The following is a 72089-nucleotide window of genomic DNA, read 5'->3' on the forward strand; positions in this document are numbered from 1 at the left end:
ACTGGAAACTGCTTTCTCTAGAAGCTTTGACAGTAGTCTTGTTCTCTCTCTCCCTCTGTTTGTCCCTCTCTCTCTTTCAGGTCCTTCTGTCCGTGGTGCTGCAGAACCTGGACCTGTGTCCCTCACCGCTGATGTCCACGTCGCTAGCATTAGCATTTATAGCTTTATATCGCTAGCATTAGCATCTTGTTTTTGTCTGCTCCTGCTCTGTCTCGCTATCACTTCCCTATCCATCTCCTTGTTTTGGCTCGTCTCCGACCTGCCATTCTCTCTCTCTCTCTCTCTCTCTCTCTCTCTCTCTCTCTCTCTCTCTCTCAACCCAGTCGGTCAGACAGATGGCCGTCCACCATAAGCCTAGGTTCTGTCCAAGGTTTCTGCCCGTTAAAGGGAAGTCCTTGCCTCCTTTGCTCTTGTGGGTCAAGTTGGGTTCTGTGTTTCCCTGCAGGTCTTTCCCTGCTAATCCTGTAAAGTGCCTTGAGATGACCTTCTGTTGTGATCTGGCGCTACATAAATAAAACTGAATTGAATTGAATGGAGAGAAGTGGTGTAAAACCTGTGAAAGATGCGTGTTGTCAAAGGCTGCGCAGCCAAAAGGTAAAACGTACATGGGACACGAGTCAAGGCGTCTCGGCCTCATGAGATTTTGGCAATAGATTTTAACTGCTTTAGAGCTCTCCACCGATGGCAGAGAAAATGTCCTTGTAATGACTGATGTTTTTTCTAAGTATGCTCAAACCCTAATAAAGACCAGCGTGAGGCATTGGTGAAGAATTGGTTTCAGGTTTTTGGTGTCCCGGGTCGCATTCATTCGGACCAAGGCAGAAATTTTGAGAGTAGTTTGGTTCAGCAACTCTGCAGTTAATATAAAATCAAGAAAAGCCGCACTACACCATACCACCCCCAGGGGAATGGCCAGTGCGAGCATTTCAATCGCACATTACATGATTTGTGCGATTACACAAATCATTTGGTGCCACCTGAACAGAAACGCAAGTGGCCTCATCATCTTGCACAGGTGACGTTTGCTTTTAATCCCACCAGACATCAGACTACTGGCATGACACCATATTTTTTAATGTTTGGGCGGGAGCCACAGTTGCCCATTGATTCTCTTCTTGGGAACAACATAGAGGAGGACCTTCCCATGAAAGAGTGGGTAGAGGAGCATCAAAAGTCTTTAGCTGCAGCCTATGAGACTGTTAGGGTTTTCCTAACCCTCTCTCGGCTCTTTGTTCTCCGTTGTGGGTGCGTAGTCAATAAGGAGGATTTGGGTCAAGATTAAGACATTTATATAATTAAGAGATCAGTACAAGTTAGTTCGGATATCAGCGCTGGATTCCACCATGCGTCTCGTGGCTGTCTCATGGCGGAATTCCGGCATTTCCTGCTTCGTCAACACGTCCCTGTAGGCGGGGATTTGCCCCATCCAATCTAAGCCCATGTTTATCTGCGTCATAATGTGTCATCACCAGATGAGGCATTCAAGTGAATCAGTAATAATACAAAAATAAATGTGGTGCTCCCTGTTGTGATGTCGGCGTGTGATCACGTTGTGGAATCCCATTAAATACTGAAACTCCCTACAAGGCGGTACAACAAAGGGTACATAATAAAGTGACTTGGAGGGAATTGAGGAATCAGGATGTACCCATGGCTACAGACTTTTAGCAGGGAGATCTTGTGTACACGTGAAATCATGCGGTTAGGGCAGTGTGCCCGTGACAGATTGTCAGGTGTGCCACGGGAAATTATCTAATATCACCTAATGAACATTGTCGGGTGTCTGTGCTGTAATAAAGTGTGTGCCGCCCGTAGATCGCTCTTCAGACCTGAGCACGGTGTCGCTCTGTTCCTCTCTGCCGCTAACTAGTACAGGTTTCTCCTTGCACTACAAAATAAGAGCGCACATTTCAAAATAAACGTCACGCAACTGCGCTGCATTTACAGTGTGGCAGAAAAAAAACGCATTTATTAAAAAACAGACAAATATTTCCCCAAAAACCAGTTGTTCATGCTTTGGCTTTTGCCTCCTCTACACTTTGTGAGCGCTTCGGTTCCCTTTGAGGAGGGTCATCCTCAGAGGCAGTTTGGGATCACAGCAAGACGAGGAGTGACAGTGATGGAGAAGTTTTTGAGAAGAGAAAATGCAAATACCGAACAGGACCCTGGACAAAATTCGGACCCAGATGAAGGCCCTGGTATGAGTGATCAACAAAAGAAAAAAGAAAAGACGGTGAGCTCGAGGCAATACAGCGAAAGCTATCTCTCATTTGGATTTACTTTCACCGGGGATGCAACGGCACCGACTCCGCTGGGCTTGGTGTGTGGTGAGAAGCTATCCAATAACTCCACGGTGCCAAGCAAGCTCAAACGCCGTCTCCAAACGGAACACCCCGTTCAGAACAAGCTGATGGACTATTCTGTACGCTTACGTACAAACAATGAGAAACAGGAAACTGTTTTTAGAGAAACCTCAAAGGTAAAGGAGAGAGTCCTCAAAGCTAGCTACCTCGTTGCTGAACTTGTAGCTAAATCAGAAAGTCCCACACTGTGGCAGAAACATTAATACTGCAGCTAGTAAAGGTAAACGAGATGCTCCGCCCTGACTCGGCCATCTTGAGATGTTCCCACTCACAGAGGAACTGCATGATGGGAACGCTGCTGCAATGAGCGGGGTGATTTGCACACATTTGAAAACTCTTGAGGAGAAGTTGTCATTTTATTTCTATTCAGCCTCCACAGAATGCCTTGACTGGGTTCGGGACCCACACAGCTCAGCATCCGGTGCTGGAAAGGACCTGGCTTTAAAGGAGCAAGAGGAACTGCAAGGCTCAGGAACAGCTTCTTCCCCAGAGCTGTGAAAGCAGTCGTTCCCTTGTAGTGATCTGGGACTCGGAATGGACGCTCTGTGCCTGTCCCGCTGGGGACGCTCTGTTCCTGTCCCGCTGGGGACGCTCGGTGCCTGTCCCACTGTGCTGCTGTTGCTGTTTTGCACTATTGTTTGCTGATTCTCATTCTCTCTGTGTGTATATATATTGTTGCTTTAATGGTCATGTATCTAAAAAAGCAAAACTACACTGTGGTGTGCCTCAAGGGTCGATTCTTGGGCCCCTTTTGTTTCTAATTTTTATTAATGATTTTGCTACGATGTCTGAATCATCTCTGCCCATTTTATTTGCAGATGTTACAAATATTGCCATGTCTCACTCAGACTTTGGGTGTTTAATCAGAAATGCCAACACCACTCTGGAATACGCCTCAAGATGGTTTCAGATGAACAAGCTTTCCTTGAATGTAAATAAATCAAATTATATACCGTATTTTTTGGATTATACGTCGCTCCGGATTGTAAGTCGCACCAGCCAAAAAATGCGTAATTAAGAAGAAAAAAACATATATAGGTCGCACTGGAGGATAAGTCGCATTTTTGGGGAAAATTTATTTGATAAAATCCAACACCAAACAACATATAGCACAAAGAACATGCTAACACGTTTACCAAAATATCAGGTTTTACTCCGAATCACGAAATCCAAGGAAATCTTCATCCTCGGTGTCACTTTTGAACAACTCCCCCAACTCGGCAGGTAGACAAGACGCCGCTTCCTCTTCTACGTCGCTTACATCAGACTCGTCGTCAGTTGCAGTTCCAATTATTCCAGCCTTTCTGAATCCCGACAGGATGGTTACGGTTGTCACTGAAGCCCATGCTTTGTCGATCCATTCAATGACTTCCAGGAAAGTTGCATGGCGCATTCTCCCGGTTGCCGTGAAGCTGTGCTCTCCATCCGTCATCCACTGCTCCCACAGGTTACGCAAAACTGACTTAAAGCTCCTATTCACGGAGATATCAAGTGGCTGGAGTATTTTGGTTAAGCCTCCAGGGATGATGGCAGGTATGGAGTTGAAAACTTTTAATTTATTTTTTAACTGTGGTGTGATGTGCGCTCTCATGCTATCCATCACAAGCAGAGCTTTGCGTGCTCTAAAGAAGCCATCCGGTCGCTTATTGTAGCACTTTGTGAGCCACAAGTTCATCATTTCTTGATCAATCCACCCTTTCGCGTTCACGGCGACTTCAACTGAGGAGCATTGGATTTTTGGCATGGTTTTTCGTTTGAAAATGACCATCGGTGGCAGTTTTGATCCGTCTCCACAACATGCCAGCACCACTGTGAAGTGTGATCTCTCATGACCAGTTGTAACAATATTCACACTTTTTTGCCCTTTCTCTGCAACACTTCGGCCCATGGGGATGTCAAAAGTGAGGGGGACCTCGTCCATGTTAATAATATGATCCGGTGTCACGTTGTGACACCGGATCGCTTTTCAATGAACGCGCGGAAACTGTCAACCTTGGCTTGGAAGTCCGCTGGCAGTTTTTGGGACAGTGTCGTCCTTGCTCTGATAGAGAGGCGTTTGCGCTGCATGAAGCGGTAACACAAAGAAGGTCCTCCAGCAAAGCCGTTTATATTCACCTCCCTGGCAACCACCTGGGCGTGGAGACGCAACTGCACCGTTGACAAACCTCTCCCAGCAGCACGTTGTTCAAGCACCCATGCGTGAACTCGTTCCTCCAACTGTGGCCACCTAGCTTGTCGCCCGCGATTAGCTTTCTTTGTTTTCTTCATTTCAGTAAGCGTAACCTCCGCTTTTCGCCAGTCCCTTACAAGTTTTTCGCTCACTCCAAACTTTCTTTCTGCTGCTCGATTGCCGTTTTCGGCTCCATATTTCACTATCTGAAGCTTGTAAGCCGCGGAATATGACTTTCTTTTCGGCGCCATTTTAATAGCCCTTCTAATTGGTGTTTTTAGATAACAGGTGTGACAGATAACTCTGAACCTCCAGAAACCGCGACAGATTCTGACGGGTCACAGAGTTCCCTGTAACACCTGTTATAGAAATGTGTAGGCTACTGTCTCTGCGCTCACAGATTTTGTAAAAAGAAACATATATTAAAGCCGCAAGCGGCGTTGTAGGCCCTCGCCGGCCGACAGGCCGTTGAGCTGACCCGCCGACGCACGCCGCTTTTGTCCTGAGTGCTTCGCAAGTGTTTAGATTTGAGCTGCATGAGTCGCTCACAGTTTAGTCAAATCGTTATTTGGATTATATGGCCATCTGCCATCAGGAGTTTCAATCCAATATGGCCGCCTTCCTGTGTGTCTGGGGGCGTGGCCACAATACATTTTTTTTTTGCCCTGACATGACGCATGTCTGTACCGAATTTCGTGGCTGTCCGACAAAGTTGGCGTCGGACCCCTCCCCGTAGGAGGGGTTGCCATGGTCACGGCAACAGTGTAACAAATGCAGCCTGGGTGTCATTGCCTTTTCAACCGGCATGTGTGTGAGAATGTATGTGGCAAATTTGGGACATTTCCATGCTAATATGTCATTTTCATAAGATTGGTGATTGTTTTGTGTCGCACTCATTTGATTAACATGGGGAATGCCGGCCATTGCCACGGCAACACCGTAAAAACAACGACATGGTTACGATTGAGTTTTCCGACCGGCATGCGGGTTAGATTGTATGTGGCAAATTTGGGACGTTTCCATGGTAATATGTCTTTTTAAATATAATGGGATAATATCGTGTCGTTTGTCATAGACTAACATGGGGAACTTTGGCCATTACCATAGTAACACCGTAAAAACAACAACATGGTTACGATTGGGTTTTTTGATTGGGACCACATGAGGAAATTTTCTGGTAAGTTTCAATAATTTCTGGCAAACTATATTTTTTAATTCCCATTCAAATTTTGTTATCGTTCTCTAGGGGGCGCTGTAAGGCCGATTGTCAAAATTTCACTTTTAAAGTGTCCAGGTAGGAAGGGTCAATAAGTGTTTAAAATCTGGTTTGGATTGGAGTGTGTGTGTGCGAACGGGAGCAATTTTTGGCGTACGAAAACGCTCAAAATTCTAAGAGGTCAAAATAATTTTCATTTACCACTTTATCGTACCTCCAATCATAAATTATTCATCAAATTCCGTGGTCCACAACTTTGGAACTCCTTAGTCAGGTCGCTAAACACAATTCTACACAATTTTTAGGTCTAATTTGGTGAAATATCTTCTGTCCAGGCATGTCTAGTACTTGAAATTAATTTGTAGTTTGTATGATCTTTAGGCCCGAGCGCCTATCCTAGGCGTAAGGGGCTATTGCTTTTGCAACGCAGAAGACAACAAGTTGACGAGCGCAGCTTGTCAACCCTCGACAAAGTTGACGAGCACAGCTCGTCAACCCTCGGCATCCAACACACTCACGCACACACACACCGACACGCAACAACACACACGCACACACACAGACATCGACAAACACAGTTGACGAGCGCAGCGAGTCAACTCGTGTTTGTAACTGTCTTCCGATGGTTGACGAGCGCAGCGAGTCAACCATCGGGCGACCAACACACCCACGCCCACACCCACGACACTCAACAGCACACACACACACACACCGACACTCAACAACACACACGCACACACACAGACATCGACAAACACAGTTGACGAGCGCAGCGAGTCAACTCGTGTTTGTGTGCCCCCACAGACGCGTGGCCTTCGTCGAGACCATTCCGAAAATGTATTTTGTGTAAAAATCGCATACTCAGAAAAAAAGTTATATTGTTTTTGCAAAAATTCTTTATTCTTCTTTATTAGGCCCGAGCGCCTATTCTAGGCGTAAGGGGCTATTGCTTTTGCAACGCAGAAGACGACAAGTTGACGAGCGCAGCTCGTCAACTCTCGACAAAGTTGACGAGCGCAGCTCGTCAACCCTCGACAAAGTTGACGAGCGCAGCTCGTCAACCCTCGGCATCCAACACACTCACGCACACACACCGACACTCAACAGCACACACACACACACACCGACACTCAACAACACACACGCACACACACAGACATCGACAAACACAGTTGACGAGCGCAGCGAGTCAACTGTGTTTGTAACTGTCTTCCGATGGTTGACGAGCGCAGCGAGTCAACCATCGGGCGACCAACACACCCACGCCCACACCCACGACACTCAACAGCACACACACACACAACCCGACACTAAACAACACAGACACACAGACACACACACACACACACAAACACGAGTTGACGAGCGAAGCTCGTCAACTCGTGTTTGTGTGCCCCCACAGGCGCGTAGCCCTCGTCGAGACCATTCCAAAAACGTATTTTGTGTAGAAATCGCATACTCAGAAAAAAAGTTATATTGTTTTTGCAAAAATTCTTTATTCTTTTTCTTTTTCTTTTTCTTCTTTGTTCTGCTGTTTAAACGGCAATTTGACCCCCTGAACATGCTCGAAAACTCACCAAACTTTGAACCAAGCTCGGAACCGGCGAAAAATTCATTATTTTATGTGTTTTAAATTTGTGCATGAAAAAGTGGCGCGCTAGCGCCACCTACAAAAATCACAATGCATTGTGCCTATGGGGGGTCCGACGCCAACTTTGTCGGACAGCCACGAAATTCGGTACACACATGCGTCAAGTCAGGGCAAAAAAAAAAAAAAATTATGGCCACGCCCCCAAACACACAGGAAGGCGGCCATATTGGATTGAAACTTAAAAACTGCAGAGTCAGCGTTTGCACACACACACTCCAATCCAAACCAGACATTAAACACTTATTGACCCTTCCTACCTGGACACTAGGGAAACTTTGACAATCAGCCTTACAGCGCCCCCTAGAGAACAATAACAAAAATTGAATGGGAATTAAAAAAATACTTTGCCAGAAATGATTGAAACTTACCAGAAAAGTCCCTCATGTGGTCCCGATCAAAAAACACAATCGTAACCTTGTTGTTGTTTTTACGGTGTTGCCGTGGCGATGGCAACCCCTCCTATGGTGAGGGGTCCGACGCCAACTTTGTCGGACAGCCACGAAATTCGGTACAGACATGCGTCATGTCAGGGCAAAAAAAAAAAGTATTATGGCCACGCCCCCAGACACACAGGAAGGCGGCCATATTGGATTGAAACTTAAAAACTCCTGATGGCAGAATGCCATATAATCCAAATACCGATTTGACTAAACTGTGAGCGACTCATGCAGCTCAAATCTAAACACTTGCGAAGCACTCAGGACAAAAGCGGCGTGCGTCGGCGGGTCAGCTCAACGGCCTGTCGGCCGGCGAGGGCCTACAACGCCGCTTGCGGCTTTAATTTCTTTTTCTTTTTCTTCTTTGTTCTGCTGTTTAAACGGCAATTTGACCCCCTGAACATGCTCGAAAACTCACCAAACTTTGAACCAAGCTCAGAACCGGCGAAAAATTAATTATTTTATGTGTTTCAAAATTGGGCATGAAAAAGTGGCGCGCTAGCGCCACCTACAAAAATCACAATGCATTGTGCCTATGGGGGGTCCGACGCCAACTTTGTCGGACAGCCACGAAATTCGGTACACACATGCGTCAAGTCAGGGCAAAAAAAAAAAAGTATTATGGCCACGCCCCCAGACACACAGGAAGGCGGCCATATTGGATATAATTTTAAAAACTGCTGAGTCAGCGTTTGCACACACACACAATCCAATCCAAACCAAATTTTAAACACTGATTGACCCTTCCTACCTGGACACTTTAAAAGGGAAACTTTGACAATCAGCCTTACAGCGCCCCCTAGAGAACGGTAACAAAAATTTAATGGGAATTAAAAAAACACTTTGCCAGAAATGATTGAAACTTACCAGAAAAGTCCCTCATGTGGTCCCGATCAAAAACCACAATTGTAACCATGTTGTTTTTACGGTGTTGCCGTGGCGATGGCAACCCCTCCTATGGGGAGCGGTCCGATGCCAACTTTGTCGGACAGCCACGAAATTCGGTACACACATGCGTCAAGTCAGGGCAAAAAAATAAATAATATAAATATAATAATAATAATAATAAATATAAATAATATAATATAATATAATATAATAATATAATAATAATATAATAATAAGATTATGGCCACGCCCCCAGACACACAGGAAGGCGGCCATATTGGATTGAAACTTAAAAACTGCAGAGTCAGCGTTTTCACACACACACTCCAATCCAAACCAAATTTTAAACACTTATTGACCCTTCCTACCTGGACATTTTAAAAGTGAAACTTTGACAATCAGCCTTACAGCGCCCCCTAGAAAACAATAACAAAAATTGAATGGGAATTTAAAAAATACTTTGCCAGAAATGATTGAAACTTACCAGAAAAGTCCCTCATGTGGTCCCGATCAAAAAACACAATCGTAACCATGTTGTTGGTTTTACGGTGTTGCTGTGGCGATGGCAACCCCTCCTATGGGGAAGGGTCCGACGCCAACTTTGTCGGACAGCCACGAAATTCGGTACAGACATGCGTCATGTCAGGGCAAAAAAAAAAAAGTATTATGGCCACGCCCCCAGACACACAGGAAGGCGGCCATATTGGATTGAAACTTAAAAACTCCTGATAGCAGAATACCATATAATCCAAATACCGATTTGACTAAACTGTGAGCGACTCATGCAGCTCAAATCTAAACACTTGCGAAGCACTCAGGACAAAAGTGGCGTGCGTCGGCGGGTCAGCTCAACGGCCTGTCGGCCGGCGAGGGCCTACAACGCCGCTTGCGGCTTTAATTGTCCTTGTTGTCTTGTTTTTTTTAAAAAAATTAAATGTATTTTTTTCCCTTTCTTTCTTTCTTTTAGTCAGTTTGTTTGCTGGGGTTTTTCTTTGTTTCTTTCCCTTTTCAGCTTTTTTTCGCCTATTTTTTCTTTTTTTATTGGTTGATTGTGTTGTTATTTTGTACTAGAGGGGAAGATTTTACATAAGCCCTTTTGGCTTCTTTTCCTTTCCTGCACAATTATTTGCCTTTGTATCATTATAAGTTTTTGTTTATTATTGTGCATATGAATTTAAAAAAAGAAAAAAAACATGGATAAATGGATGGTTTCCATTCTTCCTCTCATGAAGCTTTTTTTGAATTATTATACTCTAATTTTACTAAAATATTTTTTATGTGTTTTTAATTTGAATTTCAAAGCACCCTGACGAAGAATGCTTACATAGATATACACGTACATATGACTAAAATATGACCAGTGTTTATGTATACATTGAGTCTGATGCTGCAATGAAGCAAATGGATCTGGGATTAAGAGTCATTTATTGGTTAACATAGGTTTCACATAAACAATGAAGTGACACTGTGCAACAATGGATTAAAACTGTGTGAATAACTGCACCACCTATTCAACGGATGACATCACCACCAACGGGCTGTTAATATGCATTTTCATCATTTTTATATTATAAAGAGATTATTAGATTGTTTAACAAAGGTGTGTGCATCATATGACTTCTCTATCGCCAAGACCTCAGTGCAATGCCAGTAGCTGACACATCAATAATACACAGGTACCAACAAAAGGATGCACAAAGGACCATTTAAACAATGACACAAATCTGCAACCAGGCCAAACTGGCCTTTATGCTAATGCTAGGTAGCGGAAAAGCAACAGAGTCAAAAGTTTTAGTGTCACGATATTAAAACTCAAAGAGTACAACACAATGAGCTCGGTCTACAGTACAGTACTACAGTACTAAATGTCTACTTGTCAAGCAGCAGAGGTTACATGAAACAACATAGTAGCTACAGAAGCAACCAATCAATCATCCACATGCTAACAGCAGGTCTGAATCGTTCATGGCTGTCCACCCCCTAGTCCGCAGCTCTCCCACGCAGAATATGAAGCACTAAATATCAAATAACATGAATTAAAGTTTGTCAAGAACCCAGACTTCGTGCTGAATGAGCGGAAGCCTGGCGCTAGCCCATCTAGCAGGCCCTGCAGTGTAATAATGCTGACTCAGCTAGCGGCCCATCTAGCAGGCCCTGCAGTGTAAGAATGCTGACTCAACTAGCGGCTCATTGAGCAGGCCCTGCAGTGTAATAATGCTGACTCAGCTAGCGGCTCATCGAGCAGGCCCTGCAGTGTAATAATGCTGACTCAGCTAGCGGCCCATCTAGCAGGCCCTGCAGTGTAAGAATGCTGACTCAGCTAGCGGCCCATCTAGCAGGCCCTGCAGTGTAAGAATGCTGACTCAGCTAGCGGCCCATCTAGCAGGCCCTGCAGTGTAAGAATGCTGACTCAGCTAGCGGCCCATCTAGCAGGCCCTGCAGTGTAATAATGCTGACTCAGCTAGCGGCCCATCTAGCAGGCCCTGCAGTGTAAGAATGCTGACTCAGCTAGCGGCCCATCTAGCAGGCCCTGCATTGTAAGGACGCTGACTCAGCTGGCTGCTCCATTCCATTTTTACACATAATAATTGAAGGATTTTAATGTTAATTTGTCCTCCAATTAAGTCTTTACTTCATCTTTCTAACATTTGGTGATTATAAAGTTACATAATGTTACAAAGATGTCACTTTAGACTTGTATTATTCATGTATTCAGTATTTATTTAAATATTCCTCTGATTCCATCATACAAAACACCTTAAAAATATTTCAAGTAGAAAACAGTTCATTTTTGTGCACTTTCACAAGAGTTTTCAGAAACTTGAATTCAGTTTTTCTGGGTTTGGACCAAATCAGAGAGAACTTAGTGAAATGGCATCCTGATACTACCGAAGGTATGCCGTTCACATTGTTATGAAAGACATTTGTGTTTTTGTTTATGTTGGACCATTCAAATTAGAGATTTGTAAAGTTGGAAACTCCCACTCAGACTCTAGAGAGCTAACATGAAGGTTTTCATACTGTTGAGAACAGGTCCGTGGAGGTTCTGGGTATCCAGGTCTATGGAGGTTCTGGGTATCCAAGTCTGTGGAGGTTCTGGGTATCCAGGTCTATGGAGGTTCTGGGTATCCAAGTCTGTGGAGGTTCTGGGTATCCAAGTCTATGGAGGTTCTGGGTATCCAAGTCTATGGAGGTTCTGGGTATCCAAGTCTGTGGAGGTTCTGGGTATCCAGGTCTATGGGGGTTCTGGGTATCCAGGTCTATGGGGGTTCTGGGTATCCAGGTATATGGAGGTTCTGGGTATCCAGGTCTATGGGGGTTCTGGATATCCAGGTCTATGGGGGTTCTGGGTATCCAGGTATATGGAGGTTCTGGGTATCCAGGTCTGTGGAGGTTCTGGGTATCCAGGTCTATGGAGATTCTGGGTATCCAGGTCTGTGAAGGTTCTGGGCATCCAGGTCTCTGGGGGTTCTGGGTATCCAGGTCTATGGGGGTTCTGGGTATCCAAGTCTGTGGACGTTCTGGGTATCCAGGTCTATGAGGGTTCTGAGTATCCAAGTCTGTGGAGGTTCTGGGTATCCAAGTCTGTGGAGGTTCTGGGTATCCAGGTCTATGGGGGTTCTGGGTATCCAGGTATATGGAGGTTCTGGGTATCCAGGTCTATGGGGGTTCTGGATATCCAGGTCTATGGGGGTTCTGGGTATCCAGGTATATGGAGGTTCTGGGTATCCAGGTCTGTGGAGGTTCTGGGTATACAGGTCTATGGAGATTCTGGGTATCCAGGTCTGTGAAGGTTCTGGGCATCCAGGTCTATGGGGGTTCTGGGTATCCAGGTCTATGGGGGTTCTGGGTATCCAAGTCTGTGGACGTTCTGGGTATCCAGGTCTATGAGGGTTCTGGGTATCCAAGTTTGTGGAGGTTCTGGGTATCCAGGTCTCTGGAGGTTCTGGGTATCCAGGTCTGTGGAGGTTCTGGGTATCCAGGTCTATGAGGGTTCTGGGTATCCAAGTTTGTGGAGGTTCTGGGTATCCAAGTCTGTGGAGGTTCTGGGTATCCAGGTCTATGAGGGTTCTGGGTATCCAAGTTTGTGGAGGTTCTGGGTATCCAGGTCTCTGGAGGTTCTGGGTATCCAATTCTGTGGAGGTTCTGGGTATCCAGGTCTATGAGGGTTCTGGGTATCCAGGTCTATGGGGGTTCTGGGTATCCAGGTCTGTGGAGGTTCTGGGTATCCAGGTCTATGAGGGTTCTGGGTATCCAAATTTGTGGAGGTTCTGGGTATCCAGGTCTCTGGAGGTTCTGGGTATCCAGGTCTGTGGAGGTTCTGGGCATCCAGGTCTATGGGGGTTCTGGGTATCCAGGTCTATGGGGGTTCTGGGTATCCAGGTCAGGGCAGAGCTCTGTGTTGAAGACGCCTCGCCTCAAGGATGAGAGTCCAGTCCAGTTGACTTTACTCAACATAGATATCAATCTGTTCACACATTGTTCATCCTCCTCTGTCAGAGACTTGTGACATGGTTCTGTAGTACCATTTAGCAATGAGAGAAGGAACACATTTTCCTTGAAAGCTTGAACCAGATTAGACTGTCAGACCTTCTTTCAGTATGTTCAGGGTAGGTAGCTTTTAAATCCTCACAGGTATATTATTATACTAATCTCCTTGTATATCCACTATGCAATGACGAGAAAGGCTTTCTATTTATATTTCTATTTGTGAATTAGGGCTATACAAATAAACTTTGATTGATAGATTGATTGACTTGTTGTTTTCATTCTAATAGTCCGAAATAATCTACATGAGTTCAGATCCAACTCACACTATAACCTCAATGATGGTGTCAGTGTTTGTGTCTATAAATGACCCCTAGATGACCTCTAATTGACCCCTAAAGTGACCCTTAAAACCATGAATGAATCACATGGATGGAATGAAGTAGTGAAAATACATGTTTTTTTTTCTGTTGGGGAAATCAATCTGGAAGCCACTACCAGATCCTGAGGCTGAATAATGGACCTTCTAGAATCCATTGTATGTCTTTGTGTATTTGATGGAGACAATGGTGGACAGAGACACTGGACTGTAAAGTTCAAGGGAAAGTTACTTTTAGCTATTGAACTATCGTAAAGCTGTGCGTTTAACTCCAGATCTCTGCTACGTCAGTGCAGCGTAATAGTAAGACATTCTGCAGACTCACTGAAACATAGGACAATAAAACGCGTCCCTTTGACCAGTGTCTCTCTGTTGCTGAACGAGTCTCGACCTTTGCTGTGGCTCATAGGTTCTATTAGAGCTGGGCACGCTCCCCTCAACGACTTAGTAAAGGCAATTAAAGGAATATTTGCAACTGGTACCTTTGAAAGTGTTATATAACAAGTATTAATGTCACTTGCTTGACTAAGAGTCTCTATGCTGAAGACACTGATGCTCGGCAGAGGTGGGTGGAGCTCACACATCTAAGTCGTCCGGCCGGGCTCGGCTGCTCATTCTGCTGCTGGCCCGACTGCAGGGCCTTGCATCCAGTGGCGGCAGCTCCTGTCCTGCTGATGGGGGTAGCTTTTTATGCTCCTGGGTATCATCAGGGAAGTCAAAGGCTTGTGCGTGGGAGTTTGAAATGGTGCTGCCGCCGCCAGCTTGGCCAAGCCGGTTCTGCTCTGTGGAGTAGTTCGCCCAGTTCTGCTCATTTGCCTGTTTATTATAATTGCGACATGAGCCAGTTCCCCGTTCCCCAGTGGCAAGCTTGTAGCCTGGGGGTGACATGGGTGAGAGCGGGGCAGTTGGGGAGGAACAGCCATTATAGTATGTGTACTTGGCAGTGGACAGCTCTTTGGGGGTGTGGCTCAAGGTGCCTCCGCTGGGGTAGAGTGTGGGCTGCTGTTTGCCCTTCACACGATCCTTGATCCTCTTAAAGAAAACGTAGAATAGTTCAATGATATTGAGCATCAAGGACACAAGTGAGACCACCAGCATGAAAATGATGAAGACAGTCTTCTCTGTGGGACGAGAGAGAAAACAGTCCACTCTGTGCGGACATGGCGACCTCTGACATGTGTAGACTGCAGACAGGCTGAAGCCATAGATGTACCACTGGATCACTAGGAAGCCCACCTCAAACATAGACTTGAAGAAAATGCTGACTATGTAGGTTCTGAGCAGCGCCCCCTTCATCTTCACCTTCCCGTGCTCCTCAATGCCATATTTCAGCTTTTTCATCTCAATCTTCCTGAGTGGAATGTCAACATCACCACCATCATTCTGAACAGCTTTAAGCTCCTCCTCTTTCCTGTTGAACTTTTGTTCCTTCCTGTTCAAATAAAACACATGAGCCAGGTAAAGTAATGTAGGTGTTGACACAAAGATAATCTGGAGGACCCAAAAGCGAACGTGGGATATGGGGAAGGATTTGTCGTAGCAGACATTCTCACAGCCAGGCTGCTGTGTGTTACACTTGAAGGCAGACTGCTCGTCTCCCCAGGCGGATTCCACTGCAGTGCCCAGGACCAGGATCCTGAAGATAAAGAGGACCGAGAGCCACACCTTCCCCCCGGCGGTAGAGTAGGCCTGCACCTTGTCCAGCAGACGACCCAGAGCACTCCAGTCCCCCATTTTCAGAGACTTATCTGTGGCAAGAGGAAGAAGAAGAAGAAGAAGAGCAACTGAATAGTAACTCATACAAATCCATACGTACAAGATTTCAGCACTAGAGGATGTATACATCTAGTATAGGCAAGAGTATATAAGGTGTACACCCGTGGCCAGAAGTTTGGGGTCACTTAGAATTGTCCTTATTTCAGAAAGAAAATACAATGCTAACTTTAAACTAATCAGAAATACAGTAGTCCCTCGATATAATGCGGTTCATCTTCCGCGACTTCGCTGCTTCGCAAAGTTTTTTAATGCAATTTTTCAGATAATTTTTGCATTGAAGCGGCGCAAGGACTAATAGGCGCGGTCGGAGGAACTGTGAAATACGCGCGAGTCGCTATTAATCATTTCTCATGTGTTCAACCTCGTAGGTTGATCATTAAAATTAAATTTGTTATTTCTAAAAGCTATCATGTTTATTTGTTAAGCGTTTGTTTAATAGCGCTCTTATTCTCTGTAAAAAGAGGCTTTTATTTTGTAGGAGCATAAACGTCACGTCCCTTTTGGGCTTCGTTTCTTCCTGTTGATACATGTAGCCGCTGCCGTTCCGCTGTGCTAAGCTATCCAATAAAGCAGCATGAGAGGCTAAAGACAGCACGAGTAGAATATTTGTTCTTCTGCACTCCAAGCGGCTCTTTCCTCGACCTGCACGCCTTAACATTATTAACAGGAAAACGTTTACTGTACGTACTATGTATTTATATTTCTCAAACAAATGTTTAGTTCTGAAAAGGTTCTGATCTTTGGTTTCATTCTATAATACTGAAACAATCTATTTAGATTAATGCCTGCCTGTTAAACGTGTATAAAGTGTGTGGTGAGGGGTTTAACAGCCTTAAAACATTTATGTACAGGTATAATAACTAAAATAAAATAAAGATCACTACATTGCGGATTTCACTTATTGCGGGTTGTTTTTGGAACGTAACCCCGTAAATGAGGGACTACTGTACTCTCTCTACACTGCTAACGTGGTGAACGACTGTTCCACCTCCAGATGTGTGGTTGTTGGTGCAACATCTGCATCGGTGTCTGGAGGCCCGTCTCCAGATGTGTGGTTGTTGGTGCAACATCTGCATCGGTGTCTGGAGGCCCGTCTCCAGCAGCACCACTGCAGGGTTCTGATGCTACGACGTGTTTGCTCGTTGCGTCAGAAGGATGATGATGCAATCATGTTAGCGCAGCTGGACTCAGGCTAGCTGCTCAGAAGTTCTGGGACTGCATTGGCTGTCCCAGAACTTCTGGCCGAGTTTACATGAAGCGGCTGAAGGACGTAACGTTTCTAGGAGACATCTCCTGTCTGAAATATCAACGCCGTGTCACAAACCAATCTGTTTCTGACGTTCAGGTCAATCAATAAACGGAGATTTCAGAGTAGAAACGTTTTTTCATACAGATCTTTGACCAGATTCCTTCAGTGAAGCCAGTGAAATCCTGCATCATGAAATCTGCTGCATCAGCACAGCAGCAACTTCATGGAGCCAGTGAGCTTTGGCTAAGGAGGATTTCAAATGTGCTTCCTATGAGTTTTTCAATCCCTGGCGTTGAACCTGACATTGTAACACACACACACACACACACACACACAGACACACACACACACTGCTTGCTTGGAGAAGAGCAGGCTTGCCTTTGCCTGAAGCCCCGTCCTCGACTGGACAGTGAGCCTGGCGGGGGAACATTTTTTCAGTCACGTGAAGCTTCTGCAAAGCCTTTCTCTTGCTGCTGCCTCCAACACAAACCTTTTCATGCAGCCTTAAATGCATGTCAGATCTTACACACGCTAACAACATGTTTACTTCACTTAACCCACTTTTGTCCGCTGCCGGAGCAGCATGTCACCATCGTAAGTCCTGCAGTTGCTCTCTGGTTTAACTTGTGTGTGAAACACGGGGACAAGAGGTCTGACTAAAAACAAACACAATACACAAAGCTCAAAGGGAAGAAACATCAGAAGGCTTCAGGGAACAGTTGAACATTTACTCTCACAAGGATTTTCATTGAAACAAGCCAGCCAAATGTTCTCTGTGAGGCCTTCGCTCATCCTGCAGACACACAACGTTTCCTCTGAGGAAATGAGGCACCGACAAGTTCCTGCTGCAATCCTGGCGATTCAGCTCACACTGACTCGTGCTTTCACGTAACCATACGGTCAATACTGCACACTGCTGCAGGTCAACGCCGAGGGAGAAGAGCTTACTTCAGTGAGCCTGAGGCCTGAGGAGTGTTGCCCCCGATTGGACGAGGATCTCAGGACAGATCAAAGAGCTTTTCAAACAATTCTGCTTCAAAGGAGAGTACACACAACATACATAACCCCCTTCACTTACATTATTAAGGGTCGTTTTGAGTTGGATTTGAAGTGAACAATATTTATGTGTATCCGTACAGTATGTGACTTTACCGAAATAGTTGTCTTGTTTCTGATAGTCAATTTGCTTTTTTCACTTTTTTGTACCAACTATTATATTATGATTTTTTTTATTATATCGTATGATATCATATCTCATAATTATGATGTCATATCTCAAAGAGGATGTGTCCCACAGGTGCTGCTCCTCAGGTAAATATGTCCGCGCATTGTTGGCCTTCATAATGAACTTAATGTGGATAAGTAGAAACCTCCCGTTTGAGCCACATGCTGCCAAACATGTGCTCCCACTTATCTTCTAATGAAGCACACACACACACACGCACACACACGCACACACACACACACTGTACCTCCACTGGCATCCCAGTACAAGCCAACAGTGTTCGGCGTCCGACATGAAGGGGCCAGACGATAAAGCCCTTATTATTCTGCCATTTTCTACATGACTGACTGTCCGTCCTAAGAACTAGTGACAGGGCAGAACAATGCCGGGACGCGGTGACTCTGAGGAGAGCCTCGATCCGGCCCAGAGGAGACATTCCAGACCGAGGCTGCCGGTTTCACGGGGCGACGGAACTGTGGGAACAAGTTAAAGGTCCAGCGGGATCAGCGCAACAGGATGGAGCAGAAAACACGGCGACAAAGAGCAGAACCTCCCAGAGTCAGGAAACGTTCTGGCTTTCAGGGATGAAGGTTTTTAGCAGGACTCAGGGCAAAGTTTGCCATGTGAAGAAGAGGAGCAAGAAGAAGAGCAAGACTTACCTCAGATGCAGAGAGCGAACGAAGAGACAGGCCCACCTGAACAAGCCTCAGACCCAACTCGGGACCCGGAGGCGAAGTGAGTGGAACTTGTCAAAGCAGCCTTATAACGGGCCGGCAGAGGAACTCTGGTCAGCTGATCCTACGTCAACGTCGGAGGAAGCTGCTCTGCTGCTGCTGCTGCTGCAGGGCGACTCCTCCAGACGCGCACAAGACGTGTAATCAGTCGAACCCGGACCGTGTCGTCAAAGCGCAGCGCACGCAAGGGTTGTTATTCTGAAGCCAGGCTCGGTTCCGAGCAGCTAAACTCCAAACGTTCTCTGCCTTCATGTTTTCCTTTGTTTGTCGCTTCATTCCTGAATATCTCTCTGAGTAACACTTGAAACGTTGCTTCACATTTATGTGTCTTTAAAATGAGGACATGATCCTGATCTGTAGATCTAACCATCGTTAGAGAACTGGTCATAAACCACCTGATCAGCAATAATCAATAGATAATCACTTGTATGTTAATGTCAGGATCACATACTTGGAGTAATATTCAAGTATAGTTGAAGACGTACCTGTGATGTGTGTGTACTTGTATGTTTTGTGATGTGTGTACTTGTATGTTTTTTGTATTTTGTCATTACTGTTACATGTAGCACGACGTCACAGAAACATTCCTAGTCTGTGAACCCTCACTGACAATAAACACCTTCTGATTCGGATTCTCACCTTTGTGAGGATTATCTATTAAAGTACTAATTGATAAAGTAGACATTGATATTCTGGATTATCAATGCGAAGCATTTTGTGAAATTCTACTAGAATTTCTTTAGCCAGGATTCATACTTTTCCAGCAGAAGTATCTTTGTCAGGATGATCTATTAGAAGTACAATGTAATGCAGTAGTGGTAGTAGTCGTACTTCAGTTAACGTTACCTGTCTGAAGCATTATGTGCTATTGTAATAGTTTACTGTACATTTAGGCCATGTGTCTATTCCATTATTAGTGTGTAATTAGCCCTGAATCTGGTTCAGCCCACTGCGATACATTTAGTATTTTTATATGAAATTAAAATATTCACTGGTCACCATGTGTAATGTCGCACCACAACCTCATAGTACACGCTGTAATACTTTGTAATGCCATTAAAAGTACTGCAGTAGTCTCCATTTGCTCGAGTTCACGGCTCCACCTGGTGGCAGAATGTTATAATGCAGCAAAGGCATCAGAGGCTCTGACTGTACTCCCTGAAGCCTGCCTCACACAGGGACACAGAGGATGGCTCGTTGTTCACCAAAGAAGGGGTGTCTTCACGTCGGCACTAATGACGTCCGGCTACGCCAGTCGGAGGTCACTAAATTAATATTGAGTCGTGTGTAGCTTTGCTAGGACTATGTCGGGCTCCGTAGTTTTCTCTGGCCCCCTTCCCAATCTGACGGGTGACGATATGTTTAGCCGCATGTCGTCATTCAACCGCTGGCTGTCTAGGTGGTGTCCGGAAAACAACGTGGGCTTCGTAAATAACTGGCAGACATTCTGGGGAAAACCTGGTCTCATTAGGAGAGACGGTGTCCGTCCTACGTTTGCTGGCGCAGCTCTCATTTCTAGCAATCTGACCGAGTTTGTTAGACAACCAAAACCCTGACAATCCAGAGTCGGGACCAGGAGTCAGAGATGTAGTCCAGAGTCAGGGCCATGAGACAGAGATGTAGTCCAGAGTCGGGACCAGGAGACAGAGACGTAGTCCAGAGTCAGGACCAGGAGACAGAGACATAGTCCAGAGTCAAGACCAGGAGACAGAGACATAGTCCAGAGTCAAGACCAGGAGACAGAGACGTAGTCCAGAGTCAGGACCATGAGACAGAGACGTAGTCCAGAGTCAGGACCAGGAGACAGAGACGTAGTCCAGAGTCAGGACCATGAGACAGAGACGTAGTCCAGAGTCAAGACCAGGAGACAGAGACGTAGTCCAGAGTCAGGACCATGAGACAGAGACGTAGTCCAGAGTCAGGACCATGAGACAAAGACGTAGTCCAGAGTCAGGACCATGAGACAGAGACGTAGTCCAGAGTCAGGACCAGGAGACAGAGACGTAGTCCAGAGTCAGGACCATGAGACAGAGACGTAGTCCAGAGTCAGGACCAGGAGAGAGAGACGTAGTCCAGAGTCAGGACCAGGAGACAGAGACGTAGTCCAGAGTCAGGACCAGGAGACAGAGAAGTAGTCCAGAGTCAGGACCATGAGACAGAGACGTAGTCCAGAGTCAGGACCATGAGACAGAGACGTAGTCCAGAGTCAGGACCATGAGACAGAGACGTAGTCCAGAGTCAGGACCAGGAGACAGAGAAGTAGTCCAGAGTCAGGACCATGAGACAGAGACGTAGTCCAGAGTCAGGACCATGAGACAGAGACGTAGTCCAGAGTCAGGACCATGAGACAGAGACGTAGTCCAGAGTCAGGACCATGAGACAGAGACGTAGTCCAGAGTCAGGACCAGGAGACAGAGACATAGTCCAGAGTCAGGACCATGAGACAGAGACGTAGTCCAGAGTCGGGACCAGGAGACAGAGACGTAGTCCAGAGTCAGGACCAGGAGACAGAGACATAGTCCAGAGTCAAGACCAGGAGACAGAGACGTAGTCCAGAGTCAGGACCATGAGACAGAGACGTAGTCCAGAGTCAGGACCATGAGACAAAGACGTAGTCCAGAGTCAGGACCATGAGACAGAGACGTAGTCCAGAGTCAGGACCAGGAGACAGAGACGTAGTCCAGAGTCAGGACCAGGAGACAGAGACATAGTCCAGAGTCAAGACCAGGAGACAGAGACGTAGTCCAGAGTCAGGACCATGAGACAGAGACGTAGTCCAGAGTCAGGACCAGGAGAGAGAGACGTAGTCCAGAGTCAGGACCAGGAGACAGAGACGTAGTCCAGACTCAGGACCAGGAGACAGAGACGTAGTCCAGAGTCAGGACCAGGAGACAGAGAAGTAGTCCAGAGTCAGGACCATGAGACAGAGACGTAGTCCAGAGTCAGGACCATGAGACAGAGACGTAGTCCAGAGTCAGGACCATGAGACAGAGACGTAGTCCAGAGTCAGGACCAGGAGACAGAGAAGTAGTCCAGAGTCAGGACCATGAGACAGAGACGTAGTCCACAGTCAGGACCATGAGACAGAGACGTAGTCCAGAGTCAGGACCATGAGACAGAGACGTAGTCCAGAGTCAGGACCATGAGACAGAGACGTAGTCCAGAGTCAGGACCAGGAGACAGAGACGTAGTCCAGAGTCAGGACCATGAGACAGAGACGTAGTCCAGAGTCGGGACCAGGAGACAGAGACGTAGTCCAGAGTTGGGACCAGGAGACAGAGACGTAGTCCAGAGTCGGGACCAGGAGACAGAGATGTAGTCCAGAGTCAGGACCAGGAGACAGAGACGTAGTCCAGAGTCAAGACCAGGAGACAGAGACGTAGTCCAGAGTCAGGACTAGGAGACAGAGACGTAGTCCAGAGTCAGGACCATGAGACAGAGACGTAGTCCAGAGTCAAGACCATGAGACAGAGACGTAGTCCAGAGTCAGGACCATGAGACAGAGACGTAGTCCAGAGTCAGGACCAGGAGTCAGAGACGTAGTCCAGAGTCAGGACCAGGAGACGGAGACGTAGTCCAGAGTCAGGACCAGGAGACGGAGACGTAGTCCAGAGTCAGGACCAGGAGTCAGAGACGTAGTCCAGAGTCAGGACCATGAGACAGAGACGTAGTCCAGAGTCAGGACCAGGAGACAGAGACGTAGTCCAGAGTCAGGACCAGGAGACAGAGACGTAGTCCAGAGTCAGGACCAGGAGACAGAGACGTAGTCCAGAGTCAGGACCAGGAGACAGAGACGTAGTCCAGACTCAGGACCAGGAGACAGAGACGTAGTCCAGAGTCAGGACCAGGAGACAGAGACGTATAGCTCAAAATCAAATCAAATCATACCTTTATTGCCATTTTCCCGTGAATAACGAGACAGCAAGGAAACGCCAGGCGACATAATGCAAGGGGGCGGGGCTATTCAGCAGACGGACTGCCTGAGGAGAGAAACTGTTTGTCAGTCTGGCCGTTCTGGTCTTAATAGACCAGAACGGCCAGACCATGACCAGTGGGGGGATCCCCCTTCCTAGGGGGGTCGTAACAGAAAATAATTGAGAAGCACTGGTGTAGACCTTTATTAGTAAGTAAATAACCAATTAACAAGTCAAGTAAAGCAGGTGCAGCAATAAAGTCCATCTGTAATATTCGCATTACTCAAAGTCAACATGTTTCCACATTCTGTATTACAAAATGTAACATCTTCTCTGTTGCACCCACATTATGAGTTAAAAGATCATGAACAGATCAAAAACACAACAATAGGGCAAACATTCCAAAGCGGTGCTCAGGCGGCTTCTCTGATTGGCTGGATGTGATAGCCAAAGAGCTTTACTGGCTGCTGAATGGGCAATCCTATAAAGAGAGCACGGGGTCACGCCTTTTCTTGTGGTCCCGCCTCCTGCTACACAGCAGGTAGATTATCTCCAAGACATTAAGGAACACTGACAGGCCTGAAACCACAAGCATGAAGATGATAAAAACGGTCTTCTCCGTGGGGCGAGAGACGTAACACTGCGCTCCGGTGAAACGGGCACAAGGTGGAGACATCGTGCAGTGGAAGTAGGGGACTATGAATGCTGTACCGAAGATGTAGAAGTGGCCAAAAGAGAATCCAAACTCCAGCAAGATCTTGAAGACCAGCTGGGTCATGTAAGTGCAAAAGAGAATGCCTTTTACCTTCACCTTTCCTCTCTCATCAACATACTTGGGTTTCTTCAAATCACTGATGGACCCATCAATAATGTCATGAATCATTCTCTTGTCCTTGTGGACAATGTGGACAGCATGGCCCAGGTACACCAGGGCAGGTGTGGACACAAAGATGATCTGCAAAAGCCAGTAATGGATGAAGGATATTGGAAACATCCAGTTGTAGCAGGCATGTTCACATCCTGGTTCCAGGGTGTCACAGCGGAACTCGGACACTTCATCTCTCCAGACTTTGTCTGCTGCAGCACCCAGAACAAAGATCCTGAACAGGAAGAGGACACTCATCCAGACCTTCCCCACCACAGTAGAGTAAGACTGGACCTTGTCTAACAGTGATGAAAGGTAAGACCAGTCACCCATGGCCGCCTGCTCATACCTGAGTTGAAAAGACAAAAGAGAATTTCAATTCAATTTCAATTGAGTTTTATTTCTGTAGCGCCAGATCACAACATAAAGTCATCTCAAAGCGCTTTACAGGATTAGCAGGGAAAGACGGTCCTCTGTAGGGTTTCGTCTTTAGAACTTCAGAACTTCAGCAGGTTATAAACGGGCAGGGAGAGTCACCAAATGAAGGCGTGTAGCCCCGCCTCTCGCCCATTGGCTGCTGGGATTGGCTCCGATGACGGAATAAGCGGTTGGATAACGAATGAATGAATAATAAATGTAAGACTATACAAGTATATCATTGCATCATTTTGAGATGGGGAGGGGCAGGTCCCTTCTTCATCAATAACTTATTGAGATATGTTCTACAAAAACAAACAGAGAACTCTGTTGTTTGAGGTAAACCTGATTCTGAGCCAGAGCTTGTCTAAAAATGATCAAACGGATGCTCCGATGTGACAGTTTTATGTGCAAATCCATGGTTGGCTTTTATCTTGTGTGACTTAGTGTCTTTTTAAAGCATGTTTTTACAACGTATTATTTTTAGCAATCAAGTCGTTTATTGAACGCTAATGCAGCCTCTTGGGTAGTACGGGTAGTGCAGGGGGGGGACAGTGAGGGGACAGTGAAGCTACAAGGAAGAGACGTAAAGAAGGGAGAGGACTTCAGGTACCTCGGGTCAACAGAGCAGAGTGATGGAGAGAATGTGGAAAGGAGGTGAAGAATCGTGTGCAGGCAGGCTGGAACGGGGGGAGGAGAGTATCAGGTGTGCTCTGTGATAGGACGAAGGGACAGGTCTACAAGACAGTGGTGAGGACAGCCATGATGGATGGCTTAGAGACAGTGGTGAGGACAGCCATGATGGACGGCTTAGAGACAGTGGTGAGGACAGCCATGATGGACGGCTTAGAGACAGTGATGAGGACAGCCATGATGGACGGCTCAGAGACAGTGGTGAGGACAGCCATGATGGACGGCTCAGAGACAGTGGTGAGGACAGCCATGATGGACGGCTTAGAGACAGTGGTGAGGACAGCCATGATGGACGGCTTAGAGACAGTGGTGAGGACAGCCATGATGGACGGCTGAGAGACAGTGGTGAGGACAGCCATGATGGACGGCTCAGAGACAGTGGTGAGGACAGACATGATGGACGGCTTAGAGACGGTGGTAAGGACAGCCATGATGGACGGCTCAGAGACAGTGGTGAGGACAGCCATGATGGACGGCTCAGAGACAGTGGTGAGGACAGACATGATGGACGGCTTAGAGACAGTGGTGAGGACAGCCATGATGGATGGCTTAGAGACAGTGGTGAGGACAGCCATGATGGACGGCTTAGAGACAGTGGTGAGGACAGCCATGATGGATGGCTCAGAGACAGTGGTGAGGACAGACATGATGGACGGCTTAGAGACAGTGGTGAGGACAGCCATGATGGACGGCTTAAAGACAGTGGTGAGGACAGCCATGATGGACGGCTTAGAGACAGTGGTGAGGACAGACATGATGGACGGCTTAGAGACAGTGGTGAGGACAGCCATGATGGATGGCTTAGAGACAGTGGTGAGGACAGCCATGATGGACGGCTCAGAGACAGTGGTGAGGACAGCCATGATGGACGGCTCAGAGACAGTGGTGAGGACAGACATGATGGACGGCTTAGAGACAGTGGTGAGGACAGCCATGATGGATGGCTTAGAGACAGTGGTGAGGACAGCCATGATGGACGGCTTAGAGACAGTGGTGAGGACAGCCATGATGGACGGCTCAGAGACAGTGGTGAGGACAGACATGATGGACGGCTTAGAGACAGTGGTGAGGACAGCCATGATGGACGGCTTAAAGACAGTGGTGAGGACAGCCATGATGGACGGCTTAGAGACAGTGGTGAGGACAGCCATGATGGATGGCTTAGAGACAGTGGTGAGGACAGCCATGATGGATGGCTTAGAGACAGTGGTGAGGACAGCCATGATGGACGGCTTAGAGACAGTGGTGAGGACAGCCATGATGGACGGCTCAGAGACAGTGGTGAGGACAGACATGATGGACGGCTTAGAGACAGTGGTGAGGACAGCCATGATGGACGGCTTAAAGACAGTGGTGAGGACAGCCATGATGGACGGCTTAGAGACAGTGGTGAGGACAGACATGATGGACGGCGTAAAGACAGTGGTGAGGACAGCCATGATGGACGGCTTAGAGACAGTGGTGAGGACAGACATGATGGACGGTTTAGAGACAGTGGTGAGGACAGCCATGATGGACGGCTTAGAGACGGTGGCTCTGAGGAAAAGACAGGAGGCGGAGCTAGAAGTGGAGGAGATGAAGATGCTGAGGTTCTCCTTGGGAGTGACCAGGTTGGACAGGATTAGAAATGAGACAATAAGAGGGACAGTGAAGGTTAGACGTTTTGGAGACGAGGTCAGAGAGACCAGACTTTGATGGTTTGGACATGTCCTGAGGAGAGACAGGGACTATATCGGTAGAAGGATGCTGAGGATGGGACTGCCAGGGAACAGGACTAGAGGACGACCCAGGAGAAGAGACATGGACGTAGTGAGGGAGGACATGAGCGTGGCTGGTGTTGGGGAGGACGATGCAAAGGACAGGGCTAGAGGACGACCCAGGAGAAGAGACATGGACGTAGTGAGGGAGGACATGAGAGTGTCTGGTGTTGGGGAGGACGATGCAAAGGACAGGGTGAAGTGGAGAAGGTTGGGTTGCTTTGGCGACCCCTCAGGGGACAAAAAGAAAGTACAGGAGTACTAAGTAGTTTGCCAAACATGGAATACTATTACTTCTTCATTAGATTGTGAATATTGTTTTTATTTTTTATTACAGGAATAAATATAGTCAGTTTTTTAAAAGATACTCAAGTCATAAATGACACATGGTATACTCACTGAAGAAGCAGTACATTAAGTACATGGTATACTCACTGAAGAAGCAGTACATTAAGTACATGGTATACTCACTGAAGAACCGATCCCAGGTCTATTCATTCATAGACAAATGTACAGGAAAGTATTTTAACATCCATTACCTCCTGTGAAACAATAGAAACAGCTCGTCGCCTGTCCAGCTTCAGAAGGAGACGTTTGCTGCCCCGATCCTACGCGCACGCCGGGCTTCCTTCTGCTTTCATTCAGCCAAACTCGGGATGCGAAGGTTTCATCACCGCCTTCCTGACATCAGCAGCAAACGTACAGGCGACGTTGTGTGCATCTTATTTTGATAGGTCAACATGCAGCAAATCTATCGATCATCATAAAACATAAACATCATCAAGGTTCAAATAATGCCTATTGATCACATGAGATTAATAAACAGGAGAGGCGCATGGGAGCGTGTGCAGGTGGGGCCTGCTGGAGGTCTGTTGCATCGGGGGGGCTTGTCGTCAATGGCCAGTTCTTAGTCATCAAAAGACAGACATGCCATGAGGGCGGATCCTTGGAGGAGGAAGTGAGGGAGGAGGAGGAGGAAGTGAGGGCGGAGGAGGAGGAAGTGAGCACATGCAGGGCTCGACTCCACAAGAGGCCGTCACTGAGGTAGGATCTCACTGGAACGACGCAGCAGCAAATGTAATAACATGTTAAAAGTGTTCTGTCGAGTTTAGGAGATGCCTGATTTCAGAGATTGTCATGCGGGCTTGGGGGGGGTCGTATGGGGTGAGGGAAGTAAAGGGACTCGAGGATCTCATGCTGTTTATCATGAACGTGATGACATGAATCCCAAAATAGAGTTTACTTCAGTGAAGGTCTGTAAATCGCAGCTGGAATGTCAGGGTGGGGGGGCCTGGACGGTGACATTGTGAGTTCTGTGTACCTGAAATGTCAGGGGGAGGGGGCTGGATGGGGACATGGTGAGTAAATGGTAAATGTTCTGCACTTAGCGCTCTTTATCCACCTTTCCGGTGCTCAAAGAGCTTTACATTCACCCTCACATTCACACATTCACCCTCCAGTGGGCGACTGCTGCCATGCAGGGTGCTGCCAGACCCACTGGGAGACATTTGGGGTTCAGTGTCTTGCCCAAGGACAGTCAGAGCTGGGATTCAAACCACCGAGCCCACTGTTGTACCTGAAATGTCAGGGTGGGGGGGTGGACGTTGACATGGTTGAAGACGAATCTGATTGGACTGAATATACATTATATGCAGCACTTTTTTGATGTGCTAAAAAACTAATTGCCCTTCAACCTAACAAGGCCACAGGCCTCGACCACATACCCACCCGGTTCCTCAGAGACGCAGCTGTCTCTATCGCCCCCGTGGTAACCCATCTGATAAATGTATCCATCAATCAGTGCCACGTCCCACAGGAATTCAAGACGGCGCGGGTTATCCCTCTGTATAAAAAAGGAAACAAATTAGAACCTGGCAACTACCGCCCTGTTTCCATCCTTTGTTCCATCTCAAAGGTTATGGAGAGAATAATCCAGGAGCAAATCAACCGCTACCTCGCCGAGCATAGCCTGCTCTTTGAATTCCAATCAGGCTTCAGAACATCCCACTCCACTGACACGTGCCTCATATATCTGACCGACTACGTCAAGCGTGAAATAGACTCGGGCAAATACTGCGGCATGGTCATGCTGGACCTCCAGAAGGCCTTTGACACCGTTAACCATTCAATCCTATTGAATAAACTAGGGGCGATTGGTTTTGATAGCACATCAATAAACTGGATGAAATCGTACCTTGAGGACGAGAACAAATGGTGGACATAAACGGAACCTTGTCCTCGTCCCTCCCGGTGAGCTGTGGGGTTCCTCAAGGCAGCATTCTAGGACCGTTGCTGTTCCTCCTATACATTAACGACATGAGTGCTGCCTGTAACTGCAAATTGTTCCTGTTTGCTGATGACTCAGCACTCCTGATTTCGGGAGAGGACAAAGTGCAGGTTGAGGAAGCTCTCAGCTCTGAGGTCACCAGAATCCGTACTTGGCTTACCGATAACAAACTGTCACTACATCTTGGTAAAACCGAATCTATTCTTTTTGGGTCTAAACATTCTCTACGTGAGATAAATGTTAATGATTTCAAGGTCACAGTCGATAATACAGTAATCTCCAGCAAAGAAGAGATTACCTATTTGGGCTGTGTTCTTGACAAATACCTGTCTGGTGATAGTATGGCAACTAAGGTGATCAAAAAAGTCAATCAAAGAACAAGATTTTTGGGCAGAATGTCTGCTTTTGTCAACACAAGTGCTCTCCGGACGCTTGCTGGAGCCCTCGTTCAGCCCCTCTATGACTATGCTAGCACCTCCTGGTATTCAAACATCAAAATGTCCCTGAAAACCAGGCTCCAAACGTCCCAAAACAAACTGATTGGGCTACTCCTCAATCTGGGGCCCATGACCCACCTTCTTCCTGGACATTTTGCTAGCCTAAAATGGCTCAGGGTAGAAGACAGGGTTAAACAACTCAAAATGGGATTGGCATTTAAAATAGTCAATGCAGCTCCGCCCTCAGTCCCCTCAATCCCTGCATACCTGACGGAACACCTCCACAGATTTAGTGACACCCTAAATGTGTGAATGGTCATCTGTCTCTGTGTGCCCCCACGATGCACTGGCTACGCATTCGGGGTGTACCCGGCGGGATGGGCTCCAGGAACTCCTGTTACCCGCACAGTGGAAAAGCAGTAGAAGATGAATGAATGTCTCTAAAGCAGTCAGCTCTTCAGCAGCAAGGGCTTCAGGTCTGGTGAACAGTAGCCACTATTTACATTCACACACACCTCTGCAGCGGGTGATGCTAGCCCAGACATGGGCAAACTACGGCCCGTTATGCTTTTCAATACGGCCCGCCAAACTTGTCCAATTACCAAAAAATTCAAAATCATAACTTTCATTTTGTCCCTCCGTGTTTCACCAGCAGATGGCGCACTGACCATCGGTGGCGCATAGCATATTACCGTATTGGCCCGAATATAACACGACCCCGGATATAATACGACCCCCTCTTTTTCAAGACTCAAGTTTGAGAAAATACTTTTTGAACACCAATTTCAATTTTTATACAGAAAATAATTACAGTACATCTGAAACAAATGATTATAACAATAAATTCGAGAGAAAAAGCATGTTATTTTGCCACATTCAAATCATGCAAAAACTGTCTCACACCTTAATATCTGAACATTTAAATATGTGAACTAAAGCGCAATCACATTTGTAAATTAATGGCTTCTGGTTTTTAAAATGTAAATAAACCAATCTACTGTGATAAAACAACAAAATTGCAATAACTGCATGAACCATCAAAGTGAAGTCGTTGTTCTCCAGCGCCTCCGGGGTTAACTTCCAGACCACGCTGGGGCGAAGGCTGAAGCGCAGCCACACAAGATGGACGCCGGCCAGACGTGCTGAATCACTGAAGCTGCTTTATTTTACTTGCACTGTTAAACAAAACTCCGTTTCCTCCTATTGCTCGCATATCTCTGTCTCCTAGTTGCGCTCTCTCTCTTTCTCTCTCACACACTCGCTCGCTCCGGCGGGACACGCCCCAGCTGGACACGCGCACACGCACACACACACACACACACACACACACACACACACACACAGACACATCTCACAACATATGAATAAGGAAAAACATCGCAATAAAATAATGATAGGCGTTTGCTTTAGCCTGGGGAGTTCAGTTCACCATTCGTTGTAATGATATCTGGCGCCATCTAGCGTTCAGAATGGGTATAATGTCTAGACCCCGAATATAACACGACCCGACTTTTTCAGCCTAATTTCAATGCAAAAAACATCGTGTTATATTCGGGCCAATACGGTACTCTAGTTTCGTTTCGTTTTCCCTGCCCTCTGACCCCGTCTGTAGAAATGAGCGGACCAAAGAAAAGCGAAGTAGACGGTGAGGGCCGAGTGTTTAATAAAGAGCGGACAACAAGATTTCTTTTCACCGAAATCCGATCTACGGCTGCATGTCTGATATGCCAAGAGACCCTGAAACAGCACCGCAGGAGCTGCAGCTGGAACTGATCGATCTTCAGTCCGACTCCGCCTCAAAGGATAAGTTCAAGTCTCTTAACCTGAATTACTTTTATGTCTCACTTAACGAAGCAACGTTTCCAAACCTCCGGAGGATGGCACAGAAGATGCTGCTGCTGTTTGGCTCGACCTCCGTGTGTGAGCAGACGATCAGCGTCATGATCAATAAATCCCGTTCTTTTAATGAAGTGCGCATTTATGCACAGCAGTGGAACAACAATGAGTGCAGCAGAAATGATTGAGATTTAGTATTTCGTGTTTAGATATGTTTTGAATGTTGAAAGTGATCATCTTTTTTCAATAAATGTTGATTTATTTAACTCTACGCGTTCAAGTGAAATGTGTTAAAAACAGATGCAATCACCAGGTTTGACAGATCAGTGTCATTGCTATTTTAATCTATTTACATTTCTCCTCACACTGTTGTTCTATTTTAATCTATTTACATTTCTCCTCACACTGTTGTTCTATTTTAATCTATTTACATTTCTCCTCACACTGTTGTTCTATTTTAATCTATTTACATTTCTCCTCACACTGTTGTGTTATTTTAATCTATTTACATTTCTCCTCACACTGTTGTTCTATTTTAATCTATTTACATTTCTCCTCACACTGTTGTTCTATTTTAATCTATTTACATTTCTCCTCACACTGTTGTTCTATTTTAATCTATTTACATTTCTCCTCACACTGTTGTTCTATTTTAATCTATTTACATTTCTCCTCACACTGTTGTGTTATTTTAATCTATTTACATTTCTCCTCACACTGTTGTTCTATTTTAATCTATTTACATTTCTCCTCACACTGTTGTTCTATTTTAATCTATTTACATTTCTCCTCACACTGTTGTTCTATTTTAATCTATTTACATTTCTCCTCACACTGTTGTTCTATTTTAATCTATTTACATTTCTCCTCACACTGTTGTGCCAAAATATGTGTAAATGCTGCATCTTGCATATTCATTGTGACAAACGTACTACCTGCATTAGGGCTATTTTGCACATTTGAAAGACGCAGTTCTTCGTACACACTGTTAGTAAATCTGGTTGTACATTTATCTGTGTGTTTACTGTGCTATGAGGTTTGCACACTACACGCAGCGCTTTAGTATATCCAAACACTCATCCAAATGCTCCTGGCCCGGCCCCTCTGTCAAAATTTCAAACCCAATGTGGCCCGCACGTCAAAAGGTTTGCCCACCCCTGTGCTAGCCCATCTCTGCAGAGGGTCAAAACCAACCATGCAACCAAAACTGAGTCCAAAACAAGAAATCACCAAAGCAACAAAGAAAATTCAAAATGTACATGAACATAGAAATGGACCAGAATATAAACTGAACAGACGGTGTCTGGTGAGCAGGCAGCAAGCAGCAGCAACAGCCTCAACATCAAAAGTCGGCCAGAAGGTTCAGGGCTGTCGTCCGACTTGACTGAATGGGGGACAGACCCTCTCCAAACAAAGCTGGAGAGGGTCTTCATAGTGTGAGGCTCTGACCATGCGGGTAATGAGGGGAGATTAGCCAGAGAGTCGCTCAAACATTTCGGCAAAAGCCCAGGTCTAGTGCAAAGTGCACAGTGCCTGCCCTCCCCAACAGAAACAGCCCTTTTTACTGATCATGCATGCAGATGAGTGTGTGGAAATTAATCAGTCCATCATGGTCCGTTCATCCTGGGATGATCAGTTCAGAAAAACAATAAAGCAGCTGATGAGATCGATGACACCAAGTTGGTGCACTTGGGTGTTCGTACACTGAAGCCTGTTCGTCATCTGAGTCAAAATGTGTACAAAAGCTTGGCAGCTGCATTGGAGTCTTCTACCCTTTCATTGAATGAATGAATGAATTACAAATTACAAAATTACAAATTCTTTATTTTAAAAAAGGGTTAGGGTGAATCATCCCCCATTTGGCCGAGTTAGCCGAAAGGCTAATTTCCATCAGTAGTCGCTCCACCTATTTAATAGACACAATTCATGAATGAATGAATGATTTCAGTTCACTTTTCAATGAAACAGGGACAAAGGACTTTCATTCATTGATTCATGATGACCGATGAAGTGTTATATATTAATTCTAAAAGTCAATTCCATAAGTCTGTTCCTCCAGATACCTTCTTCCTCTCGCCTTGTTTGCTAAGGTCTCATGTCTTAATCGTTTGTGCTTGTAGGCTCTCATCATGGGGGAGTGGTCCTTCCTGTCTGCTCTGCTGGACAAGGTGCAGTCACACTCCACGATCTTGGGGAAAGTGTGGATGGCGGTTCTGTTCCTCTTCCGAATCTTCTTCCTGGCTGCTGGTGTCGATACCGTGTGGGGAGATGAACAAGCAAACATGAATTGCAACACCAGGAGCCCCGGCTGTAGGAACGCCTGCTACGATCACTCCTTCCCCGTGTCTCACACGCGCTTCTGGGTGCTCCAGATCCTCTTGGTCTCCACACCAACACTCATCTATCTGGGCCATGTCCTGCTGGTGATTCGCAGGGAAAACAAACTGAGGAGGTGTGTCAAGCCAAAATTTGCTCGGAATGGAATAATGAAAGCTCCTAAGTATTCAAATGAGCAGGGCAAAGTGCAGGTGAAGGGGGTTCTGCTGTTCAGCTACGTGATGCAGCTGTTGTTCAAGGTTCTGCTGGAAGTGGCGTTCATTGTCGGTCAGTACTTCCTCTATGGCTTCATACTGATGCCCAGCAAGATTACATTTTCTAAATACCCCTGTCCAGCACCAATCGATTGCTTTATAAGTCGCTCTACAGAAAAATCCATCTTTATTGTCTTCATGTTGGCAGTGGCAGGTCTCTCTGTGATGCTCAACATCATGGAAATGTTCTACCTGCTTATAGCTTGGATCAAGAAGAGGAAGAGAAGCAGTGGCTCAGTAGTCCAGGCGGCGCTGCCTCAGCATAATAAACGACAGTTGAAAACTTCCTCTTCTGGAGTGTGAACAGGGCAGTTCTAGATCTAGATTCTAGATGACCTCAGCACTAGCCTCTTCTGCTAAACTTATTTAGAACAGCAGAAGTTTGAGGTTTAACTTCAGAGCTCTGCTCACCTCTGGTCCATTAGAACCTTCTGTCTGCGCTACCCACTCATCTTCCTTAATGTCTGGTTTATACTGAACTGATTACAACCTTAGTTTAATCCAGTGCTTCTCAATTATTTTCTGTCTTGACCCCCCCTAGGAAGAAAAAAACATTTCGTGACCCCCCCCCCCCCAAATAAAAAACACTTTCATAAAAAGAAATATGAAAAAGATCAACTTACAACAAATAATAACTTTATTACCATTGTTTTTGTCTGCAACAGAAAATATTTGAAGTGCATCAATTTGCCTGAAATGTTTTTTTTAATCCTGAAACTACAATTAAATAATAAATTTAATTAAATAACATCAATAAATAATAATAGATTAAAATTGATCAGCAACATTAACTCAGGAGCACAAAATATAAAACACTTTAACCTACAAAACCAAAATGAAAAAAGAATTGTGCTTTTAGCAAAATGAGGAAGTCAGCTCTTCCCTCGTCTCCCACCGTAGTCACGGTGAAGCCAAACGCTACGTACGCTTTGTCATATTTCCTCGTCTTGGCTTTCGACTGACCTTCCTTTGTCCAGTTCAGTTCAGAGCTTTATTGTCCCACTAGAACATTTATTGCACTTGAGACAAACGAAAATTTAAATCTGTTGCTCTTTATCCTGGGGAGCTTGTATCTCCGCCCAGAGCGTAGAAGAACAAACTCCTCCAAGAGAGGCTGATCCGAGCTGGACAGAACCGACCGTGCCTTCGGCGACACCTGCTGGTCAAAGATCTCAGCCAAGGAAAGCTGCTGTGAGCCGATGGCTTCACTCGCTACCTTCACAATGCTGGACAAACTGTTTTTGTTTTGCACTGAGAGATTTCCATACCAGGAAATTATACAGAAGGTTAAAATGGACTCGATAAAAGATTTATAAAATAAGACCATCAAAGTTTTGTCCACATTAAAAGTGTTCAGTCTGCGCAGAAAGTGGAGTCTCTGCAGACCCTTTTTGCAGATTGCAGCAGAGTTTTGGTCGTGCTTCAGCTTATAATCAATCACCGTTCCGGTACTTGTATGACTCGACTGCCCCGACCAGAGAGCCCTCGATTGCAGTTGGTGCAGTTGAGTTTGATGTTTTCCTGAAGTCGATAGCCATGTCTTTAGTTTTGTTCGTGTTCAGCTTGAGGAGGTTGTCGCACCGCTCCCATGCTCGACTTCACCATCCTGGAGCAGACTGTTAAAACAGTTAAATAATAATGGGGACAGGACACACCCCTGAGCCGCTTCTGGGATAGAGCACAATTAGCCTAACTGACTGGGGTCTACATGTTAAAGTCAAGTACCCGTTTTACTAAACCTGCATCTAGATTCAAAGTGGACAGTAGTTTACGAGCTAAAACGGGTGGTTGAATTGAGTTAAAAGCTGACGAGAAATCTACAAATAAAAGCCTTGCATGAGTTTTAGTGCCCTCAAGATGCTTGTACAGGTAATTAAGCAAGGAGGCAGTAGCATCATCCACCCCTCTATTAGCCCGATATGCAAATTACATGGGGTCGAGCAGGCCCTGAACCTGGTTGGTCAAAATGTCTTCAACCAATCGCTCTAGACTTTTCATCACTGTGGAGGTGAGAGCTACCGGCCTAAGGTCATTGAGCTCCTTAGGGTGTTTGTTCTTGGCCACGGGCACAACAATAGACTCCTCCCACAGTCTCGGTACCTTGTGCTGGATCAGTGATGAGTTAAAAAGATCGGTAAAAATAAAACATAACTGATCCGCACAAACCTTGAGACATGTACGTGTGATCATGTCAGGCCCACAGCTCTTCCTGATCTTACATTTATGGAACATGGAGCTGACAGCATGGACTGATTACAGGCTGGGGGGGGGGTAAGACACTCACTCAGCTCTAAAAACAAGTCACCATGCACATCTGTAAAATCATGTTCACCATTAAAACGTAGATAAAAATCATTCAGTGCATTTTTGAGCTCTGAATTTGAATTAAAACCATCAATGGTGATTGATTGATTACTTTTTCGGCCTGGCTTGTCATGGCTTTCATACCATCCCACACTGCTTTTAGTTCATTGCTGTGGAATCTCTCCTCTACTCTAGGTTTGTGATTAGCAAACACCTTCACCCGTTTAGGGGGGATGATTGTGTCTTTTAGATAAAGAATATACGAGGAAATGACGTCAACCTCATCAAGATCAGTATCTGAGCGACCAAAAACATTCCAGGCTGTGCTTTCAAGAGCTCCTTTGAGCTCCTCAACAGCGTTTCCAGTCCACATCTCCACTTCTCTGGGGCAGCTTTAGTCCTTTTCAGGAGGAGTAAGGTAGATGCTATTATGATTGTTCACTCTGGAGATATACTGATAAAGGTTGCTCATCGATTTCAGGTTGCACTGATTGAAGTCACCATTGAAGCGAGGAGCATCAGGAGAGATGGACCGTAATCGTTCCGTAGCGTTACGGCCAGTGGCCACTGCCAGGGCCGGCTCTAGGCATAGGCGAGTTAGGCGATTGCCTAGGGTGCCACCTGCTGGAGGGGGCGCCACGCCAAGCCTCGAATATATATATATATATATAAAAAAATTAAAAAAAAGGAAAATAATAAACTAATAAACGTATGTTAGAAAGCCCATATTATTAGTTTGCCGTTGCACGGCTCATAGACGCGTTTTCAGCCGATAATTGTTCGTTCTGACGTGAGTTGTCACATGTCCCATGTTCGTGAACACATCATGGTTCTCCGACGCCTTTGAATGCGTCATCTCCGTGTGCAGCGTCGAAGCTGGAACAGTTTCCCTCTCCAGACGACGGTAGAACGCCATTATACCGTGGCTTATCTGTCTTTACAGATATTCTCTACTTCTGTCTGTTCAGTGATGTGCGTACATGCCAGAAGAACACAGCATAATAAATCGAGCTTTATTTGTGCCACGCAGTGCACACGCAGTAAATCTGGTGGGAGCTCTGCAGGTGCCAGTGGTTACTTTGGCTACCTGCAGAAGCTTTTCACACTATTTTCTGCCTCCACTCAGAGATGGTCCATCTTAAGAACACATGTCCACACAACACTGAAATCCTGGTCAGATACTCGGTGGGAAAGTCGGATCAACAGTGTACAGGCTGTGAGATACCAGGCTGCAAAAGTCAGAGATGCACTTTTGGAAGTGAGAGACCACACCACAGATCCGGTGATAAAAATTGAGGCACAGTCTTTAGCTGAAGAGGTTGCATCATTCCGTTTCTCTGTCTGTACTGTGATACGGGATGACATCCTGACAGAAATTCAGCATGTCAACAAGTTATTGCAGTCTGAGACAATGCAGACGGATGTTGCAGTTGATCTGAAGAAAACTGAAGCCTCTCTTACCAGCTACAGAGACACTGGATTTGCTTCTGAACAAGCATCTGCCAAAGAAATGTGTGAGGAGACGAACGTTGAAGCTGTTCTTAAGCAGAAGAGACTCAGAGACAGTTCTCCTACGAGGCTCCTGGTGAGGAACTGACTGGAGATTTCCTTTTTCAATATGGTGGTCGATGTCTGCATTGTGTCACTAAGGGAAAGATCACAGACAATGGGTGAAGTCGATAAAAGGTTCAGTGTGCTTGTCAGCTTCCCCCAGCTGCCCAAGGAAGAGCTGGAAAAGCCGTGTGAGAGACTGAGCAGTGCCCTGAGCTGGAACGGGCAGTCCGACCCGGATGAACAGGAACTGGCACTGGAGCTGCAATCATTCCCAGATTTGCCAAAACCCAAAATGACCACCTTGGAACTTCTCAGTTTCATACAGGAGAAGAAACTGAAGGAGATTTATCCTAACATGGGTGGCCGTAAGAATTGCTCTCACTATTCCAGTGACAGTTGCTGCTGCAGAGAGGAGCTTCTCCAAACTAAAGCTTATAAAAACTGACCTGAGATCCACGATGTCACAAGAGACAGTGAATGACAAAGGCTTCTACTCCACGGAAGATATGAATAACATTTTCTCGGGGAGAGGTCTTCACATTATTCATCTCAACGTGAACAGCTTGACATGCAAATCCAAGATGTCCGAGTTAACATCGATGTTTGGCAACGGTAAGGTTGGAATTCTCTCCTTTTCGGAAACCAAACTGGATGCTTCTTGTAAAGACACTGAGATTGAGATTAAGGGATACACTGTTATCAGGAAGGACAGGGACCGTCATGGGGGCGGGGTCTGCATCTACGTCAGATCAGACCTCAACTTCACCGTTCTACCAGAACTAGGAACAGACACAGAGTCTGTCTGGGCAAAGATCATTTATCCCAGAGCTAAACCTCTGGTCATTGGCGCAGTATACAGACCCCCAGACCAAAATTCATTCTATGATTTATTGGAGAAGCATGTGATCGGCTTGGGAAGCTCGGAGGTTATTCTGATAGGAGATTGTAACACCAATGTCCTTCGGAAAGACACTCCCACTTTCAAATCCTTCAGCAGCTTCTGTAATCTGCATAACTTTACCAGCTGATTCAGCAATTTACAAGGGTAAGCACCACCTCTAGAACCATCATAGACCTAATCCTGACATCGGACAAATCCGATGCTGCCTTGGGGTTCCTCAAGGAGAGGACAAAGTGCAGGTTGAGGAAGCTCTCAGCTCTGAGGTCACCAGAATCCGTACTTGGCTTACCGATAACAAACTGTCACTACATCTTGGTAAAACAGAATCTATTCTTTTTGGGTCTAAACACTCTCTAAGTGAGATAAATGTTAATGATTTCAAGGTCACAGTCGATAATACAGTCATCTCCAGCAAAGAAGAGATTACCTATTTGGGCTGTGTTCTTGACAAATACCTGTCTGGCGATAGTATGGCAACTAAGGTGATCAAAAAAGTCAATCAGAGAACAAGATTTTTGGGCAGAATGTCTGCTTTTGTCTCCGGACGCTTTCTGGAGCCTCGTTCAGCCCCTCTTTGACTATGCTAGCACCTCCTGGTACTCCAACATCAAAGTGTCCCTGAAAACCAGGCTGCAAACCTCCCAAAACAAACTGATTCGGCTACTCCTCAATCTGGGGCCCATGACCCACCTTCTTCCTGGACATTTTGCTAGCCTAAAATGGCTCAGGGTAGAAGACAGGGTTAAACAACTCAAAATGGGATTGGCATTTAAAATAGTCAATGCAGCTCTGCCCTCAGTCCCCTCAATCCCTGCATACCTGAATAAACACCTCCACAGCCACAACACTAGAGGGAGCTCAAACAACAACCTGATTACCCCCTCCTATAGGACTAACATGGGTAAATCATCTTTTTATAATACTGCCCCCCAAGGGTGGAACTGTTTGACTCCTCCCCTCAAAACATGCACCTCTTTGGCCTCCTTCAAAACGGCCCTAAAAATACACCTTTCAGGGGGACAGAAACGGAGATAGTCATCACGACTCTCTCCGGATCAAACCCCCCCCCCCCCCCTTTTTTGTCCACCTACGTTGCACATATTAAGTGTCTTTGTAATTTAGTGTCATTCATTGTCATTTTGCATCAGTGGTGTAATTTATTTTAGATTAATTGTTAGTTTGCATCGGCGGTGTAAAATCATTTTATTTTTGTTTTTCTAATGTTACTTTGCATCAATTGTGTAATTTAATATTGGTTTTATTTTTATTTGTATTGTTAAATTTGTATTGTTAATTGTGGATGATTTATGTACGAAGGACTTTCAACGGAAACAAGACCGCAAGGGCTTTTTAGAAATGCTCCTCTTAGACAGGATGTTTGACTGTACTTGTACTGTAATACATACTACTGTGTGACTGTACTTGTACTGTAATACATACTACTGTGTGACTGTACTTGTACTGTAATACATGCTACTGTGTGACTGTACTTGTACTCTAACATTCTATCTAATAAATATATTCATCATCATCATGCATGCATCTCTGAGTCTCTCCAGGTGAATAACGTTGGCTTGGATCTCATCGACCTTATTCCTGATGGACTGGGCGTTGCAGAGTAGAACCGAGGGGAGGGGTATACGGTGGAGATTCAGACGTTTCAGTCTTTGTCTGACTCCTCCCTGTCTTGTTTTATCATCTCCATCTCTGTTAAATATTTCTCCGTGCTCTCTCTTGAGGGTTTGTTTACAACTGCTCTCCATAACGCCTGCTCTGTGCTGTGTGTGCGGCGCAAAAACACCAGAGCTAATACCATCAGGGCGCCACTGCCAACTACTGGAGTGGATGTGCAATTACACTTTAATCTAGTACGGCCAAAAAGCACGGTCACGGGCGCCCCCCCTGACATCGCACCGCGACCCCCGGGGTCGCGCCCCACTATTTGAGAACCACTGGTTTAATCTCAGTTACAGGTGGAAATGTACAATTATGTATGTGATGAAAACCATTTACTTTTCATGCCTCCGAAGTGAACGAGCATCATTGTTTAATCTGCCCATTTAAACAAATTTAGTCCAAACGTTGACGAGTTTACGAACTCCTATCATATGGAAGCTCCCTCCCCCTTTTGGGGATCAACAAACGTCTATGCCAATGTCCTTATGCTAACTCAGAGGCTGCTAGTAACTGAGCTTCAAGCCCCATTTTAAGGTTTAACTAGAAAACGACAATCAGAGATTGCAGACCCCGCCTCCAAAAGACTATTGGATCTTGTGAGACAGTAAACAGGGCTTCCGGATCAGAGGAGCCAAACCTGCTCTAGCTTGCTGCTCCGGAACGTACTACAAGACTCCTTCTGGACTCTTTTTCCCATCATGCCATTCGTGTCCCTCCCTCTTAAAGTGGCAGTTTACAGCACAGGCACAATTCCAGATGTAAAAATAATTCTAGAATCTGGATCCAGATCCGGATCAACGCCATTCTCGGGGAGAACCGAGCCACGGACAGAACCTTGCTTGTGTAAAAATTTCAAGTCGATTGGGTTACTAGTTTTTGAGTTATGCGCTCGGACAGACAAACAGACAGACAATCGCACCCAATTGCAATACCCTCGCCTCCGCTTCGGCGAGGGTAATCAGCAGAAAACTTGGCCCAGTCGTGTTGACTGGAAGAATGTGGGTACTGCAAAACCTTTGGAACGCTGCGGCAAATATGAGACTGGAGTGGAGTCAATGTTGCGTCTTGTTCTCTGTGCCATTGTCATAATCTATTCTGTCTGAATCAGCTGGTGTGCATTCACTAACAAACAACTGGGAAATCATCTAGAGTTATTTGTTTTCTGGTTCGCTTGTTTCATAGCTTATTTTATATTTTGGTTGTATTTGGAGAATAAAATTGATACAAATAAAAAAAACAACAGCTATTAAATGGCCATTGTTTGCATGAGATGTGTTTGACTCAAATGAATGCTTGATCATGCAACAGTGCTTTGTATTTATAGGGACAAATATAACTATACAATCTTCATGTCTATTATTGCTCATCCAAAGAACATCAACCAGGAAACACTCGTACTCTTTATATATAAAGTATATAAGTATATATATTATTTAGAATTGCAAGGCTGTGGCGTGACGTGTGGACAGCTGTAACCTGTAACTACTGCAACATGCTACATGCTACGGAACAAGAGGGGCTTCATCTTCTGTGTGCATTTTGTGTTCCTGTGCGTGGCTTTACAACAACAAGACCATAAACTAGAACCCGAACATGCGCAGTACGAACCTACGGCAACTGATGTAGGACATACATCACAATAAACATGCGATCATTATACTACATGATCGACACCTACCACGGCTGAGATCTGACCTGAAGTTCCATCAGAACTGAAGTAAGCCTGTCTCCAGAACAACTGTGCAACATTGGGATGCTCCATTTTTTTCTCCTCTAACTTGTACTGCTCAACAGTAACAACGTGCACAACGTCAGTCTCTGCTAAATTCTATGCTTTTTATTCTTATAGTGATTGTGACCGTCACCTGCCCTCTTGGCAGACTAGCCTATTCCTATTTTATTAGTTTTATTTCCTGCTTACCGCCGTAGAGGGCTGTGCACACCGCAGTGAACACACAACATGAACAAACAAAAAGTGACAAATACACAGTGTTCTGAGGAGAGAGTGCAATGGATTTATTTGTGCCCCTTAATTCTACCCCTTCCATCCAATCATCACCAAGAGTTGTCCCAATACACCAGGTTCACATCAGCCTCTAGAGGAAAGTCTGGATCACCAAGTTCTCAGATCTGAGGAAAAAGAGAGAGAGCATAGTGAGAGCCACAAGCACTGAACCAGCAACCTCCACTGACTCAGAGACCTGTGGGCGGAGTTAACTCTCAGATCGAGTTTTGATTGGTGCTGGAGTGGTGGATCTGGCATGCGTGAAACCTCCACCTAAGAAAGGGGCAGCCATCCTGTGCCCATCAACGGCAACATGGGCCCCCCACAGAGCCGGCCATTTTGGTGCCCTAGGCGAGATTATGATTTTGCACCCCCCCATAACGGCAAACATTATATATATAAAACATTAATAGCAACAGCCATATGACGGACCTTAAAAGTTTAATTATTCTTCAAAACAACTAGCACACGCTATACAATACAAATAATAATAAAATAATAATAAAATAAAATAAATAAACAGAAATAAAACAGGGTTACTGTTCAGATTAAGAGGAAATTAAAAGTCCTGACAGCTTCCACACAAACAATGCAAAACAGATACAGAGCAAATAATTTAGCATTATAGCTTACATTTAAAATTTTAAATGATGGTATTTGATGGTATCATCAAATGATACCTGTCTGAAAGCTCATGATTTATGCTTATTAAAGCAAGTCCATTGAGACGCTCTTGTGACATCGTGGATCTCAGGTAAGTTTTTATAAGCTTTAGTTTGGAGAAGCTCCTCTGCAGCAGCAACTGTCTCGGTCTAGCTGAGGTGCGCGCTGATAAATCGCCCCCCCCCCCCCCCTCTCCTTGGACGGTCAAGGCATTGTGTTTCAGGTCATACCAAGAATGACAAACAACGAGAGGGGGGGGGGGTTGTTTTAATTTTTTTCTGTATTTGTTTGTTTTTTATTTTCTAGGAAAGGGCGCCCGTTGGGGCTATAAATTATAACTATTATTAGTTTATTGTCTTTTTTTATTTTTTTTCTACAATTTTTTTTCGAGACTTGGAGTGGCACCCCCTCCAGCTGGTGGCGCCGTAGGCAACCGCCTAGTTCGCCTATGCCTAGAGCCGGCTCTGGCCCCCCAGATCATCCCAAGCCGCCACAGAACCCCGAAAACAACCCCTGTGGCCCCACCAGAGACTTCTTGTGATTAGTATATTAATACAAAACTAAATGTTGTGCCATCCTCGTGTTGTGTCGGCATGCAATCATGTTGTGGAATTCCATCTAATATGGAAATTCCCTACAATAGGTTCTTGGTAGCATGCTATACCGTAGTGACCTACCGTTAGCTACACAGGCTTTGCTATCACTGTCGGTAGCTCATTAGCCTTGGGGCATCAGGTTTATCTTAGCTAATTTACTAACATAACAATAATCCTCATATTTTAACAATACTAGACAAATATATGAATATATATTTATTAGATAGAATGTTAGAGTACGAGTACAGTCAAACAGTATCATGTATTACAGTACAAGTACAGTCACACAGTAGCATGTATTACAGTACAAGTACAGTCACACAGTAGCATGTATTACAGTACAAGTACAGTCACACAGTAGCATGTATTACAGTACAAGTACAGTCACACAGTAGCATGTATTACAGTACAAGTACAGTCAAACATCCTGTCTAAGAGGAGCATTTCTAAAAAGCCCTTGCGGTCTTGTTTCCGTTGAAAGTTCTTAGTACATAAATCATCAACCTTTAACAATACTGTTAGATAAATCGGCGAATGTGTTTATTATTAATTCACCAATCAGTAGCAGTAGTTATGTCATGGTTCTTTTAATGCCATTTATAATAATTTCCTTCATAATAAATAATACTCAATATAATCAATACTCAATATAATCATAACGTATGTGACAATCGTATATCTGTTATATGCTGACTAGACTGAAGAAGCGATGGTGGCGGTTCGATTCCTGGCTCCGGCACATGTGTCCGCTGTCGTTGTGTCCTTGGGCAAGACGCTTCACCCGCATTACCTGTGTGAATGTTGTGAGTGAGTGAATGTTGTGAGTGAGTGAATGTTGGTGGTGGTCAGGAGGGCCGATGGCGCAAATTGGCAGCTTCGCTCCTGTCAGTCTCCCCAGGGCAGCGGTGGCTAGTAGCTCACCACCAAGTATGGAGTGAATGAATAATGCACAGTGTGAAGCGCCTATGGGTGTCCAGAAAAGCTCTAAATAAAACCAAGCGTTATTCGGCCCGAGCGCCTATCCTAGGCGTAAGGGGCGGGGCTATCGCTTTTGCAACGCAGAAGACGACAAGTTGACGAGCGCAGCTCGTCAACCCTCGACATCCAACTTTGCCATGCTGTTGAGGACGACCAACACACCCATGCACACACACACCGACACTCAACAGCACACACACACATACAGACACACACAAACACGAGTTGACGAGCGCAGCGTCTGTATGTGTGTGTGCTGTTGAGTGTCGTGGGTGTGTGCGTGTGTGTTGTTTAGTGTCGGGGTGTGTGTGTGTGAGTGTGTTGGTCGTCCTCATGGCAACTTTGTCGGACAGCCACGAAATTCGGTACACACATGCGTCAAGGCAGGGCAATAAAAAAAAAGTATTATGGCCACGCCCCCAGACACACAGGAAGGCGGCCATATTGGATATAATTTTAAAAACTGCTGAGTCAGCGTTTGCACACACACACACTCCAATCCAAACCAGATATTAAACACTTATTGACCCTTCCTACCTGGACACTTTAAGAGGGAAACTTTGACAATCAGCCTTACAGCGCCCCCTAGAGAACAATAACAAAAATTGAATGGGAATTAAAAAAATACTTTGCCAGAAATGATTGAAACTTACCAGAAAAGTCCCTCATGTGGTCCCGATCAAAAAACACAATCGTAACCATGTTGTTGTTTTTATGCTGTTGCCATGGCGATGGCAACCCCTCCTATGGGGAGGGGTCCGATGCCAACTTTGTCGGACAGCCACGAAATTCGGTACAGACGTGCGTCATGTCAGGGCAAAAAAAAAAAAGTATTATGACCACGCCCCCAGACACACAGGAAGGCGGCCATATTGGATTGAAACTCCTGATGGCAGTTGCCATATAATCCAAATAACGATTTGACTAAACTGTGAGCGACTCATGCAGCTCAACGGCCTGTCGGCCGGCGAGGGCCTACAACGCCGCTTGCGGCTTTAATTATTATTATTATTATTACTTTGTGTTGTCTGGAAGAGCTATCTGCTCAAGGTTGGAGTCTGGGTGATTTACGCACGTACACATTCTTATCTGCTAATAAAACCAGCAGGGGGAGCTGTTTCTCTGAGAATCGAGGACGAGGCTAGCAGCAGCCAATCTCCCTTGCTGGGAGAGTAGAGGGCGCGGCTAGAGAGCAGCTCCATTCTCCCTTGCTGAAAGAAAGAATGATGATGATGATGAATATATTTATTAGATAGAATGTTGGAGTACAAGTACAGTCACACAGTAGCATGTATTACAGTTCAAATAAAGTCAAACATCCTGTCTAAGAGGAGCATTTCATAAAAGCCCTTGCGGTCTTAAATATTAGTAGACTAGAATACTAGTCCCAATATTAATATTGGTTTTATTTTTATTTGTATTGTTATTTGTGGATGATTTATGTACGAAGGACTTTCAACGGAAACAAGCCCGCAAGGGCTTTTTAGAAATGCTCCTCTTAGACAGGATGTTTGACGTTATTTGTACTGTAATACATGCTACTGTGTGACTGTACTTGTACTCTAACATTCTATCTAATAAATATATTCATCATCATCATCTTACCGCAAGTACATGGTTATTGGGTTGAATATTTGGGGCTTGGTTCTGATTTTCTCTCTTTTACAGTGTCACAAACCTAACAAATACCAATAAAAACTAATATTAAATTACTCAATTGATGCAAAATAACAAATTAAAAAGACACATAATATGTACAACATAGGTGGACAAAAAAAAGGGGGGGGGGGGGGGATTGATCCGGAGAGAGTCGTGATGACTATCTCCGTTTCTGTCCCCCTGAAAGGTGTATTTTTAGGGCCGTTTTGAAGGAGGCCAAAGAGGTGCATGTTTTGAGGGCAGGAGTCAAACCGTTCCACCCTTGGGGGGCAGTATTGTAAAAAGATGATTTACCCATGTTAGTCCTATAGGAGGGGGTAATCAGGTTGTTGTTTGAGCTCCCTCTAGTGTTGTGGCTGTGGGTGTCACTAAATCTGTGGAGGTGTTTATTCAGGTTTGCAGGGATTGAGGGGACTGAGGGCAGAGCTGCATTGACTATTTTATTGCTTCTGGTATTGCCCCAACATAAATCAGCAACGCACTCCAGTATGCTTCTCCCTGCCGTGGGTTGTGCCATCAGAGTCAAGAAGCTTGACATACTAGCAACAGTTAACTAAGGGGGGCGGATCATTTGCAAAAGGTAAATTTTTGTTTTCAAGTTTATTATTTTTTTGCTTAATTTAATGTTATTCTTTCTCAAATCCATTTTTGTGTTTGACTTTTGATTCCATACAACAGAGCCCTCAGTCAGTGCGGTCTTCAACCCCCACTTCCGGGAGAACTGCTCCCAGATTCCGGAAGAGTCCGGGGAGGCGGGGACATTGAGTGGACCATGTTCTCTACCTCCACTGTCGAAGCAGCTGCTCACAGCTGTGGTATTGGCGGCAACCCCCAAACCCGGTGGTGGAGACTGGAAGTCAGAGATCCCGTCAGCCTGAAGGGGTCTCATCGAGTCTTCCTGACTCATGGGACTCTGGAGGTAGCTGACGGGGACCGGCACGGCCCGGGTGCTTATGGAGGCAAAAGCCTTTCGTTTAGTGCATTGTTAGACACAGATTACATTTATATAAATACTCTCACTCTGAATTTGCCTGTAACAACGTTGTAAAAGTTTATTACAGGTTAATCTTTACAATGTCATACCTGTCAACCAGTACGTTTTTTATGCATTTTAAGACGCGTACGGCGTAGAAGAAAATCTGTACGGAAAAAAGCAAATTTGAACATTATGGGTAGCGTCCGCCAGACGCTGAAATAAGGACGAGATGTTCTCAGAACAAGCTTTTATTAATCGGTAACCCCGCCGCTAACAGAACAGATATCCTCTCCCGTCTCTCTCACCCCCTCCCCTCTGGAGCACGCTCACACACACCCCGCCCCTCCTCCCTGGATGCCTCCACTGACTCCCTGCAGAGTAGGAATTACGAACACCAACACGAACTGTTACAGTACCATCCGGTACGCACCGAATATCAAGAAACGCAAAAAACATGTTTCCCAATCACAAGGCTGCAAAGGTTTGTATTTTTCTGTCCCCATTTGAAATTTAAATTACAAGCATCATTGATCGATATTTAAGTTTGGTTTACAAAAATAAAAATGCTAACGATTTTTTTTTCTAAATATCTCTTATTTAAAAAATTTAATTACAAGCATTATTAATGGATATTTTAGTTTAGTTAAAATATCAAATGTTAAACTATCATAATTAATAATGTCCAACTATGTACATAAATAAATGCATTTGAACAAAATATATAAGATGTGTAAGGTTATTTTGTAACAACGGTTTGTAAGGCCATGGAGCCTTGGAGGTTGACAGGTATGCAATGTGTTAAAGCACCATTTATTTTAACACCACCAGGAAAGTTCTGGAAGACATGACAATGACTGCAGATGTTTTAAACGGAATGTGAATGACTGATCCTTTGGAGAACATCTCATTCATGCAACACTCAACAGTGAACGCTCACCTCTCATGGACCGATCAGGAACAAGAGCATTCACATCCCTCCCAGTTTAAATTTGTAGGTAAGTGTTGCCCCAAATACTTATCCTGACTTCATGTAACTAAACTACTTCAAATATATTGCGTTTCTACCATTTGATTTGTATAATTATCCAGAAGAAATTCTCTTATTCTTTGTTCTGGAGCATCCCAGCTTCTTGGAAACAGGGTTGTACATTAGAACGAGACTGACAGTCCAACAGACAAACACGAGAGGAGGCAGTGGACAGTGAAAGCCGTTTTATTTTACACCCGATACGAGGGCAGCAATAACGGGCAGCGCAAAGAATAAACATGACCATTATGTTTTTCCAGACTGCGAAGAAAACAGCCAATCATTATTGGCTATAACCTATTGTCTCTGCACAAGGGCATTGGACATCCTGGTGGGAGGATTTCTTTGTCCTCGAGTTTGTAGCAATGGACTTTCTCTCCAGGAGGACTGTGTACAAAATACACGGTCTTGTCTTTGTGGTTCTCTCCTGGCCAGTCAATCTTTACTTTGTGGACTTTTCTCCTCTCAAGTAGGAGGACTCTCGAACGGTTTGAGCTTCGCTGTGTCTTCAGCTGTGCAGGTGAATGAGACTCATGAGCGTTGAACCAAGGTACAGGTGGCCACATTGTCGATAGTTCGAGATCCCTGCTCGGTTTGAAAGTCCAGCTGTGTATTAATTACGAGTGTAACCTTTTGTTGTTGCCAAGACAGTTTTTTATAATGTCTTTGTCCTTCATTCTCTTTATAGTTACTCTTTGCCCAGTGGGAACATCATCTGAATCTAGCGCACATTCAATAAAGTTTGCCTCCCGGCTTTGACCCAGTTCAAGGTTAGTCTTTCTCCCAACGTTGGAAAGAATCTGGTCTTGTGTTCCTCTTTGTGTCCATATCATGAGCAGGTTCACCGGTTCTGCTTTCGTAGTCACTCTCTGGGTTATCGCCGGTTTGAAACGCTAGACTGACATTAAAGTCATCATTGCGGACCGAGGATTTCATCTTCTTTGGTTTGAACATAAAGCGTGATAGCATAGTATCCAGCTCTCGTCCTGGCTCATTCTCAGCTCCTACTTTTCTCTTAAGAACAGTACTCGTGTTTTTTGTCTCCATCTTTGCAAATAAGATTTGTTCGCTAGGCAGGTTATCATGTGCTAAGTTCATTAGCACGTCGGTCTTGCCTTGCAACAATGAGTCGTTTGCCTGAGATTCTGCCGTTTTATCTAAAACTAAAGTCAAATTTGCACGAGCATAACTTTTGGACATCACTCTCTCACTGTGTCCCTCTTCATCACCGTACTGCTGCCTCATCTCCAGCTCCCTGAGTCTCCTGTCCCTAAGATTTTTGGACACTTTCTGAAACACACAATCAAAAGACTCTTTGAGATCTTTCTGTCTCTCAAACTGATTAATGTCCTCTTGGGTAATACTATTTTTATCTTCCACATCCTCTCTTTTCTTCTTTCTCCTGTGTTCTTCTGCAGCAGAGCTCACTGATCCAGTGCTTGGACTTGGAATGTCTTTTTGATTTTGGCAGATTGATGGTTTGGTTACTGGAGACATTTCTGACCAGGATTCTGATTTCTTCTCTAGGCTTTCTTGGGTTGATGTTATTACAAGTGGGCCAATCTTATCTTGTAGGAGTGAAGGACTAACCCAGTCCAAGTCATCACCACTGTAGTTACTGGTGATGCCAGGACAGTGTCTTTTAGTGGAGGCAGCTGCATCTCCAAGTTGATGATGGAAACGATCTGCTGGAGTTGAATCATCCGAGTGGTTGCACTTTAATCTATGAACAAGCAAAGCATAGATTAAGTTGTGGCCAGTTGTTAAAAGCTATGGCACTCTTGATTTCACATTAGGGTTATTACGGAACCTCACTCAAATCGGTGTGACAAACGTCATGTGACTATGCGAGTAATGTGCAGGTAAGCCATTCAAGCAAAGGCCATCGTACAGGAAGGAAGCTGGGAAGTCTGAGATCATCTGTTCATGGTCTCTCACTCCAGCGGCTCAGTTTCTATTGATCTCTTTTGAGCGCTACATGGTCATTCACAATACCACAAGATCCCATCAACAGAGTATACATGTATGATACTTACATCGTACAGTCAGAAATTAAGTTACAATTTGAATATGTTCAGCCAAGTCGAGTTCAAACGTATGAAGACACAAACATGTATATGCACATATATACCTATACATATATATAGACACATACATATATGCACATATATTTGGGCAGCACGGTGGCCCAGCAGTAAGTGCTGTTGCCTCACAGCAAGGTCACAGGTTCGATTGAATGACTGTCTGCCTTTGCGTAGCACTGCGATGAACTGGTGACTAGTCCAGGATGTACCCCACCCCTCACCCAGTATGACCCGCAACCCAGTAACGGACAAAGCGGTCAGCAAAATTAATGAGTGAATTTATATATGACTACAGGAACATCTGTACCGAATTCAGACTGCAGACGCCAGAGTCAATACGGAGGACACTTCCAAAGGTGGTCAAGAAAAAGCAAGCCAAGTTTTTGTGAGACTTCCAGATCCAGATGTCCAAGCAGCCTGACATACTGGTGGTGGATAAGCAGAATCAGAAGGTGTTTATTGCCATTGCCAATGAGGGTTCACAGACTAGGAATGTTTCTGGGTGAAGTCGTGCTACATGTAACAGTAATGACAAAATACAAAAAACATACAAGTACAGACACATCACAAAACAGCAGCAGCAGGAGTGGATACACAGATGTATATTAGCAGCAGTAAAAGTAGCGTAATCACGCAGTGCAAGTTATCGGTTATGAAATGTTCAGGAGTCCGGGACAGAATTATTAAGTGTTCATGAGTCTTACAGCCGAGGGGAAGAAGCTGTTCTTGTGGCGGGAGGTTCTGGTCCAGATGGACCGTAGCCTCCTGCCTGAGGGGAGAGGGTCAAAGAGTCCGTGTCCAGGGTGAGAAGGGTCGGCTGTGATCCGACCTGCACGCCTCCGAGTCCTGGAGACATACAGGTCCTGGGGGGATGGCAGCTTGCAGCCGATCACCTTCTCCGCAGCACGTACAATGCGCTGCACTCTGTGTCTGTCCCTGGTGGTGGCGCCAGCGTACCACACGGTGATGGAGGAGGTGAGAACGCACTCCACGATGGAGGTGTAGAACTGCACCAACATCTGGGTCAGCAGCTTGAGTTTCCTCAGCTGCTGCAGGAAGTACATCCTCTGCTGAGCCTTCTTGATGAGGGAGCTGATGGTCGGCTCCCACTTGAGGTCCCGGGTGATGGTGGTGCCCAGGAAGCGGAAAGAGTCCATGATGGAGATGGGGGTAGGGGAGTATGTGAGGGAGAGGGGGGACGGTGGGGCTGTGACTTTCCTGAAGTCCACGATCACCTCCACTGTTTTCTGGCTGTTCAGCTCCAGGTTGTTGCTGCTACACCAGGATACCAGCCGGTCCACCTCCCTCCTGTAGGCCGACTCATCACCGTCAGAGATGAGCCCGATGAGGGTGGTGTCGTCTGCGAACTTAATCAGTTTGACGGACTGATGGCTGGAGGTGCAGCAGTTGGTGTACAGGGAGAAGAGCCAGGGGGAAAGTACACAGCCCTGGGGGGATCCGGTGCTGATAGTCCGGGTGTCCGAGACCGTAGACCCCAGCCCCACATGCTGCCTCTGCTCCCTCAGGAAGTCGGTGATCCACCAGCAGAGGGAGTCGGGCACGTCGAGCTGGAGCAGCTTGTCCTGGAGCAGTCCCGGGAGGATGGTGTTGAAAGCTGAGCTGAAGTCCACAAACAGGATCCTGGCGTCGGTTCCTGGGGAGTCCAGATGCTGCAGGATGAAGTGGAGGGCCAGATTGACTGCGTCGTCTACAGGCCTGTTGGCTCGGTAGGCGAACTGCAGCGGGTCCAGGAGGGGGGCGGTGAGGGTCTTCAGGTGGTGGAGAACCAGGCGCTCAAAAGACTTCCTGACTACAGATGTCAGCGCTATCGGTCTGTAGTCATTAAGTCCTGTGATCCTCGGCTTCTTGGGGACAGGGACAATGGTGGAGGACTTGAAGCAGGCTGGAACATGACAGGACTCCAGGGAGGGGTTAAAGATGTCTGTGAAGACTGGAGTCAGCTCACTGGGACAATGTTTCAGGGTGGGGGGGAAACATTGTCCGGCCCCGCAGCTTCATGAACTGTTTGTGTGTATCTTGCTCCTGGAGGCAGAGGACAGTGGGGGTGGGGGGAGAGTCTACGGAGGCATTTGGTGGTTTGCCCTCCATGTTGTGGGTGGAGGAGGGGGTGACTGGAGAAGACAGCGGTAGCGATAATGTAGCAATCCAGGGTGACAGAACATCAGGAAGAAAGAAGCTGGAGAAGTGCAAGGAAGATCAGAAGGAGCTGCATTGCGTCTTTGTAGATCTAGAGAAAGCCTAGGACAGGGTACCTAGAGAGGAACTGTGGTACTGCATGAGGTAATGTGGTACTGCATGAGGTACTGTGGTACTTCATGAGGTAATGTGGTACTGCATGAGGTAATGTGGTACTGCATGAGGTACTGTAGTACTGCATGAGGTAATGTGGTACTGCATGAGGTACTGTGGTACTGCATGAGGTACTGTAGTACTGCATGAAGTACTGTGGTACTGCATGAGGTACTGCGGTACTGCATGAGTAGTCGTAGTATGTCAGTGTAGTTCAGGACAGCAGTGAAGTGTGCAGCAGGAGTAACAGGAGTTTAGTGTAGAGGTGGGATGCACCAGGGATCAGCTCTGAGCCCCTTTTTGTTGCCATGGTGATGGACAGACTAACAGATGAGGTGAGACAGGAAGCTCCTCTGAATATGATGTTTGCAGATGACATTGTGATCTGCAGGTAGAGGAGAATCGAGAGAAGTGGAGGTCTGCTCTAGAAAAGAGAGGGATGAAGGAGAGCAGCAGTAAAACAGAGTACATGTGTGTACATGAGAAGGTCCCAGGGGGGGACAGTGAAGCTACAAGGAAGAGACGTAAAGAAGGGAGAGGACTTCAGGTACCTCGGGTCAACAGAGCAGAGTGATGGAGAGAATGTGGAAAGGAGGTGAAGAATGGTGTGCAGGCAGGCTGGAACGGGGGAGGAGAGTATCAGGTGTGCTCTGTGATAGGACGAAGGGGCAGGTCTACAAGACAGTGGTGAGGACAGCCATGATGGACGGCTTAGAGACAGTGGTGAGGACAGCCATGATGGACGGCTTAGAGACAGTGTCTCTGAGGAAAAGACAGGAAGCGGAGCTCGAAGTGGAGGAGATGAAGATGCTGAGGTTCTCCTTCGGAGTGACCAGGTTGGACAGGATTAGAAATGAGACAATGAGAGGGACAGTGAAGGTTAGACATTTTGGAGACAAGGTCAGAGAGACCAGACTTTGATGGTTTGGACATGTCCAGAGGAGAGACAGGGACTATATCGGTAGAAGGATGCTGAGGATGGAACTGCCAGGGAACAGGACTAGAGGACGACCCAGGAGAAGAGACATGGACGTAGTGAGGGAGGACATGAGAGTGGCTGGTGTTGGGGAGGACGATGCAAAGGACAGGGCTAGAGGACGACCCAGGAGAAGAGACATGGACGTAGTGAGGGAGGACATGAGAGTGGCTGGTGTTGGGGAGGACGATGCAAAGGACAGGACTAGAGGACGACCCAGGAGAAGAGACATGGACGTAGTGAGGGAGGACATGAGAGTGGCTGGTGTTGAGGAGGACGATGCAAAGGACAGGGCTAGAGGACGACCCAGGAGAAGAGACATGGACGTAGTGAGGGAGGACATGAGAGTGGCTGGTGTTGGGGAGGACGATGCAAAGGACAGGACGAGAGGACGACCCAGGAGAAGAGACATGGACGTAGTGAGGAGGACATGAGAGTGGCTGGTGTTGGGGAGGACGATGCAAAGGACAGGGCTAGAGGACGACCCAGGAGAAGAGACATGGACGTAGTGAGGAGGACATGAGAGTGGCTGGTGTTGGGGAGGACGATGCAAAGGACAGGACGAGAGGACGACCCAGGAGAAGAGACATGGACGTAGTGAGGGAGGACATGAGAGTGGCTGGTGTTGGGGAGGACGATGCAAAGGACAGGACTAGAGGACGACCCAGGAGAAGAGACATGGACGTAGTGAGGGAGGACATGAGAGTGGCTGGTGTTGGGGAGGACGATGCAAAGGACAGGACTAGAGGACGACCCAGGAGAAGAGACATGGACGTAGTGAGGGAGGACATGAGAGTGGCTGGTGTTGGGGAGGACGATCAAAGGACAGAACTAGAGGACGACCCAGGAGAAGAGACATGGACGTAGTGAGGGAGGACATGAGAGTGGCTGGTGTTGGGGAGGACGATGCAAAGGACAGGGCTAGAGGACGACCCAGGAGAAGAGACATGGACGTAGTGAGGGAGGATATGAGAGTGGCTGGTGTTGGGGAGGACGATGCAAAGGACAGGGTGAAGTGGAGAAGGGTGGGTTGCTATGGAGACCCTCATGGGACAAGAAGAAAGTACAATAGTAGCAATGTATATTGGGTCTAGAGCCTGTAATAAAGTTTATATAGTACACACACACACACACACATATATACCTGTAGACACAAATACATATATACTTGGGGTGCAATGTGTATTAAATGAACGCTGATTTATATGGAATGAAGTCTGCCATCACGGCTCTGCTGCCATTTTGTGCTTTAGGTCATTATCACGACAGATCTCGGTGCTGATAGACGCGAGTCAACTCGAACACCCTGGCCACTATATTCAATACTGTTCTATAGATGGAGTTTATGCTCCTTTTCATTGTGGAAGACTAATACAGAACTGAACTAGTTCACTGAAGTTGCAAAGATATTGACAGATTTGTACTTCCCGGATCAATAATTTAAATATGACACATTGTTCAAACACAAAAGAGGGCTATTTCTAACCGTACTAAGACAGACAACGACTCAACGAGCTAGAAGCTCGTTTTAATCAGAACGACTCGTCCTCAGGGTTGGACACATCACAGTGGTCCCTGTGCGGACGGCTGTAACACTTAGGGTGCTTTCACACTGCACCAAGAGGACTCGGTTCCTTTGGGAGCAAATTCTTGCTTTTATAATTCGTTGAAAGGTCTGCGTTCACACTGTGATTTCTCCGCGAAACAAACTTTCAAAGCAGCGTCGCGTGGCTGAAAGGGGCGCTTGTCGATTGGACAAAGTAGAAGGGGAAGCCCCGCCCTCTCCCATGTTTGTTTTTTTTCGAGTGCGCAGTTGCGGCTGCTGCTCATTCACGGAGGGAATCTCATTTAGTTCTGGCCTAAATCATAAATGTTACACAACGCTAGTCGTTTTTAACAAACACAAAGTCGCTGTGGGTCCGTAAAGTCTGCGGATCAGTTCAGAACAACGGAATGAGAAACTATCGCTGATGATCAGCTGATTCTCCGCTCTGCGCTGGACTGTTAAAGCGACGTGGAGCTGCTGAACAAAAGATGAAAGTATTATAACGCATATTTAGTTCATGAAATCTACACACAGCGGTACATATTTCACCACTTTTAGTTTTTCTGGTAACTGAGCTTCCCCTGCAGAGCAGCTTGGAGTACTCGCTGTACTTCCTCTACCGGAGATGTACCGTGTAGCATCACTACGTACAGCTGATCCTGCCTTTGCTCCGCCGAAAGGAACTGAGACCCTCCTTTTCAGACGGACTTTTTTGATCCTCTCTAGAGTCCGGATGCGCGTTCACACTGGCCCAAACAGAGCGGATTATCTGAGGAAAGGAACTCTGGTCCATTCAAAGGGGAGCAAACAGCGGCAGTGTGAAAGCACCCTTAGGGACCGTCTACAAAGGGCAACACTGAAAGGAGTTGCTACAAACATATACAGTAGTCCCTCGATATAAGGCGGTTCATCTTCCGCAACCTCGCAGTGTTTTTTAATGCAATTTTGCATGTTTTTTTTCTGCGCTTGAACGCGCCTTGAACGTGTTCTGCGTCCTGATTGGCTAAGGGACTGTACTGTGCCACTGTCAATCAATCTCCTTGCATCTCCTGTACAGTACAAAATGCGCTCAACCAGCCAAATTGACATCAGCAGTGTGACTCAAGTAGAGTACTGTACTGTATACTGTATTGTACTGTACTGTACAGTATTTACAAGAGCCACAATGGCGACGAAACGTTCTGCTCCGACAAAGGCACCTGTGGTTGCATTCAAAAGGCAGAGGAAGACGCTAACCATCGCGCAAAAGTTGTACTCCTGGACATGCTAAAGGAAGGTAAACGTTACGCCTGCAGGGCGCCATTACGGAATAAACGAGTCTTCGGTTCGTTACATAAAAAAGGAGGAAAATAACATCAGGACGACAGCAGCAATATGTTTTAACAGGGAAGCAAAAAGGGTTGTAGCTGTCCACAACAAGAACATCGTAAGGACGGAGTCTGTTTAGCTTTGTGGATCAGTGACTGCAGGAAAAAGAACGTTACGCTGGACCAACATCATCCACACAAAAGCTCTAAAGCGGCACAGCGGAACTGTGAAATACAAGAGTCGCTATTAATGACCTCGTAGGTTGATCATTAAAATTAAATGCGTTATTTCTAAAAGCTATTATATTTATTAACAGGAAAACGTTTACTGTACGTACTATATATTTATATTTCTCAAACAAATGTTTAGTTCTGAAAAGGTTCTGATCTTTGGTTTCATTCTATAATACTGAAACAATCTATTTAGATTAATGCCTGCCTGTTAAATGTGTATAAAGTGTGTGGTGAGGGGTTTCACAGCCTTAAAACATTTATGTACATGTATAATAATTGTAAATAAATAAAGATTACTACATTGCGGATTTCACTTATTGCGGGTTGTTTTTAGAACGTAACCCCCACGGAAAATGAGGGACTACTGTACAATATAACTTCACTATTATACAGTATAGTGCTACCAAAATAACTTCACACATCAATGGTCATGTCCCGGATGTACTACAACACTTATTTTGGAAAAATGTGCTTCTGCATAATTTGTGATTTTTTAAAATAATATTCAATAACTTTGTTTTTATGCAGGGTTGCACTTTGCAGACGCTCCCTGACCACTCTTCAGTTCCGTATGAGCCTTCCACAGTGAAAAGAGAGTATAAACTCTTCATCTATAGAACAGTACTGAATACGGTGACCACCGTTGTACACGCGTTGGCCGGGGCGCTAATTATGTCCTCGTTATTGAGGATCGCTTAAACGAGATTTTGAGATAACTCGCTCACAGTGACTCGCGTCTACCAGCACCAAGATCCTAAAACACAAGATGGCAGCAGCGCCGTGATGACGTCAGATCTCATTCCATATAAATCAGACTTCATCAGGATTAATTTAATATTCTCAAATTTCATATATATGCCGTTCAGGAAATTATTGTAGCGTCCGTCAGCTGTCGAAATAAGGACGAGATGTGTCTCACAACTAGCGTTTCATTCATCGGTCTCTGTCGGCCATGACCACGCCACGAACTGACCTGTTAGCGCTCTAACGTCTCAACTCTGTCTCTCTCTCTCCCCTCCCCTCCGCAGCACCCACACACACACACACCGCCCCCCCTCCCTGGATGCTTTTGCGGACTCTCTGCAGAGTAAGAATTACAAACATTCTTAGAACATGAATTGTTACATTATTATATATATATATAAAAAGTGAAGTTTGAGAATATGGACTGAACGCCAATATATATATTCCGAACGCTGATATATATATTCCAAACTCCGATATATACTTATTGAATGATCGCTGACATTATCACGGCGCTGCTGCGATCTTGTGTCATTAATAGACGAGAATCACTCTGAGCGAGTCAGCTCAAAATCTAATGCCAACCCTCAATAATGAGTTAATGAACGCCCTGGTGACTGGATTAAATACTGTTCTAGACGTCAAACTTTCCAGTTCTTGTCTCCAAACCGTAGTTGCAGGACACCAGAGGGAGTTAAACTAAACTGTAGCATTGCTAAAGGAGGGACTCGCTAGACTGGCTGAGTAACTCAGGCTTTATTATCCAACACAGTTAAACAAATTGAAAATTGCATAATCCCAGTGGGATGGGGCCTGGAAAGATTACGACCACGTCAGATGACGCTTACAACTTTTTACCGGCCTTAATTTGGTAGTACTTTAATTTACTACCTTTTACGAAGCTGCTGCAATCCTGATTTCGGGTAGATACTAAAGAGCAAGGGCCCCAAAATGGAGTCCTAAGGCACTCCCATGATGTGTTCTTTAGGTGGAGAGAGGATGTTTTTTATCGTCACACTGTGTCCTGCCCCTGAGATAATCCCTGAACGTGTGTATTGCCTGGTTCCAAAGATCGTAATTTGTCTGTTTGTTTCACCCCATTCATCCCAAAGGAACTTGTACACCCCAGTTGCTACCATAATTGTCATTAAAGCATCAGCCATATTGTTTAACTTCCAAAATATGAGGGAGGTACACCAAGCACTACTGTCTACAGGCGATAGGCGGGGTACATCCTGGACCCGTCGCCAGCAGATCCGAGGCGCCACACAGAGACAAACGATGCACACAGACCTACGGACAATTTGGAGTGATGAATTCACCTAAACTGCGTGTTTTTGAAGGTGGGAGGAAGCCGGAAAACCCACGCAGACACTAGGAGAACATACCAACTCCACACAGAGGAACCGAACCCGGAAACTACCGTATTGGCCCAAATATAAGACTGTGTTTTTTGCATTGAAATAAGACTGAAAAAGTGGGGGTAGTCTTACATTCGGAGTCTAGACATTATACCCATTCAGAACGCTAGATGGCGCCAGATATCTTTAAAGCGATTGCTGAACTTAACTCCCCAGGCCAAAGCAAACCCCTCTGACGAAGAAGAAAATAAAAATAGCTGTAGCACGAAGAAGAAAAATAAAAAATAGCGGTTAGAAAGAAAAGAGAAGAAAATACCGGTAAGAGAAGCGATAATGGAGAAACGTAGCGACAATCTGGAGAAAAGTGGGTCGAAGATCGGCCAGGTTAACCGGCAGCTGAGGAGAAGTTACGATGCCAACTTCAAGATGATGGTGATGAATGAGGCAGAGTCCTCAAACAATCGCAAAGCGGCTGTGAAATATGGTGTCACAGAGTGTACTGTACGGGATGGAGAGCTCAAAAAGATCAGAGAAAAGCTTCCCGTGGTCCTCAAAGCGGCCGCTTCCAAGAGCTCCACAGGAGGGTGTGTGCGTACGTGGACGAGAAACGAGAGGACGGGATGCCCATCAGCAGAGCTGTCATTCGGCTCAAGGCCGTGGAAATAGCCAAAGAGCTAGAGATACCCGCCGCTGACTTCAAAGCAAGCCTCGGCTGGTGTAGGAGAACGATGCGGCGTAACGGACCTAGCCCAGCGCCTGCCCTCTGACACGGAGAGAAGCTGGTGGCTTTTCAGCGCTGTGTGATCAATTTTAAATCATTTTAACTTTAGGAACCTTAATCAGTAATAGCTAGATATTAAGATGTGAGACAGTTTTTGCATGATTTGAATGAGGAAAAATAACATGCTTTTTCTCTAGAATATAATCATTTGTTTCAGATGTACTGTAATTATTTTCTGTATAAAAATTGAATTTGGTGTTCAAAAAGTCTTTTTTCAAACTTGAGTCTTGAAAAAGAGGGGGCCGTATTATATTCGGGGTCATCTTATATTTGGGCTAATACAGTATGCTCTGAAAAAAATCGAGAATCAATGTGCCACTAACTGCAAACAACACATGAAAGAGAAAGCAGTAAGTTTACCTGTCCAGTCTCCTGATCTCTTTCTCCAGCAACATTGGCAGGTTCAGTCCTTCCAATAGTATTCGACACTGAGTTTGGTACTGCTGTCCTGGGTCAGCAGGGAACGAGGAAAGCAGTGCATGAACATTTCCCAACAGAGCACCCCCCTAAAACAGGAGAGCAAAACACAGTTACGACAGCAGGGACATCACAAGCTACCGTGTGGAATGGCTGGCAACCTCCTTAGACGTCAAGGCTATGCTCCAATCAAGTTAGGCCATTGGCACGTCCATCAAATGCTGTCCATCATCTTCAAACAAAACTCAGTGTTTGGGATTTGCATACATCATGGAAGTTACCATTCTTCATCCTCTTTGTCGACTTTCTAACGACAGATAGACCAGAACAAAGCAGGTGGTGGTCCATTTGTTTTCCACAGCGTTAACAGCAGTTTGCCATTATTTCAGGGAGTTAACCACCGTTCGCCATCATCGCGTTCTGACGAAGTAATAAAAACAGCCTACTTTTGGGGTCAAATTTGATCAAGTTTGACCTGCTATGAATCAGTGAATGAAATTAGTTGTGCCATCAAAGCTGAAGTGGTCAGTGGTCGGTTCAAGCTTACATAGTGTAACCGGATGGGATGTAATTAGGCAGGCAGGGGTGGGAGGGAGCACCTGTGGCCCATTTGCCACTGATTGGGGGGGCGTATGTAGGTGCTTCCCTTCCCTTGTTCCTGTCTTTGTGTTTTCCCCGTCAAAGGCAGGTTGGCCGTAGACTGTCACCGCCTTGTCTCTCCTTTTCTTTTGTTTTTAGAGTGTTAAATAAATATTTTGAATTATTAAATGCCGTGCTGGTTTTCACTGTGAGCGGACCTGTGGGTGGGAAACCCGCTAAAACGAGCCGGGAGCCAAAGGAACAAAAAATGAGATATCTTTGGGTGCAAGTCCTAAAGTGGCGTTGTTGGCAACAATCGTTTAGGCCCATATGCCCAACGCCACATTAGCAATGCTACTTGAAGCTGCAAAATATATCTACGATCTAAAAGCGGTATTCCAGACTAGGGCTTTAACGATTCAGCTATCTCACAATTCGGTTCGATTCACGATTCAATCGCAATGTAAACTAGTGTGCGTGTGTGTGTTGTTGAGTGTCGGGGTGTATGTAGATGTGTGTCTGAGTGTCGGTGTGTGTTAGTCGTCGTCAACTGCATTGCGAAGTTGAATGCCGATGGTCGTCTTCTGTATTGCAAAAGCAATAGCCCCGCCCCTTGTGCCAATAGGTGCTCAGGCCTACCTAAAGCCTACTTGGGTGATAAAGAAAATCTGACAAGTACGTTTTGTTTTTTTAATTATTATTGCTATTGTAAACATGGACAATTTAAGTACACTGTTAAACAAAGTGCATGTAGCATGTGCATTCTGGTTTGAAAAACTATCACAACTCAACCTGTGGGTTGCCACAAACTGCATATTACAAGTTTATGGATATATAATACCTTATCTGAAAGCTAAGACCATTTAGTCACTTAACTTTAACTACCGGTAATAGAGGCATCCACCGAATCTGATTTGAACATGCGTGTAACTTGTGTAACACTGTTTTTACCCTGCAGTAGCTTGCAATAAAATCAATGAACTCAACTGGCAATACAACAATACAATTGGAACTATGCAAGTTATGTTTTAAGATCCTTTTGAATTATCTTGCTAACAGACTGATAGACGCTGGCGATTGTATAACCTCCGCCTCGCCTTGGCAGAGGTAATTAAACGATTCATAACAGTTAACACAAAGATATATGTCCAATGTGCAATGATCAATCAATAATATTAGTGATCAGTACTTCCTACCTGCATAGAGCACTCCATCACACAGACAGCCATAACAGCATCCTCTACGGTCACGGTCTCTCTGAACATGAGCCTGGCATGTGCTGTGAGGCAGAGCAGAATTCTGCCTATTGTTACAGGAAGTAGCAGAAAACATCAACACCCAATCAACACCCAACCGAGACCAAGACGAGTGCAAGCACAGAAGGCCCCCCCCCCCCCCCCCCCCCGCAGACAGAAGAGGCTCAGTGTTTGACCAAAATGGATGAAAACACAGAGATATATGTTCAATGTGAAATGGTCAATCAATAATATTAGTGATCAGTACTCATGAAAGTAACTTCGTTTTCTAACTAACAGTCGGATCACATAACCAGATGCTAATTAGCTAATTGGGTGACAGTTTTCACCACAGAGGTTTGAGTTGATGTTAAAAGTGGTAGAAGATTATTGACGAACGCCACAGCCTTAATCAGAGCTAAAGGCAGTCCGAAGAAAGATTAGTGTGACCCTCCTTTGAGAGTCCGATACCGGACTGCCTTTATCTACTTCACCGATCCAATGTGCTGCACAATAACATTCTATTGTACATAGATTGTACCATATAATTGATTGTAAAAACATTGCAAGCATTAAAATATGGTCATGAATGGATATGGGCTAACAATCAAGCCCAGTACAGACAGAACTCATTTTTAAATCCCCATCGTGATTAAACTTTGAAATATTCTTGGTGTCAGGTTTACAAGTCTGACACCAATTGATTTCCAAAGCTGTAAATCAAGGTTAAATGTCAGTGGTCACCTTCAGCCAGTCTGCTCAGACTCTCCAGCATGCGGATCGTGGTCCGTGCAGCGTTGCAGCCATCGCTCTGCCTCTGCAGCTGGTAGTACCGAGTCAAGATGCTGTTGGCCTCATCACACACCTGTGGTTGGAGGTGTTTAATCACACGGAAGTAAGCCTTCATTTTCTCCATGGTCCACAGGCTGGAGTTCTCAGAACATTGTCCTGGCAAAATCAAAGCAAGGAAACAGCATAAACTCTCCAGCACATGCATGGGCCAAAAAAGACACACGTGGATTAAAGTAAACAAGTCACAGATGGATTATTTTACTTCCCTGATTATACAGGCATAATCCAAAATGACAATTAAGAAATGATGCACCGCTGAATGGAGATAAATGTTGGTGGTCCAATAAAGCTTGCCTGATGTAAATGTTGTTGGTTGGGCAGTGAACATCGCAGGCTCCACCAGGACAGACATTTAGAGAACGTATAAAGACAGTGTGTGATTGAACGCGGCAGTGTCAGGTGTATCAATATTTAGCCGTCCCATTGGACTTCGGTTGGGGGGATGTAAGAGTCAGTCAATGGTTTGAATGCCTTCCTTACCCAAGCCCTGCCTACAGGGCCCTGGGCCAGCTACACCAGCATGATGCCTGATAATCAAGGCGTGGCACGTTTCGCAGCAACATGCCAAACGTTACGGGCAGCGTAATGTTCATGACAGACTCCAGACTCTTCCAGTCACTTGCTCTTATCGGTGAAAACAACGGGGCGCCGATCAAAGCTCTGCTAGCTGGTGTTGTCTGGTAAACACCATCTGAGCTGAGCAATACTCAACTGAGCACAGATAGGGGTCGGCAATATACATTTATACACAATAAGTGTTATAACTTATCAGCATAAAACACACATAGCGCTATCCTGACACGAGGATTAACACGAGCGGTAGAGTTCAGAGGATGAGTTAATCCCAAAACTGGAACAACTTTGGTGGTTGAAGCGGTTTTGGTAGAAAGGAACAGATAAAGAACAAAGTGCGGCAACAGTCCAAGAATACTGTTTTAATTATAGGGGGAAATACTTCAAATGTATTTCACCACCTCAGATAGAAGTACCCTATCCAGTACGAGGCACGTGTAAAAGCTCGAGGTGTGTACAGCGGCTAATTCTAGCCAAAGCACCAAACGAGCCGCCAGCATGAGCAAAAGGACTTGATGCACTCCTTTTCTCAACGGAAGCAAACGCTGGACAGACATCACCCAAGCAGCCATGTATCTGAATATTCTACACACAATTTGAAGTGAAACGTTTTCATTATATGCTGACTATTTGAAGACAAACTTGTGTTTGTTGAAGTTGTTGTTGGTTTTTTTACTGCAGTAAGCACCACTTGATGTGCAATATGTGTGTTTTATGCAGATAGAGTTCTAACACTTATTGTGTACAACTGTGTATTGAAGATTTTGGCATATCAATATCGTATCATTATTATCAAAAATCCCGAGGGCATTTTCGCTAACCCTGAATACCAGTTACCGCTCTATTTAGTTTTGCACATGACAATTAAGCCTGACCCTTGAATCACTGGCTCGTCAAACACTTTCCAAACATAAGTATATTTCCACCTCTGAACGACTAGAAAGGAATAAGCATTTCCTGGAAAGATGAGTTCATCCTCACAAATCCTCCTGTGGCCCAGCACGAAAGCAGCTCTTTAAAGCTGACCTTTGGTATCACTAAATAAAATTGTGATTTAATATAATAATATAATATAATTTTGTATAACATTACATTTCGTTAATTAGAAAAAAATAACCAAAAATTGCAAAAACCACAAGTTTACTGTAAAAAACGTGTTGAGAATTACACGGTCAAAACACAGCGATTGTTGTATGTGCGTAGCATCTATTATATATTAATCTGCATGTACAATAATCAAAAACTGCAAATGTTGAATATTGTTGAATGATTTCTTGAAAGGATATCTAACATTTGCACACTTCTTTTACAGAAAATCTTTTTCTACCACAATCTACCCATCAATTTTGAGTCGGCATCTGAAAACATGAAGTTTGAAGAGTTATTGGAATCAGTGGATGGTCATGAACCCTCGATTTCCCAAGCAAGACACAATACCCTACACAGGAACACACAAAATGTAGTGAAGTTTGACTTCTACAGTCCAGTAAATAATGCATTTCAAAAGGCTTCATATTAGTAGCAGCACAAACGTTCATATATTGTTGTGGTTTATACCTATTAGTCATTAGGAGTGGTAACCATTCATACTTTCACTCACAGCCAGCGTGAGTAATGTTCCCAAATACTTGGACATGCTGCTCCAGATTGAACCACCGACCATCCGATGAGTAGACAAGCTACAACTAGCCCTAGCACCGTCCCAGTATGCACAGGTGCTAGGGCTAACACGAAGAATTGGGATTGAATGCAGTCCTTCTAAAATCAAACATGAACAAAGCTCAGACCAATCCCAGCAAACAGAAGCCATCGATTGATGGCGCTCTGTAAAGATTTCATGTACGGGCTCTACATTTTGACTGGGACACCTCAAAGGCCAATAGCAATGGCAGATAAACCCTGAGTAGGCTTTCACACAGGAAACAAATCCCTACCTCTGTGACTCCTTTGATGTGTTCAAAGTGGGCCAGCCAAGGCTCACACTGCCAACAAAGTGTTCACATTGTACAGAGCTAATGCACAATGCTAAAACGATGGCCAACAGTATTAACGCTGATGTATTTCAATAGCTCCCTACCTTCTGTGCTTGTTCTTCAAATAACTTATTCTGCTGCAGTGGTAGACAATTACCACGTGGCTAGAGGTGCTCCAGCTTTAATAATTCATATAGTAATTCAATTACCATGCCATAAGAATTTCACTTCCAAATTCCAAACAGCATCGTCTACCTCTGTCCTCCAGAATAAAAGAGGAGATGATCCGGTCCCACTCTGGGTTTTTGGTGTCCATCAGAATAAGAACAAGGTCAAAACGACTCAACAGAGGGCTAGCCAGAGCCACGTTCACAGACAGCGGCTCCTCGGGGTCGTACTGCCCTTTAGGGTTGGTGGCTGCCAGGATGGTGGTTCGAGTGTTCAGCTTACACACCATACTGGAGACAGAAGAGAGGGCAGAGAGGAGAATGAATCAAAACTGTTCTTACCAGCAACAATGCTATCAGTTCATCAAGTTGCTTTATTATGCAACAACTATGACCAAATACCTTAAAAATGACAAAGTCTGCCACCATCACCAGAGGGCCAGCTCTGGTGATGTAGAGGCAATGTCAACGACTGATTCATCACATTCATCATCACCACAAAGAAAGGTCAAATTTAAAGACAAACCAGACCTGCCATTTTTAAATCGTCTTGTAACATACAGTACACATTTAGTGATTGACCGATATGGCTGGCCAATAACGATATTTGGAGCCGATATTCATTTGCAGTAAACAAGTCCTTAAGAGCCTCGCCTCCACCCTGGAAAAGAAACAAGCCGCTACCAACTCATTACCACCAGCAGCAGCTAACACCCCGCAGGTCACGTTTGTCCGTGAGTGGACAGGCTTGTAAAAAGGAGCAGCACCACACCCACGGAGTACAATCATCCTGGAGGAGCCTGCGACTGGACGAGGCGAGTGGATGTTGGCCCGCAGCTAGCTTTCCCTCAGACCCGACATGGTGCTCTGGTCCCCTTCTCTGAGGAAGGTCTTCATCATCGAACTCACAGTACCCTGGGGGGCTCAGTGGGTGAAGCTTGTAATAATAATAATGCATTGGACTTATATAGTGCTTTTCTGTGAGAAACTCAAACTCAAAGCGCAGCATCGGAAGAGGCTGATAGAAGCAGCCAGTGGCCGTGGATAAAGAGAGACTGGGCCCCCAGTGGAGAGGGTGACACACCGCGGGGACTTGATTGCCCCCGTAGGGCCTTTCTTAGTCTAGGGTGTCTAGTTGTAATGGCCAAAACTCCCAATGAGATCTGAGGTATACTACTGAAGAAGTGTAACCCGAAACACCCGCCAAGGGGAACTCCACCGTGTCAACAACGTGGGGGGCATTCACAAAGCACGTGCTCGCACTTAGAGGATTGTTTACATCTCGTCCTGTGTTTTTGAGATCTAGCTGTGTAGTATTTTAATTGCACCAGATCTGTATATATCAACTGTAAATAATTGGAACCTGATAGTAATTGCACTTAGTTAGATTGTGAAATCTATTTCACATTGTGCTTGTCTGTTTTATGACAATAAAGTTGAACAGTTGAACCTGACCTAACGTCAGATGCATTCACAGCACTCTGGATGACTGGACCATTACGTTCTGTGAACGCACTGCTGGTACGGATGCTCAGCAGGCCGTGGAATGTACGTCTTCTGACCATGCATGCGTGACTGGCCTACCCAGCTTTGGCCACACTAATAGATTGCTGCTCCATTGCTTCATGGATGCTGATGCGGTCATGCTCCTTGATGCTGTTGAACTCGTCAATGCAGCACAAACCACCATCTGATAGGACCAGGGCTCCCGCCTCCAGGTGCCAATCACCTCCGTCTCTCACCGCTGCTACAGTCAGTCCTGTGACAAACGTTCAAAGACTCACTCCATCCCAAAATCTACTGATTATATGCTGTAGGTACTATTTATATATAAACTTTATTACAGGCTCTAGACCCAATAGTAAAAACATACAACACAATAACACAGCAAAACATCACCTGTTTACATTTACCTGCAAAATCAATGTGAGATGAATGATTAAGAATAAATGAAGCACTCAAGCTCCCTCAACTTGAATTGAGCTCACCTGCGCTTGTTGATCCGATTCCAGCTGTGAGAACAGATCGAGGCATGATCTTAGCTGCATACTTCAAGAACTGAGACTTCCCTGTTCCAGGGTCACCAACCAGCAGCATGTGACACTCACCTGTAGAGAAGAACTGTCGTGATGCAGCAATTTACAGGACCATTTTCCTTCAGGTGATGAAAACCAACATCTCTCAGTTTTCATATATAACAGGTCCACTAATAGTGGCGTTCTGAGAACCTACAGCCTTAGAGTATCTGTACAAAAACATTATTATGGATGGAAAGATGTACTGTCGTGATATACATGACTGACCAACCACTTTCTACACAGAGCCACCACACTCAGGTAGAAAGGGTGATTAACGGTGGCCTGTCTGTCGGTCTGTTTGTCTGCCACATCGAGCCGAGTACCTGTACTGCATGGATTGAGAATGGAAAAATAGTTTAGCTCACCTTAATCTCAAGTAATGCCTGCATGATTTTCTTGTTTCCTGCCAACCCGGACCTTCTTATATACCAACTGATAATCCCAAATGGGACCCAAAACAGCAGTACTTAATCCATGAGTATATCGCCCATTATAAAGATGTAAACCCCCTGGCTTGGAGGTCTTAAAATTAACTGAGATTTATTTATAGGTTAAACAGTTGGCTCCATTTGTGATGATTATAAATTGGCAAAAATGTTCAGATGTGATGTCATTCCGGTCAGATTTTTCAAATGCATAAATATCAAATACCCCTGATCTTGGTCCCAGATGAGTCTATTCTCTGCACCCCTCCAGCCAACACCATGGCCACTGCCAGTTTAATCAAGTACATGCCAAACACCTGTGGGCACAGGCTCAACAAGATCTGGTTCCTACCTACAGAGAGCGGAGAGAAGGGGGAACTTTAAAACACAAGCAGAAAACATCTAGTGGAATTTCCTGAGACAAATATTGACATACCAGCTATGGGATCATGTTTGTAGTTATTCCAGAAATCTTCAAAGTCTTTCTGAACATTCTTCATGGCAACAGTAGCAGCAGCCTGTTGGTTGTTCACTTCTATGTTGTTGGCCTTGAGGACCAGCTCCACATCACAGTGAGCGCCATCACTGAAGGGCTTCCAGCGCTGACGGATCACTCCATAGACGGTCACATCATCTCCTAGGAGCAGGCAGCTCACCATTACTGCCAGTTACAGCACGCACACACTGTCATGGTACAATAGGGGTCCGGAAGCTCTCAGTCATCGAGTCCGAGGAAAATACCAAACAGCAAAAACAAAGAATCAGCCGGTTAAAGACGTTTCAGCTCTCATGCAAGAGGCTTCTTCAGTTCTAAATGACTGGTAGAGAGGTAGAGAGCCCAGATACTCCTCCTCCTGCTGGAGCAGAAAGCAAAGGGCCAATGAGGCCATATACAAACCCAATATCCTTCCCCCTCCGCTTCGAAAAGAAACTGCATCCGGTTTTTTGAAGAAAAACCTCCATCCTCACCTAACCACATAAGCTCGCTGTTAAACGCATTCATCAGCACGCCAAACCCTATCCAATCAGAACGCTCAGTCTCTCGTCGTCCCGTTCACAAAACATGACAGAGGAGGCAGGATTGCTGCTAAACGTAGTTTTGGAATATAAAGTCAACGAGTAAACAATATGCGATACGTTTTGAAGGCATTGATTCTGTTTCTGAATGTAAACGCAGGTCACACACACGTGATGTCACAGCTGTTTTAAACGTTACGTTTCTAAACGCCAGACTCCGTTTACAGGCGTCCAGACGCGTAACCGGAGTTTTCACAAACCTTTGGCTGGAGTTTCCAATAGTTTGTAGTGACAAAAATATACGGTTTCATGTGCATGATAGGCCGAACCGTAGAAACTCGGACTTATCAGGAGCCACTAACATTCATAAAGGGGGGGGGGGGGGGGGGTCACTGTCCCCCCACCCTCGTGTGACCTGTTAAATTGAGCTGCACGCAGTCGTGGATGGTGGTTGTGGTTTCTGGGGATATAGGTCAACACTGCATAGAGATGTTTTTTCCAGCTCAACAAAAAATCAAATTAAGTTCAGTGAACCTTTTATTTCAAACAGGGCCGCTGCATTCGCAAGCTTTAAAAAAAATATGGTCCAAACAGCAGCTCAGAGTCCTTGGAGGGGGGTACTGGAGAGTGCTGCTTCTGGGGATTCCCTCGTTCTACTGGGGGACTTCACCGCCCACATTGGCAATGACAGTGATTCCTGGAGGAGCGTGATTGGGAGGAACCCCCCCCCAATCTGAACCCAAATAGTGTTATTTTATTGGACTTCTGTGCTCTCCACAAAGCTTTACATTTGAATCAATGTGACCTTTCCATTTTAAGAGTTAATCTTAATAACTAGTTTTAATGTAATTATAGTTAAGGTATTTCTTTCCCCTATTGTGGCGCTCCCTGGAGGCCACGGTGCCCATAGTATTTGCCTTAAAACTACCAAGAATCTCCTCTCAAGAATTTCTCTATCCATCTGTAAAAGTTCCACAAACCACAGAAATTGAAAAGTAAACAAACTGATCATGCAATTGAAATCCCGCAAAATTCCATTTAAAAAAATTTCATTATTCATTCTCGTGACAAGAAATGATGAAAAAATTGTTGCGGATACTTGAGTTAGAACTGCAGACAACGGGGGCTTTACTGTACATATTTTAATATTTCAATATTATATAAGTCGCACCCGAGTATAAGTCGCGAGACCAGCCAAACTATGAAAAAATATTATTATAGGTACTGCAATCTGTACTCTTAAAATGGCTGATATTGTTCCTGCCTCGCTCTACCTCCCCATCCCGTTTGCTTTGATTTGGAGTTACACACGTAAAACCAACATGAATCAGCACTTGGTAGTGCTGAGATTTGCACGGTACCCCTCAAGGTAAACGATCTAATCCCGTACCTGAAGGATGGAAGCATCACCATTTACGGCTCTTACCAGATTTACAACTGTCAACGAGGTCATCCTCCAGAACCACCACCACAGAGCGAGGGATGCTGCCCACCGACAGCCTCTGCACCTGCGGTAAGACGGCAAGGTTTACACAGACCAACAAACAGCCTCATTTTATAAAGTCAGCAGAATAGTTTGAATCTGAAGAAAGAAAAGAAAATCATTCAAATAAAAAGTATGGGAGAACTAATTTTGTTTACTGATTACAACAATAGACAACAATAGATGCCATACTTGCTCTTGTAACTTGATTTCCTGGTAGTCCCTGCAAGCTGCTGGATCAGATCCTCCGGACAGACAATTAAACCTGATTGAGTTACATCCATCAGGTTTAGGACAGGCCAGTTGAGCAAAAGTACAGAACTGATCAAAATCTGCCTGCACCGTGAAAACATGATGACACTTAGTGCATATGAACTCTCGTTCATATTCCAGAACCTGTAAGAAGTAAAGGAGGTACTGTTTAGACAAGACAAGACATAAAAAGAAAGACATCACTCAGAAGTACAGGAATTGTGGGGAAACCTTTAACATCACCAAAAAGAAATAATCTGTTTTAGACTAAGCATATTTAAATTAACGGGTGGAGGAAAGTATCAGGTATGCTCTGTGATAGGAGAGTGTCATTGAGGACGAAGGGACAGGTCTACAAGACCGTGGTGAGGACAGCCATGATGGACGGCTTAGAGACAGTGGTGAGGACAGCCATGATGGACGGCTTAGAGACAGTGGTGAGGACAGACATGATGGACGGCTTAGAGACGGTGGTGAGGACAGCCATGATGGACGGCTTAGAGACGGTGGTGAGGACAGCCATGATGGACGGCTTAGAGACAGTGGTGAGGACAGCCATAATGGACGGCTTAGAGACAGTGGTGAGGACAGCCATAATGGAGAGCTTAGAGACAGTGGTGAGGACAGCCATGATGGACGGCTTAGAGACAGTGGTGAGGACAGCCATGATGGACGGCTTAGAGACAGTGGTGAGGACAGCCATGATGGACGGCTTAGAGACAGTGGTGAGGACAGCCATGATGGATGGCTTAGAGACAGTGGTGAGGACAGCCATAATGGACGGCTTAGAGACAGTGGTGAGGACAGCCATGATGGACGGCTTAGAGACAGTGGTGAGGACAGCCATGATGGACGGCTTAGAGACAGTGGCTCTGAGGAAAAGACAGCGAGAGACGGCATCAGCGTGAGGCGGAGTCAGCGTGAGGCGGAGTCAGCGTGAGGCGGAGTCAGCTGTACTACTGATTTGCTATTTACAGTTGAATTCTGAACACTTTACACTGATCTGGTTTGGTAAACACTAAATGCACCCGCTGTATTGCAGTGCGTTACCAATAAATCATGTAAATGTACTTTATGTAGGGAATTTCCGTATTTAGATGGGACTCCACAACGTAATTACACGCCGCCACCACTAGGACGCACCACATTTAGTTTGTGATTGTAATGACTGATTTCAATTGAACGCATTACAGCAGTGATGTCACACAGCACAGATAAACATGGGCTTAGATTGGCTGGGGCGGGACCCGCACCTGGAGGGGGACGGACTCATGGACATTGAAAGACACGGACGCAGAGGGCGGCCCTTTGTTCGGACCTGAGACTCACACACGGAGCAGGATCGAACCTCAGCGCTGATATCTGAACCAACTTGTATTGATCTGCATTTATATAAATATCTTAATCATGACCCAAATCCTCTTTATTGACCACGCCCCCACACGGAGAAGAAGAACTGGGGAGGGTTAAGGAAAACCCGAACAGTTACAATGAGACAAGTGTATTTAATTATATGTTATTTGTAACATTTTATACAAGACTCCGCTCAAGACAGGGAGAAAAATTAAAAGAGTCTAAACGTTTATATGAATCACAGGAATGTAAAATTATACGTTTTCACAATCCTGAAAATCACTAGTCTGTTAGATACATTATGGGGGAAAAATACGATATTTGTGGGCAACCATCAAACGCTTTCGGGCAGGCAGCTTTCATCTGGTGGTTGCCAGAACGTAGAACCAGACTTTGATGGTTTGGACATGCCCAGAGGAGAGACAGGGACTATATCAGTAGAAGGATGCTGAGGATGGGACTGCCAGGGAACAGGACTAGAGGACGACCCAGGAGAAGAGACATGGACGTAGTGAGGGAGGACATGAGAGTGGCTGGTGTTGGGGAGGACGATGCAAAGGACAGGGCTAGAGGACAACCCAGGAGAAGAGACATGGACGTAGTGAGGGAGGACATGAGAGTGGCTGGTG

At 45.4% G+C, this 72089-nt stretch overlaps 4 protein-coding genes across 4 annotated transcripts in view; 1 reads left to right on the forward strand and 3 right to left on the reverse strand.

Moving 5' to 3' along the window:
- Positions 1 to 14168: 14168 nt before the first annotated feature.
- On the reverse strand, positions 14169 to 15326 carry gja1b (gap junction protein alpha 1b). Its single transcript, XM_068753905.1, has one exon. It carries the CDS (start codon positions 15324 to 15326, stop codon positions 14169 to 14171), a length of 1158 nt encoding a protein of 385 aa, XP_068610006.1.
- A 7518-nt stretch (positions 15327 to 22844) lies between these two features.
- Positions 22845 to 23688, reverse strand: LOC137909692 (gap junction Cx32.2 protein-like). The gene is made up of 2 exons (XM_068754153.1): positions 22995 to 23688; positions 22845 to 22924 (listed from the first exon to the last, which is right to left on the reverse strand). The coding sequence occupies exons 1-2, from the start codon at positions 23686 to 23688 to the stop codon at positions 22845 to 22847; spliced, it is 774 nt and encodes a 257-aa protein (XP_068610254.1).
- A 3569-nt stretch (positions 23689 to 27257) lies between these two features.
- Positions 27258 to 33676, forward strand: LOC137909693 (gap junction Cx32.2 protein-like). Its single transcript, XM_068754154.1, has 2 exons — positions 27258 to 27299; positions 32903 to 33676. Exon 2 carries the CDS (start codon positions 32912 to 32914, stop codon positions 33674 to 33676), a length of 765 nt encoding a protein of 254 aa, XP_068610255.1. The 5' UTR covers positions 27258 to 27299; positions 32903 to 32911.
- Positions 33677 to 58663: 24987 nt separating this feature from the next.
- mcm9 (minichromosome maintenance 9 homologous recombination repair factor) overlaps positions 58664 to 72089 on the reverse strand; it is a 23546-nt gene continuing 10120 nt past the window's right edge. The window contains exons 4-14 of the mRNA XM_068753755.1: positions 70048 to 70251; positions 69799 to 69880; positions 67792 to 67992; positions 67582 to 67707; positions 66841 to 66960; positions 66437 to 66611; positions 64941 to 65143; positions 62032 to 62235; positions 61249 to 61331; positions 59421 to 59562; positions 58664 to 58880 (exon numbers count right to left, since the gene is read on the reverse strand). Of these exons, the coding sequence (XP_068609856.1) occupies positions 58729 to 58880; positions 59421 to 59562; positions 61249 to 61331; positions 62032 to 62235; positions 64941 to 65143; positions 66437 to 66611; positions 66841 to 66960; positions 67582 to 67707; positions 67792 to 67992; positions 69799 to 69880; positions 70048 to 70251 (1692 nt within the window). The 3' untranslated portion in view covers positions 58664 to 58728. The remainder of the gene's footprint in view (positions 58881 to 59420; positions 59563 to 61248; positions 61332 to 62031; positions 62236 to 64940; positions 65144 to 66436; positions 66612 to 66840; positions 66961 to 67581; positions 67708 to 67791; positions 67993 to 69798; positions 69881 to 70047; positions 70252 to 72089) is intronic.

The sequence above is a fragment of the Brachionichthys hirsutus genome, chromosome 20 (assembly GCF_040956055.1).
Source record: "Brachionichthys hirsutus isolate HB-005 chromosome 20, CSIRO-AGI_Bhir_v1, whole genome shotgun sequence".
Classification (NCBI taxonomy): Eukaryota; Metazoa; Chordata; class Actinopteri; order Lophiiformes; family Brachionichthyidae; genus Brachionichthys; species Brachionichthys hirsutus.

Coding starts and splice junctions, on each gene's coding strand:
- gja1b (XM_068753905.1), bottom strand. CDS start 15,326: ATGGGGGACTGGAGTGCTCTGGGTCGTCTGCTGGACAAGGTGCAGGCC.
- LOC137909692 (XM_068754153.1), bottom strand. CDS start 23,688: ATGGGTGACTGGTCTTACCTTTCATCACTGTTAGACAAGGTCCAGTCT. Junction 22,925..22,994: donor GCGGGACCACAAGAAAAGGC/GTGACCCCGTGC, acceptor TATCACATCCAG/CCAATCAGAGAAGCCGCCTG.
- LOC137909693 (XM_068754154.1), top strand. CDS start 32,912: ATGGGGGAGTGGTCCTTCCTGTCTGCTCTGCTGGACAAGGTGCAGTCA.